Raw genomic sequence first — 72,089 nt, forward strand, 5'->3', positions numbered from 1 at the left:
GATTTAATACACTGGATATCAATGTGAGCTGGTTTTGCCTTTTGAATGACAAATTTAATTTTTCTAAGTCATGTTGTACTATTGTTTCTACTAATTTCATATTCTTCATCAGCTCTTTGGTCCATCATTTCATAACTAATGTTTTACTTCAAGTGAACAAGGATCTTGCAGACATCAAAAGTACCTTGACATCTCTCAACAGACCATGACAGCCTCCTTCATTCTCCATATTTCTTAATGTGGAGACATCCAGTAATGAAGAAACTCAGGACTGTGGTAAACACTGAGGAGAAGTGAGTCATTTTTTTTTCAGTCAGGTTACCAGTGGACTTTTCCCAGATTAAGTGGACTAGGGAATTGAACAATTTACCTAAACACCTAGTGGTGATATGCAAACATTAGAAGGAAGTGTAGCAGTCATCTTCCGTGAGATTTTTGTTTTTCTGGTTTTAAAGTAATTTTGAAACTTGATTTTTTTGTGTATTGTTTCTTTATGAAAATGAAGGATTTTGATGAATAAAACTCTTAAAAATAGATCTAGAGAACTGTCCTAATTAACATCCATGATTTCCTCAGTCTCCTAAAATTTTGCCCTATTTGCTGAAGATTTGTATTCAACTCTGTTAAGAATTTTTTTGAAGTTCTTAAGACTGCTCACTGCAAGCCTTTCTTGGCTGTATTTCTGAATGTAAGCTCTCCTTTACTTTTATTCTTACTACTTCTTGTACACGTGAGAGAATCCAAATGCAAATCTTTTACTGGCAGTCTTAATATGAACAACAAAGGAATTGTAGCTGTAGAGCACCACATCTTAGATAAACTCAGGTAGTGAGTGTACAGCATAGAGGAATGAGCAGGAGTAAAGGGAACTACTTGTTCTCAATTTTAATTTTTTTTGATGTTAGATCTGCATGAAGTTAATCTGATAGAACAGGGGCATAAGCTGCCCTTCTTCATCTGCACTTCTACTTAAGAGTGACATGGAAAGAAAGGAAATGTGGGAGAAGAAAGAGATGGAGCTTAGGAAAAAGCAACTGCAGGACAGCTCCTGGGAGATATCTTGTGCCTGGTTACTTGTTGTGCCAAATGGACCATAGGAAGGTAAAAGCCTGAGGGAGCACAGATCTGGGATCAGTCTCACACCTGGAACAGCATCAAAACGTCCAGCCTTGGCTGTTCTTCACACTAGCAAGGGAGCTAGATCCATGGCATGGATGCTGGGTAGGAATGGCTTTCTAGGCAACCTTAATATTAACCAAAGTACTTGTGGTGCATAGATACAGCGCAAATCCTGACTCGCTGTTTTGTAAATTCCCATATAGCCCTTTTTTTAAATGCTGATTTTTGTCATTAATTTTAATTAGATTAGCTCGAACATTGCAGTTAGAGGCATTCTCTTAATACAGCAAAATAAAATCAGCCAGCTTCCTCTCTAAATACTTTGCCATTTTAAGTAGAGTACCAGGAGAGAAAAAAAAAAACAACATAAAACAAAACAAAAATGAATGTCATGTTACAAATGCAATGAAAAAAACAGCAACATAATCCAGCCAATGAAAAATGTATTTCTGTGGATGCTTGAGGGGATATGAGAAGTGTTAAAATATATGAGTGAGGAAATGCACTCCGTCAGATGTACAAATGACAACGATTTGGGGAAAGATTCAAAACATTGTGAAAGAAATTCCAACAGGCATCAACAAGCAGAACAAATACACTTTCTCAGATTTGATGTCTGGGAGGTTTCGCAGCAGCTCATTTGACCATATGAGGTGACAATATATCAGAAGATAACATTTTTACAATCCCAGCCTCTGCAGAAAAAAAAGGGATATTAAAATTTGCTGTAATGATGCTCATCATTTTAGTTCTGGATAAATCAGTCACATTGCATTTTCTGTGTGTCACTAGCTTAACCATACATTTTCCATTGGTATATTTACCACCTGTTGCCAAGCTTAGTTTCTACTTTGCTTTTTTTTTTTCTTTAAAATGTCATATTCAGCTTCATCATAGTTTTCAAATTCCATTTTGTTTTCTTGTGTGGAAATAACGTTATTTTCTTTTCCTACTAAGATCGACTCTTCTGACGCTTTTTCAGTATCTGCCTCATTTTTTTCTCAGTGGCTGTGCACTTTATGGCACTACTGAGAAACTAAAGGTTTTCTGCTGCTGCATAGTGACAAGTTCACCACAGTTAAGGAAAATGCAGTAGATCTTAGGTGGAGATGTACCTCCCAGTTTGGGTGCTATTTGGCTTTAGAATCTTATTTAAAACCAAGCATGTTAGCAGCAGCAACTTCAACCCATGCATAATTCAGACCCTAATCCACTTCAGGGAAAGAGAACTGAACTGCTGCCTCGGTACTACTGCTGTTATCACAGGGTCTAGTCCTAAAATACTCTGCATAATGGAAGAAGTCCCACAGAAATCAACATCTTGCTCACATGGATACTTGTTTAAAGGTTGCAGAGCTGAAACCTTCTCAGGAGACCTCTGCCACACAGCTCTTCCTATTGGCTCGGCAAAGAATTGACTATAGAGATAGAAGGCAGCTTGGTACATGTGGGACTGGGCTTCAGCTGCTTGTTACTGCTTTCACGTAACAGTCTTGTTCATGACTCAGGGGGGAAAAGGATATTCATTTTTCCTTATGCACTGTCTATTACATTCAGGTCAATCTCTTCAGCTCTTTAACTTGGAAGGACCCTTGACTAGCCATATAGTTGGTGCAGCTACGATTTATGACAGCATGAGGAGTACTCTCTCAAATCTGCAGGCAACGCAGAGCTGGAGGAGGAGCAGCCAGTGCACTGGAGGGCAGGACTGAAGGTCCTGGTCAGACTAGAGTAATGGGCTGGCAGGAACCTCACAAAATTTGAGAATGTAAATGCAAATCTTGCACTTTACCAGAGATTATTCCATGCACCAGTAGAGGCTTGGGAGGGGGAAAGGGGGTGTTGATCAGCTAGGAAGCAGCTCTGCACAAAAAGACCTGGTGGTCGAGGTGAGCAGCAAGCGGTGCAAGAGCCAAGCAAAGGTCGCCAACAGCATCCTGGGCAACAATGTAGCCAGCAGGGCCAGGAGAGCGATCCTCCACCTCCATGCAGCACTTGAAAGACCATTTCTGGAGTGATCTGTCCAGAATTTTGGCTCCCCAGTACAGGAAAGATAGCCACATACTGGAGTGAGTCCTAAACAGGACAGTGATGAAGGTCAGAGCACTCAATATATGAGAAGACATTGAGAGAGATGCGTTTGTTCAGTCCAGAGAAGTAAAGGTGAAAGGAGACGTTATTGCTTCCTGACCAGAGGACACAAAAATGATGATGCCTCTTTGCAGAGGTGTGTGGAGATGGGACACAAAGCAATAGGAAAAAGTCTGAACACAGTAAATTTTTATTAGATATTAGGAAAGGCATTTTTACCAGAAGGGCACTCAAAAATCACGGCACCAGGGCTCGGAAAGGGTGTGCGATCTCCGTCCTCAGAGATGTTCAGGCCTCAAATGAACACAGCACTGAGCAACCTGATCTGCTTAGACTTGGTTTTGAGCAGTGGGTTGGGCTAGATGACACCTTCCAGACTAAATTATTCTTTGAGTCTGTGGCCTTTGGATGAAGTGGTACTATGCGCTAGAGTGCCAAATGAAAAATAGATAAGTCAGAGAGAAAGAAGGGGAAAAAAGTTAAAATAGTCAAAATATTAACTGGATTAAAAACAAAAGAGAAAGGGTAAATACTGATGTTGTCATGATACCCTAAGAAAAAAATACCTCTCTTGAGAAATAGGGTGTTGTTTTAGAAATAAACTACTGCAATATTTACTTCTATAACATTCTTAAGTCTCTTCGAAAAATACAATGGAAATGCTTTAAATCAGAAATATTCTACTTTAAATTATAAGTCTAATAATATATTGTATTTTAAAAGATGTTGTTTTCCAAAGTATAGCACTTAGAAGTCTGGAAATGACAAGATTTAGACTGATTTAATTCAGCTCTTTCTACATATATGCTGAACAATGTCAATGGTAGTATGCTAACTTAATACACGAGCATGAGCTACGTTTCCAGAGGATCCCTGCCTCTCCAAGGAAATGAAGCAGGCAGTCAGCACTTCTTAGAAGCTTTACTATTTACTGCATTTTGCCCCCAATACTAACTTCTTATTGAATATAACAGTATTAATTCTGTTGGGATATTTCTATGGTCTTTGTGACTTTAGTATATAAGTACTCGTAAACAGTAATGAACATCTCTGTCAGAATTGGAGATAGTATATTTTCTTCTGTTTCATAACAGGGTTTTAATGTACAGGCTGACTGAGATTAGTCAAAACTGTCCATTGATGGTAAGAGAAATTTGAGTTCTTTGCACCTAATATTTGAGAATATTTAACAAGCTTGTAATATCTCACATCTTTAAAACATTCTTGTAATTTATCTCTCTTATCCACATGAGCTCCAAACCTGAACCTAGAAAAGCCATTCAAACATTTAAAAAATAAGTGATTTGCATAGTGGAAATGCAGATTGCGTGAAATTACACTGACCTGCAACTTACATCATCAGCAAAGGTGAGGTCTTCACAGTGACACCGAGGAGATCCTTACCACTCAAACTAATAGCTTCAGTAGCTCTTTATTCTGTGGATGGACTTCCTTAAGGAGGCAAAGCAGAGATTTTCCCAGTTGATTTCATATCCATTCACTAAAGGAAAAAAAAGATGGTCACAATACTCCTTAAGTCAATGACAAATTTTTGAGGCATGATGCTTGTTACCCTATTACGAATTCTGCTATTTTTGGTTTTCCTTGCTTTTTTTTTCCCATGTTGCCTCTATCCACTTCATCTTTGCTTGCACATTTATGCTGTTTCTGCCTCTTTCTTTCCATTCCTTCTTGCCCTCTGTGAAGCCCAGGTTGCCTCACTACCCCTTGAATCCTTGATCCCATGTTGCCTTAGGAGCAAGCAGTCGTACCACTTAGGGTATTTCTCCAGTGCTCTTTGAGCAGAACATCTCCGAGGGAGAATGGACACTCCTGTTCCCACAGCAGGCTCTCCAAGGTACTTCAGGCACAGTGGGTGGCCAGAAGGCGGAGGCTGGAGCACGCCCAAGCATCCATTTGCTCATACATGGTTCATTCAGACAGAGAATCTCTAAATGGATGCAGCATCATCACTACAGATTAAATCCTTGGAGAATTTAAGATGCAAACGCATCTCCCAAGCACAGCAAACTGCAGTGCGGTGTGCAGGCTGTGGTTGGGTTTGTGTTTTTCAGAGGATCTATGCCAACCTTCTGCCTCACAGTGAGAAACCTGTTGAGGTTGTGGGTTGTGTTTTGTTTTGGTATTTTTTTTGTTTAGACAGTGAAAATACATATTATTTAGAATACTTATGACTGAACTTCAGCTGGAACTTAAAAAAAAAATAATCAGCTTGAGGCAGATATCTTGCAGAGGCAAGTCCAGACCAAATGACAAAGGTTTAACAAACTAAAACTAAACTGACTCTTATACAGAAAGTGATAGGAACATTAACTATAGGTGCCACAGTTATTTCTGTATATAATATCCCAAGTTTTCATACGCACTGTTAAACAGTTGACATTTTCTCCTCCTTTTTATGAAATACTAGAACAGAACAATGATTCTGCATTTCAAACAGTTTTGAAATAGTATGTTTAGCTTGTCACACCTAAGCTGTATGAGTTTTGAAATCCTTTCTCAATTTTTAAATTATATTTGCTATGTTCTTCCAGTAATTAACATTTTACAATTGGAAGGCAATAGAAACATGACTCAAACAAATTAATTGGCGAACATATTAATGTCTGGTACATACATTACTGAAGTAATATCAGATGTTAAAAAAAATCTCGAACCCCTACAAAACTCCAAACTTAAACACTGGATCCTTCTAAGTTCTAGCAGGTAACAGGTCAAGGAAATACATTTCTTCTTCAGGATTAATAACAGACTGGTGTCAGTTGATTCACAGATACTAATGGCTTAGTACCCTTAGAAATGCACCTAACTTCTGCTAACATCACACGCTCTATATACATGCTCAGGTACAACTACTATGCCATCAGGGTACTGAGCTCTGGTTGTTGTATTTTCAACAGAGGAAGCACCTAAATGTTTAAAAAAAGGAGAAATTGTTGCAATACCAGTAAGTGTTCTCTAATATATGTCACTGGGAAACCAGGACTAGCCTTTATACGCTAATCCTATAAACAGCTGTAAGAACAAAGCCACTTGTGCTCTGAGGAGCTTGCAATCTAAATGACTAGTTTTTCTTTCTGTTTCTGCCTTAAAGGACTAAGAAAACAGTGACATGAAACTTGGAAGAAAGTTGTGGAAACCAATAGAATCTAGACTTGCAACTTTTGAAATTAATGAGAATGTTCTTATAGTTCGAAGACAGAAAGATCATGATCTTTAAGTGATTGATAGGAACGGTTGGACTCGATGATCCAGTGGGTCTTTTCCAATCTGGTGATTCTATGATTCTATGATCTTAGAAAACTGAACATTTTTTTGTGAAAAAAGCTGAATAATATTAATATGGATCTAATAATTAGCAATTATGGGACAGATTTTATGCTTCTTTACTAGATGATGGCTTTCCTGGCTTGATTTTCTTTTTCCCTTCCGATTTTACAGCCCTGCCTCAAACGTAACTAGCAGCATTAGCTTTCAAACCTGTGGGTTGAATCTTTCCCCTTTTCTTTTTTAATAATCTTTAATGGACATTATACTCTATCTTAGGTCTGTGTTTCTGTCTCATGAGGGCGAGCTGCTTTAGACAGTGAATTATACCGGTACCCATGTTTAATAACTAACCAAATCATTTGCCCTTGACATTCTCAGAACCGTGGTGCTAATTAAGCAAAATAAACAGAGATGAAATGAAAAACCGGGCAAAGTACTCATCCCTCCCCAAGATTTAATTTGCGATCAGAAACGGCACCGACGGGGAGAAGGAAGCAGGAATTGCAAGTACATCCACGCAGAAATGATGAAACGCTGACTTTTTTTTTTTCCTTTTTAAACCTTCCACTAATAACTCGCGATTTAAAGGTCACTTCAGAGAAGGAATGAAGGTCAGGCACTGCTAATCCAGCATCCGAGCCGGCCTCCCTCCGAACCGGAGCCCTCTCCCGGTTCCTCGTTTCTCGCCGGCACGGCGGGGCGGGGCGGGGACGCCGGGGATGCCCCGTGGTACCCGCTGTCACCTCGCCCGCTCGGGGCGGGATGCGGGGCGGGATGCGGGGCGAGCGGTTCCCAGGCGCCGCCTACGGCGGGTCGAGGCGGGGGTTGTGCGGGGTTGGATAAACTTCCCCAAAGTTGGCCCCGCGGGGCCGGCGCGGCAGGTCCCGCCCCGGCCGCCGCCTCCCCCCGGCGGGGCGGGCAGGGGGCGGAGCGCCGGCCCGGGGGGAGCCGCCGCCGCCGCACCTGACTCGGCGGGGCGGGAGCGGCGCTGCCCGGCGCCTGCCGACAGCCTCTCCTCGCCGCTCGTCAGCGCCGCTCTCGCCGCTCCGCCCGCCCCTTCTGCGCCGAGCTGGGCTCTCGCTCCCCTCGGGGCCGGCGGCAGCGCGTTCTCCTCCTCCTCCTCCTCCTTCTTTTTCCCCCGCGGTCCCTATGGCTTCGTCCGGCAGCGGCATGGAGGAGGTGCGCGTCTCGGTGCTGACCCCGCTGAAGCTGGTGGGGCTGGTGTGCATCTTCCTGGCGCTGTGCCTGGACCTGGGGGCCGTGCTGAGCCCCGCCTGGGTGACGGCGGAGCACCAGTACTACCTGTCCCTCTGGGAGTCCTGCCGCAAGCCCGGCAACTTGGACAGCTGGCTCTGCGAGTCGACGCTGCACAGCGGTGAGACGCGGCCGCTCGGCGCTGACCCCGATCCGCTCCCCGCGCCCCCCTCCGCCTGCTCCGCGCCTCGTCCCTCCCTCCGTTCTTTCTGCCTCCCCCGGCCCCACCCCGGCGCCCCGGCCGCCCTGCCGGCGCCCCCCCACCCGCCTCCTCTCCTTGGATCTTTCCTCCTCCGGGACGGCGTCCCGGCCGCTTCCCGGAGCCGCCCTCCGCCCCGTAACGGAGTGGTGCTCGGGCTCTGCCGCCTTCCCCCCCGGCTCCCCGCTCCGCCTGCCGCCGGGATGAGTCCCCTGGCACCTTTGTCCTCCCGTTCCCGAGCCGCTTCGTCCATCCCCCTCCCTGCCTCCCCGCGGCTCGCTGGGCTGGAGCGGGGAGCGCCTGCGGGGCTCGCCCCGCTGCCTGCGGGGAGCTCCGGGCGGGGGAGCGGCGGGGCTGGCTCCTCCGAGCGAAGGGGGACACTGGTGCAGCGTCTGCCTTTGTGTTTTCACAAAGGATCCCGAGTTTGGGCTAGTTTTGGTGGGTTTTTTCCGTGTAGCGGTTGTTCTCATTCAAGGAGAAGCTGTTGGTAGTCTTTATCTTACAGTTCCCTCCCACCCCCCTAGTCACCGGTCTTGGAAAGTTGGGCCTTCCTAGCAAAAAACGATTGTTATTTTGTCCCGAGCGAGGACGACTGGACTCTGGTGCTCTCTCAGTCTTCCTCGATGTGCTTGTATCTGTCTTTCTTTAGCAGGTGGTGATCTTCCCATCGCCTTTCATACTCCTCTGCGTTAATGCTGCGTTCCCCTTTTGTGACTTCTTGATGCTCATTCGTTCTTCAGTTTCCTAGGTCTTTGGTCATAGTTATTTATTTATTTATTTATTTATTAACACCATTTCATTGTTGCTCGGAATACTTAAAAAACAGGTTGTGAATGTCATAAGCAGGCTGCCTGTTGAATATTTTTCAGTAAATTCTTTTGCGTTAATGTTATTGTTCCGGTTTTTATGGGCTGTTTTATTTACTTTGTGCCTGCTAGTAACTTCTGGAGCCCCAACAGAAATATTTACAAATGCAAGCAGCCTCTCTTCCCCTTCCCTGCCCCATCCTTCCCCCCTCCCGCCCCGTTTTCATATACACGCTTGCATTGCTAAATCATCCATTTGGGTCGCTGTGCTCTTTGGTTGAGTTAATCACACAGGGATGAGATGTTTGTTTTTGGCAAGAGGCTGACTGTATATTCTAGATGCTTTCCGTTTTCCTCACTTCTCTAATTCTTTCTCGATTCAGGGAAATAACTGATGTCTGCTTGACTAGAAATTGCACAGGTTCTTTTGCTGCTGTGCTTTTTTTTTTTTGTCGTGTGGAATAATATTTGAGGGTATGAATGTTGTGTGGGGCTTTGTTTTAAACCATGTAGTGCCAGTATGACTTGTAAAGAAATGTCGGTTTCAATCAGTTACCAGGGTATCTACACAAACTTTAGAGAGCTTTCTTTTCTTTCACCAGTATAATTGGAAATTTATGTAGGAATGTCAGCTTCTACGGGTCTCCTTAGCAACGTGAATCCTTTGCCCCTTCTCTCTGTCTCCTGAAATAGTATCCCCTTGATTGCAGAAAGACTTTTCAGATGGCTTGAATGAGAACCTGCTTCAAATCTTTACCCCCATCTCCACGCAGGCTTTAGTGGGCTCCCTCCTCAAATCTATCTCCCTTCCACATATGCATGTGAACACACAAAAGTAGGACATGAAGAAAAGCAGGACAGCTTATGGGACAGCATATAAGAATGTTAATCTCTCTCATTGCTTTACTGGTCACCTGTCTGCTTGTGGAAAGGTGGAGATGAATGGGTGAGCATGGATAGGAACACAAATGTAGCTTTGTTGGATACTATGTGCTGAGGATTTTTCCTCTCCTGCTGCTTTCTTCTACCTTGTGCAAAAATTCCTGCCTGTCCAGTTTTATTCAAGTTTCTTCAATGAGCTCTACTCATTTTCATTTGATACTTTCCAGTCTAATGGAGCCAGGTTTCACAAGCTGCTGGGGAAGAAGTGAATGATTGTTTTATTTGAGGTGACTGGAATAAAAGCCTTCATTTTCCTCATGCTTGGCACACACTGCTGCACTCTGAGACCTGAAATAGCAGAAATTGTACTGATCTCCCTTCACCTTCTGCTAGTGTGTTACAATTCCCTTTAAAGTCAATGGGAAGGCTCCTAATAAGTTCACCCGTTGGACTGGGCTCATGTTCGAGACCATTTTGTGTGCTTACCTTAATATTTTAAACACAGCTCCCTCCACCACTGAGAATCTAGCAAGCGGTATGTTTTGGAGACAGTGGAGGGCTCCCAGCCGGGAAAGCTGTTTTGGCTTGATATTAGTTCAGGCAGCTTTGTAGCTAGCTGTGAAAAGCAGTAGTACACAGAGAAAAAAGGCATCTCCACCCAAGGTTTTAAGAGATTTACTTCATCATCTCCTGAAGAGGAGCACCTCAAGTGGCACCATTATGGGCAAGCTCATGTTAGAAGCTGTTAAAGCATATTCGAGGTTTAATTAAAAATCTTTGTTGTAATTAGATGTAGGACCCCTGGCTGCTATCAAAAGGGCAACTTAGTAGTGGAGAGCAGAAGAAGGAAATGTACAGAGCGCGATTACATTGGCTATTACAGCAGGAAATAATCCTCCGTTTTCCTTGTGTTGCTAGTCCTTGGGAGTATGTGTTCTTGCATTTGTTCATTCGCTGTTTTGAGGGCTGCTTTTTTATAGCTTGCAAGCGATCCTTTGCTCTTATACTGCTTTTAAGGTTGTGTAGGTATTCCATGATATTGCTATTTCAAGTATGTAAAATAGTGAGACAAAATAATTTTTAGAAATCTGAAGATTATAAAATATCTTGGGTTTTTTTGAGCCTTGGGGGGGTCTATGTAAACCACCTGTTCAATTTTTTTTCCTGTAATTGCAGAAGCTGGAAAGGTATTTTTGCATATCCCTTGTTTATCTCTTCCCTCAATGATATTCTAAAATTCCCACTGATAGCAAGTTCCGGGTCTGAAAATCTAACAAAGTTGCCAGTACAGAAAGCTTCCTGATGAAATCTTGAGATCCATCAGTGCTGCTTTACTGTTTTACCAGTGATCTGGGCATAAAATTTTTTTCTGTGATCAAAGTTTAACTTGGTTGATGCACGAGTTGTCTTTAAGTCATCTGTATTTTAAACTCCTGCTAAACTTAAAAAAACCACAAATCCCACAACCCTACATTTACAGGGTTCCTTTGGTGTCTTTGGACCTCATTTGAAGGGGTTTATATCTAATTTGTGATGGTTCATTTGCAGATTTATCAGGAGTGGAGTTATATATGAATATTTATTTCTGTTCCAGCATCTGCCTAAAATTATGTACAATGGTTTGGTGTGTCTGTACCTGTACAGGTAATTGTCTTCCTCCTTCAGGATTAATAACAGTAAATTTGAATTTATGCAACAGACTGTAACTATTATAGTTCCTTGAATCAAAGATAGGCAAATATGATGTGGAAGACATAAATGGTTCCATAGAATCTGATCTGCAGGTAGACGTTGTCTGTTTTGGCTTTAATACATGTATATGCTATTTATAGAAAACAATGGCTCCTTCACAGCATTTTAGTTTATTGTGTAAATAGTGTATAAAAATACATTTGAATGGTTTCATATTGGTTAACCATATTCGTTTTGGTTTATGAGGTGCATGTGACTTTGTTACTTCTCAACCTTTATATTATTTTTATGCAACATTCAGTTTTCTGTAGGATCATTATACTCCTTAAGAACCATCTATGAATGTTTGAAAGACAAATCAATCTAAAGGAAATAAGTGCAAGAGTCTCTATATGTTTAAACTCAGTGGTGGGCAAACCATGAAGGTGAGATTAATGTATACAATAGTGCAGTAAAACAACACGAGTCTAGTTTTATGCTTATAATTCTCTTCTAATTGGTTCTTAAAATAAAGCATCAGAGGCTGCTCATTTGGTAGCACTTGAAGGGGTTCAACCTTAATTATACATTAGATACAGATATGTGATTTAACATGGCTCAGTAGTCTTGGATGGTATCTGCTTGTTTTGAATCTAAGGGGTTTGTTCCAAGGGGAAATTGCTAGCTCAAAAGCAGCTTCCTCATTAGAAGATCTGGATCATTGCTCAGAGTTGATGTTGACACATATTTGTAAAATGCTTAGCAAGGCTGAGAGTTTGCTATAAAACGACATGAGAACAACAAATGTAGTTTTACTAGGTCTGAAGAAAGTGTCTTATATGATGTAAGGAGCAATTATTAAAACCTTCCTTCTGGTTTTGAAAACTGTAAAACTGTAGTCTGTAACTTTGCATATTACTCTAATCATTGTCAACATTTTTTGTTGGACTTGAATCTTTGAGGTCTTTTCCGGCCTTAATGAATCTGTTTCTGATTCTATGATCTGAAGGTAGATATGAAATCAAAAGGCATACTACTTCAAACTCACCATTGCCCTGCTTTCCACAGGGAGCTGGACTAAATGACCTCCAGAGGTCCTTCCCAACATAAATTATTCTGCGATTGTATGATGACTGATACTCTGTTTAAGTTTGATGTCCCTTCGGCTCCTTCAGCATCTTCAGAATGCCTTGAATTTGTTAACTGCCCCTCACAGTAGCCCTAGATATAGTATTTTAAGGTACACTCCCTCTTTTACAGTCACTGGTTATTTTAGCCTCAGACTTCCCAAAGCCGTGCTCTGTGGAAGCATCAGATCTAAGACTCCTGTTCAGCAGTCTGGACCTTTCAGTATGATGGAGACTACCATTTCAGCCACCCTTCTCCAACCAGCTTAGAGACATGGTTGCAGCACATTCATGTGTAATATGCATGACATTTGTGTGAGTTTATCTGATAAGATCAAGAGCACCGCACGCCTTGTCTTTGATAATACTCCCTAAACAGAAAAAATAAAAACTTCTAGCCTTAGTAGATTATTGTTACTGCTGTTGTCCATTGTAGTTTTAAAATCAGAAATGTATCCTGTTGCTTTGTCTTGTTTATTTAAAAAGAAGTCTTGCACCAGTAAGTTAAAAGATGTTCCTTGTGTTAGGGATAATATAAGTGGTATAAATATTTGATGAGATTTTATATTTGGAATCACCTAGAGAGTAACCTTGCCTTTGTTACTGATATTTAGCCAAAGATGACCACGTAAGATTCAAAGTAGCAAGCAGGAGGTGAGGTAAAGTTTATCCAGCTGTATTGCTTTGTGTTTTCACTTGCTCCATTTCTGTAATATAAAGGCCATCGTTTTGATGGGAAGTACTCCTTGAACTCTTTTAAATGCTAATTAGTTTTCTCACGGAACAATGGAATGAGTTTTGAAAATTGCAAAAGATTGCCAGTTTGCTTAAAGAACATTGGGAACTGTGGGAAATAATTACATTCCTGTTCCAATGCAAAGCGTACCTCTTCCTTCAGAGTGCTAAAATGTAGTAGTATATATAGAAGAGGGCAGAAAAGGTGAGCTTTTCTTGAAAAGCTTGTATAACACATCTCCCACACTTCTCTTCTAATGACATGAATCTAAGATTTCCAGGGTTCTGTGAGGTTCTTGGAGTTGTGGGTGTTTGTAATTTGTGTTTTTCTTGAATGAATGAGTATCCAATAATTAAAATGTTATAGTAGTGAGCCAATCTCAGAATAATGCCATGTATCCAATGGAAGAATCGAGTGAGTACATGCTGTACTATCCTGTGAATGAATTATAGATTACATGACTTCTTGTAATGCTGTGCTTGTCTTGAAGACTTCCGTTGGCAAAAGGGATGTGCAATGCCTGTTGCCTTTAAATAGTAAAATAAAGTTCTACATAATGGCAGAACTTAAGTCTTTATTTCAAGATGCATTTAATTTAAAGAATTTTACTCTCTGTTTTTAGAAATACAGGTAGGCCATGGCTCAGAGAGCAGCTGTATGCTCCCCCACCCCAAAAGTGTATATAGTCTGTATAAATAAGAAATGTAAGCTGTAGTCTTCAGGAGAGATGTGTGGTGGGCAGATGAGAAAGCACCTACTCTCTTTCAAGTTTTTCATACATCTGTAACCCTCCCTGGCATCAGACCATCTTGTCTTGCAAAATCTGTCTCCTTTGCTTAACAGCAGACTTGCTTACCATGTTTTTATTGGTTTTTTTGGGTTTTTTTTTGTGTGGTTTGGTTTTTTTTTTAATTCTGTTTAATCTCCTGTAGAGACCAGAGATAAAACTTGTAGTGATGTTGAAGCACGCACAGTTTGAGTCCAGCAGCCTTGGGCCCATGCGTAGTCTGATGAATACAGCAGCTGAAGTGGAGACATGGGGCAGATTAATGCAGGTTGTATCTTATGTGGGACTGCCATAAGGGATCATAATGAGAGGCTGAGGCTATTTCTTCTTTGCATGCTGCTCACTTCTCTGGGAGCCAAACTGTCCCCCCATGCTCAGTGACATCTTCGCGTGGAAGGGGGAGGAGCTCTGCTTGCCATTGAAAGGTGAGCAGAATCTGCACCATGGCTGTCTAATGAGTCCCCTGACTTAGCAAGCACATCCTTCCCAGGCTGAGAAGGGTAGGTCATAGAGCACCTACTGTCTGGAGCATCCTGCTAGTGGGCTGTTATCTTGCCTGGAATGAAGCCAGCCTCTTCCACTTTGATCATGATTATCTTGCTGTGGAGATAAGGAAAGCCACAGGAGGAGCCCGAGTGAGAGGAATGTAACTTTGTAGGTGACTACTAAGGACTTTTCCCTCAATGCTGAGACCCTGAGTCTGGGCTCCCTTACAGTAACACTTGGGTATTTATCAGGTAGTCATATGGAAAGGTTTGTAAACAATACTAGAAACTTGGAAAGGACCAGTTAGGTAAGAGGCGCTTCGAAACAAGGCTCAGATTTGGATTCCAATCTACCTATTTGTTCACAGACCCTATTGATTGCGTGTTTATATTCTTCCAGCTTGGAAACATCAGATGGAAGAAGACAGTAGTTTGTCTACCCTAGTCGTTAAGAAATGCTTCTGCGTAATGGAAACAGAAACTCATGTCTGAAGACAGAGCTGGGAAGCAAAGACCTTGCAGTTTCTGAGAAGTCCTCTAGCCCCTGGTATATTGAAGCTAAGGAGGCACCTGCCTTTCCTCCTTCATTAGTCAGCTGCCATCATTAGCCATTAGCATTATGCATCTTGGCAAGAGACAGGTATACCCAGATTTGCCCCAGTTAGCTGTTTTTTGGACATGTCTCTATGCTTGTTCTCTTTTTTTTCACTGGCTCTAAATGACTCTCCACTTAGCCTCAGCAACACTAAATCATTCTACAAGCATCTTGTACAGCAAATGGAAAGTAACTGATGCCTGATGGGGAGCTTCTGAATTATCCTTACAACACACTTACAGGTTTTGGCACCCTGTGTAAAATGCTCAAATTTCTGTTTGGATGTTGTCAAAATCCTGGTGAAATAGAACTGTGAGAAAGCCTCGCCATTAAGCCAGTGTCGTGCAAGACTTTGGCTATCAGTACATGCTGCTGTGTGTAGAGGGTTTGAGTTCTGTCTTAAGGACATTATGCATTCAGCCACAGCTGTCTGGTTCCCATGGCTCTGGTAACACTTTTAAGTTTAAATGACTTGAGGATCCACATATGCAAGTAATTTTCATACTTTAAAAAAATCTTATTTTCAGTCCATAAAATGAAAAGAAAATGTAAAAGCCAGAGTGTCTGAGCAGCAGCTTGCAGTGATAAACGCACTATACAAGCTGACAGCAAGCAGAAAATAATATATTTATTGCAATTTTTGAACAAGGCTCCACGTTGGAAAGCTGTAGCTAAAGCAACTTAATGGTGGTTTGGTATGGATCCTGCCAGAAAGCACTTACCTCTGCAGTATGCAGAAGCGTATGCTACAGAGTCTCAAAAGACAGCAGGTGCGGCACTTGCTGTCTAAAGCGTGGAGGAGTATGGGCCAAAGTTATGGATGCTGGACTTTCCAGCTTTAGCCAATTTGCCCTTCATCCAGAGCAGAATTCATCTGAGCAGCTCCTTAAAAAGAACGTAATTTTGGCTCAGGTGAGGTTCCAAAGGACTGACTTCTCTGTGGAATAATTTTGTGGTAACTTGATGATGACTGTGGTAGTTTATCTCAGTATTTTTACTGAATTCAGTGGAGCTTGGTCTTACACAGAAGTCTGTGCATCTGATCATGCTGAAGAAAGAGGAAATCTTACTGATGGTGCAGCAAAGGCATTTTTTTAGAAGCTTTTTAGATATTACCTTGTGTTTTTGTATAATCACTACACTTTTTTAAACTTTCACTAGCCATTTGATGGCTAAGTTGATGAGTGTTTATAAACTTAGAAACAGTTTTGCCCATGAAGCAATTAGGAATATCTCTGGCTATCTTATTTATCTTGATTGTTATGACATTACTGGGTTATATTTAATTTTCTATGCGTGGATGCCTCAACTTTCTATGTTCTACTTGACACCTTCTTTCAAAGTCATTATTCTTGAATTCGAATGCTGTATTACAATTTCTAAGAGTATTAATTGGCTGAGTGCTGGTACATGATAAGTGGAAGCTTTGCAGTGAATCGGAACAACATACCTAAAAGTGTTGTTCCGTTTTGTTTAGTCCTAGGTCAGTCATTACCTCTGTCACGTAGCAGCTGCATTCATTTTCTTTGTTCTTTATGAGAAGACTTGGTGGAGAACCATTGTGTGAAAGGAATACTTGATTGTTTCTGATAAGGTTAATTCAGTTCACTTGCATTATCTGAAAGAGCCATATACACAAGTGTTTCGTATATTCAACATAATGTTTTTGTCCATGACTTCTTATACTGTAGAATACCATGTAACTAAAGTATTTAATTTTTAGAGAACTTGATGAAAACATGAAGTCTGTGACAATGCCAGCCTTTTGCATTGCTTATTCTTGTGTTAACAAATCACCAATTTATTTTAATAAACATTTTGGAGCTTTGAGATTTCCTTTGTCTTTTATGGCTTTCCCTGATTTTATCCTAATATTGAAGTATTTTTTTGCCCAAGAAAGAGCAGACAGAGTGACTCTTAATTAAAAATGAACATATAGTTTAAAGCCTTAGGTTATTTCATTTGGGGGAGAGAAGGGAGGAGAATCACACATTTCCATGTGCAATTAACACTGTGATTCTATATCATTAAGAAATAGGCAGAATTTCCAAAGAGGAATGAGATGAAGCTGTCTTTACAAAAAGGAACTGATTTATGTATGAGGAATTAACTGAAAAGAAAGGTTATCATCATTATTTGGGCGTTTGTTTATTTTTTTATTGTGATGGTAATTTTTATAAATTTTACACCATATATATGTTTTGAAAATGTATAAAGTACCCAGGTTCATATTTTTATATATATCCAAATATTGAAATCCACATCCCTAAACGCTGTTATAATTAAAATTGCGCAAACATATCATCACCCTCGGAACTACAGTATTTATTTCCCATGGCTATAGGCATTGTGATACTTCTTGTGCAGTACAAAAACATGTTTGGATTTTCAGACCTAAAAATAACATACATGAGGTGAGGGTTTTCTTAGAAAGTCTTGAGTTACTTAACAATTGTCAAAATATATTAATTCTAGTTGTTCAGTTGTGATAGGTGGCATTATCAGTATAATTCTTGACATATTGCTAGTGTCATGAACACCAAAAAAATCAGAAATTATACTTTGTTGACTGTACAGTTATAAACTAACAAAGCAACTTACATAACTGTGAGATGACAGAACCTCTAAAAATCTGTAAGTTTATTGAGATTTGTGGGAGTGCAATTTTACTGGTTCCTAACGTTTTCCTTAATGGCTGTGCAGTGTAAACAAACTGTAGTGATGTGCAGTGAAAAATACAGATGTACATTCCTAAGGCGTAACCAAATTGTGCGTTGAATCCAGGAAACTAATAACAATCATCTATAAGTTCCATTTTGCTCATGTTTATGCATGTTTCTATCTCTGTGAGAACAAGCTGTCTCTCTGAACTCCTGAGGCTCCTGAACTGGGTATAGTAACTTATTTGCAAGATTGGTGCTTGCCTAGAAATGGTGCAAGGCTGTTTTGGATGCTCTGAAGTAGGCTTACCATGTTTATATTCTGTGTACCAGTAACACTATGTAACAGAGCAATCTGCTGTTCCCAATTTTATGCTGTGTGTTATAAGTCACCACTGGTCTGAGGAAAACTACAGATTTTTATTGCAGAAGACTGTTCGCTGTATGAGGGCGTATTGTTGTAGCTATCTAACTTACAGGGTGTTCTTCCTTCAGAGGTAGTGATTCAATTTTCTTTGGGTGTTTCTTTTCTTTTGTATAAAGTCCAGTGGCCTGTTTTTTTTGGTTTTTTTTCTTAAAAGATAACTGCTGTTGCTGAAAGGTCCATGCAGAAGGTTTTACTTCCTTAATCCAATATAAGCTTTTTTTTTTTTTTTTTTTTTTGGTCACCAGATCAAATGGTTTTCAGAATTGAATGTTAAGTTTTTTTTGAAGATGACGAGTACATTTAAAAATATTTCTATGGTAGGCAATATAGGAAAATTTGGTCCAGCATTCTTTGTGTATTAAGGTCTGACCTGCATGATGCTCTTTAGGCAGAATCCCTCTCATCTGCAGCTCAGGGTGAAGGCTGGTGGCATTGTGTTCTCCTGTAAATGGAGGTTGGAGCTGGAATAAAGAGACAGTTCCAGACACTGTGACCCAGAACACTACATTCAATATTTGATCCTCAGCTAGTAGTGAGAAACATTAAACGCCTACTGTCAACATCACTGAGTGGGTTTCCTTACTCAAGAAATGATTATATTTAAACAAGCTTGTTCTTTTCCGTTGGGAGTGTAGGTGTCTTCCAACACTGATTTGCCCTTCCACCTCCCACATAAGTACTACAGAAAGGTAGTTTATTTTTTAAACTTTCCAAAATCCATAGATACATCTGTCCGTAATGCTAAACTATATCCTAACCCTATGCTTGCATCATCATTGCCTTAGATATTTTCACTTGTTTGGTGGTCTTGTGAGTTTGGTTTTGGAAAGAAGTGGGATATTCAACTTTTTTTTTGGTTTATTTGCTACTCCAGTGTTACACACCTTTCGTTTGCATTAGAGTTTGGCATCTGATCAATGCGAAAACATTTACTATTTTATTGTTGGTAGTAGCTTTCAAAACATCTTAGTTTCTGAGTTTTCCTGTCTGGAGCTTTGATATATTTCACCAATTTTATATGGCTTTTAACTTTGGGGCAGTATGAATTTGTGTCTCTAGTCTTTGTGTCTGTGTAATTTTCTAGTGCAAGGATTCCTTTTATGTTGTTCTATTGTAGTGCATTCTTATTGTTTATCTCTGTATGTTATATCTGCAATGCACTCTGATATTGGAAGAATACTTTCTAAATCATCAGTACATTAACCACTTGGTGTTTCTGAAGGATCACGTCAGCATTAAAAAACACTCTTCGTGACATTCCCGTCCATAATTAAAATCATATTTCCCTGCTAATAATAGTGAAGCAGTGGGACGCACAGCAAACTGATGTTCTAGATTGCATGCTGAAGGTAGGAGAATGAGAGATTGTTCCCAGCCTTCATGTTTTGTCCAGTAAGAAAACGAAGGAGTGAAAAAGCTTGGAAAGCTGAATACTTAGTAATTGAAGTACTAATGAATTATGTGCCTGGATTTCTAAAAAGAACAAAAATAAAGATGTGTAGTTGCACACACACTCCCCCTTTTAAATAACTTTCTCTTTTTTAGGAATGCTTTTATAGCCCTTTTATTCACGTTCTTTTAATCTTGATCTTTTTCATATAATATATGAAGGCTTTTTGGTGATAATGGCTGCAAGCCTTCCATTTTCAACCCCCAAAGCTGCACTGTCAATACCATTAGATTCGATCCCTCTTAAAACTGGATGTACTGTTTTCTAAAACACTGAACTTTGCCCTTTTTAAAAAGAGAAAGTCCATTTTTTGTTGTTCTTATTTTAGTAAGATCTCTAAATTTATTTTTGAAGTATTTAATCTTATTTTCTGTATAACATATTCAGCCGTTTTATTCTGAGTGTCTTAGGAGTGCTAGCATTTTCAGAGTAATGAGATCCACTGGATCCATAGGCCCTCTTCATACAAGCTGACTTTAGGTCATCTTTGAACTACTAAATAGCAGTGATAAGCAGTAAATAGTGATCTGAATCTTTTTCTTGAGGCTTGTTATTGCAGAGAGACAAAGCCTTAAATGCCGTCTTGCAAAGAGAGACAAAACAAAGTCTGTGCCTTTCTAAAATCCTATAAACAATTTTAAGATCTTTAAGACTCATGGTGGTCTTCAGCTTGCAAATGGATTTTGGTTAATGTGATTAAAGGTAGCGAGGATGTTGTTTGTAACTGCATCCGTTATGTATGAAAATAACTGAAAAACACAATGGGCCAAACTCGGAGGTTGCTTTTCGATGAAAAAAAGAAAACCTGGCATTTTAAGATAACTTACGTTTTAAAATGGAGTTTGATTTGGCTCGATCCGAATCTGATAATCATTACTACCTTCATAAAAGTTCAACATTTTTTAGTGTTGATTTATTTTTTTATTCCTTTGAGCATCACTTTCCTCTACCTTTGTTTTGCTGTTCATATTATGTGGCCTTGCTACTTCACAGGTGACGTGTGTATATGAGAAGCCTCCATGCGTTTCCCTTCCTATGTCAACTATGCTCAAGCAGAAATTTGGCATTCACTCTCTTCTGTGGGAAAGTTATGGCAGACTAGGGGTCAGCTAACCCGTGCTAGCTAATTCTGACCCAGCCTTAATTTCTCATTCTAAATTATACAAAACCATCGGACCAAATTATGCAGGCTTACTTGAGCCAAAATCCCAAGGAGGCCAACTAAGCCTTGAAAGAGTGTGGGAAGTTGTGGTACTTTGCTCCTGAGTTGCATCAGGGGTTGTGTAGGTGTTGTTTATGTGTGTGTGTATATATATATATATATATATATAAAGGTGTTTCACTAATTAGGGGAAAAGGAATCCAAAGCCCAGTTGTTTATCTACCCAGGTGTTGATGCAGTCTCTGCGTTCCTCTTATTCTGATATTTCTGTTAGGCCTATGAGCTTGTATTAAGGTAATAGCATTATTTTTATTCTGTCTTTTTTTCCCCCCCTATAGACTGGCAGATAGCTACTCTTGCTTTGCTGTTGGGTGGTGCTGCCATCATTCTAATAGCTTTCCTGGTTGGGTTGATCTCTATCTGCGTGGGATCTCGGAGGCGGTTCTACAGACCAGTTGCAGTCATGCTCTTTGCTGCAGGTAAGCAGATTACCAGCACCATTATGAAAATTTCATGAGAGCAGCTTCACTTTTGTGAAGGAAGAGGTGCCTTGTTCTGCATACTAATTCAGAAGTGTTTGGTTTACTTCAGCATTAACTCTGGTGAGGTTTTTCAGGATACTGGATCTGCACGGCATTAATAATTTTTGCAGTTGCACTATACTGGTTCATAAACACTTACTTATTTGCATTATATTTATTGTTTTCTAAAGTACATGCAGCAGGGGCAACTACAGAGGATAAATCTCAAAGTACCATTTTTAGTCTGCGATTTTTGTGCTGCTTGATGTCCCCATTTTTATTCTTGATGCAAAGCCATCTCTGTTATTTATTGTTCTTTATGTTCCAGTTTAAGACAGGGTCATTAATGCTCAAATATGAACTCTTGAAGCCCTACATGTGGAAATAAATAGGAGTATGTTGCAAGGTATTTATATATGCCCCTGTGCCATAAGGAATTAATTTTATTGTGTCAGCTTGCTTGCTTAGTTACTACTTTAACAAGCTGTCACAGTGCAGTCCCTGTTTGCTTCTAAATAAAACAAAAATAGAACAGTTTATATGGGCTATCACAAAATCTTAAGGGAGACCTGTGAATCTGAATTGTCCATAAGACTGGTCTGCTGAGGTATAATTACAGTACCGAATCATCTCCTTTTGTACATTCTGGTGTTTTGGGGCTTAGTCAGCATGGATGTTTGTGCTTCTCCTGGGATTCAGCAAGCATTGTTTGCCTTCATCCTGCCATTCATATCTGCATTAGAGCTAGCAGCTTAAGCCACTTCTGATAACCCATAATGAAGAGGATGATAGCAGCTAGTCTTTGGAATGTATTAAAAAACCCACAAAGATAGGAAAATATGAGTGCAGAATTTGCAGGGTATTCAGGAATGAAACAAAGCTCCAGGGAAGGCTCCTGCTGCCCCCTGCTGTTAATGTTACTTTGACTGAGCTGTAGCGCTTTAAAGATGCACTTTTACTTCCTCAAGAGAGTTATTGGTAGGTTATATCTCATTTGCTTTTAAGAAATGAATGCAAGCTAGGATCAGATTTCCTGAGTGAAAATCATATTTTTTGTTCCATATGTTGCATTGCTTGCTTGGTCAAATAACTAAAGGCACTGCTGCCGTTGTATTAAAATTTAGTATTAATTCTGAGATTATAAAGCATGCTGGGCAGTTAACTTTGCAGGAAAGAGGATTGTTTGATATCTGTTATGGTTTCTTATTTAGCTTTTGACTTACTATCCAATGTTTTGAGAAATTAACTTACCGAGTCTTCAGCCATACACTGTCTGACTTGCCATAATGCTTATTTACTATATAGTTAAGTTTGTCCTAAAAAAGATGAAAGTTTCCCCAAGAAAAAAATCCCCAAATCCTGCTGTTTGTCTTAAAGCTTAATCTATTCTCCTCTGCATAAAATTAATTCTAGCCTTTACTACAAAAGGTTGGGGACAGGGAGGTTTAATGCTGACTTACATCGAAAAGGGACAAATAATGGTGCTTTAGCTTGTAAGTGGCGTTCATCTCTTCCTTTGACACTCTGTGCGTGTTCATGTGTGTGCATGCTTGCATTTTAAATAGCCATGGCTGGAAGCATGTAAGAAGGAGAAAGTTGATGAGGCCAAGACAGCCTGTCTCATTCTTCTTTATTATAAGGCAAATCTGAGGAGAATCCTTTTGGGATTTGATGCTAATATTGTTAGTGTCACTTCCTACAGATTTTATCTTTGATATCAGCTATTTTTAGAGATGACTATGGACTGACATATTTTGAAAGCATTATGGAAAGAATCCCTTAGTGAAGGGGGGGAGATGAAGGTTGCAGCATAGCGGAGTTTGTGCCTTTTGCAACTGTCCATAGATTCACACCTTAATCTGTGGATTTCACAGAAGTTCTTTGAGTCTAAACTCTGCCTCAACCTGTGAATCTGTTGACAAGACCAAATATTCTGTATGACTCTGGTTAGAAGTGTATCAGCTGCCTTTGGAAGAAAGACACAGGTTGAATTGCCCAGAGACATTTAATGGCCTATGTGGGTGTCAGGTAGAAAACGTCGCTGTGTGGGAGAAAGGACAAAATGGAAAAGTGATTTCCAGGCACTTCAGAGCCCAGACAGCTGGCTCCAGACATGTTTTTTTTCCTTCTAGTTTTCATTTTTTTATTTTTTTTTTTCTTCTCAGCTTCAGATTTCATTTAGCAGCTCTGTAGGTGAGGAAGAAGATTGACTGACTAAGACTAGAAGAAATGAGAAAGCAAAGGGAAAACAAAAATAATTGAACCTAGATACTGAGAGTAAGCCAGCAAGTGATCTATAGATGTGTTTAAAGTACATACTGTCAGCTCTGCGTAATGGGGGGAGGAACATCTCAGGTAATGGAAAAATGTGGCTTAAAAAGTTGTCACTTAAGGAATCTTATTATATGGTTGTCACATAACTGAGTGCTAGCTGTGTCTTAATGTAGCAGTAGAAAGAGGAAGTCAAATTACTGAAAACCAGTAAAAGATAACAAAACAATTAATTTAAAAGATGTCTGTCTTCTGGGGCTGTGTTTTAACAATGTTTAGAAGAATAGCCTGTTGAGGTTGGTAAGTTTTTATCACATTTTACAGGATGCTTTTACATGTAAGCTAGAGAAAGAGCGGCTAAATGAAAGTAGTATAGGTGAAGGAGTGAAAAAGAATGACAGCAGATAATATTTGGAAAATATTTGGATGGTGTATCTTTCTGTCCTTACAGTCACAGCACAATCTGACTAGATTGCATCCTGAGTTCTGTCCTATTACCTATTTTCATAATTACGTGGAAGATAAAATTAAAGTCTACTTGTCAAATTTTACGGTGAAGCTAGAAAAAAGTGCAGATACATTGGAGGACACAATTTTATTCAATGGGATGTAGTGCAAGTTCCTACAGAGTGGCAAAAAGAGCTATAGCATCAAAGAAATATTAATAGGAAAGGTACTCTGTAGGTCATGTAGACCAGCTTTCTTCTTGAGGCGGGACAATCGCAAACACTAGGTCAATCAGCTGCAGCTTTGTCTGGACTAGTCTTTAAGAACTCTAAGGATGAGGATCACACAACCTCTTCAAGCAAGTTGTTCCGGTTCCATACTGCTCTCCTTAGGATGATTTTTTTTTTCTCCCCTTATGTTCATCCTGAATCTCTGAAACTGAGATTTGTGTCCACTGCCATTATCTTAGGTTGCCTGGCACTACATAGAAGAAATTTTTTTTTTTTCCCCTCTTGTCATTGCAGCTACGTTTTCAGGCAAATGTAGGCTGGTTTGAAATTGCTTCATGAGTCTAAGTAAACCTAGCTTAAGGATGATTTGCTCCAGAATTCCATTTATCTTGGCAGCCTTCTGGACCCTTGTCCTGAGCTGTGAATCCATGTTAACTACTGATCATTGCTTTGTTCTTGTGGTTGGAGGTGGATTCTAAAAGGATGTACTCCATAATGTTTCTAGGGATTGAGTTGAGATTGACCAGCCTATAATTCTGTGGATTTTTCACTTATAACCTTTTAAAATATGCACACATTAACCCTTTTCCAGTTATCTGAATGTCCTCACTGTGATTTTTCACAGACGATAGAAGGCTCATGATCACATTGGCCAATTCTTTCACCATCTTTGGGTTAATTCCATCTGTACCAATGGGTATGAATGCAACTCTAAATCATCCCTGAATTGTTGCTGCACTGTTGACGCCCTCGTAAACCATGTAATTTAGAGGTTTTGGAGAAACTGTCATAGTGCATTGTCTTTCCTGTCCATCATTGCATAAACATGTTTAACTTTGCAACTAATGCACCTGTGGAAATTTTTCTTTATTACCCTTTTTGCAATTTCGTAGCTTAATGTTGGGCTTCAGCTGGGCTTCAAACTTACTGATTTTTGTATCAGAACTGTGCTTTTATACCACATCAAGTTGTCTGTCACTTTTTTTTCCTGCTCTTGTGTGCCACTTTCTTGCACGCTCATTGAGAAAATCTCTGTTTGGCCAAACTGGGCCTCCTGCTGAAATTCCAGGCCTTCCTGTGTAGCAATATGGACTGTTGCTGAGCTAACTATTTTAAAAAACAGCACAGTCTCCCTTCCTTTACATACTGCTTCCCACATAATTGCACAGATTTTATTAAGTGCAAACAACTTCGTAGATAGCAGTTGCTTGTGTGTAAACAACTGGTGTTGCAGTTTCAAAGAATATCAATTAAGTGCTTTATTCATATGAATGAACAGGAGGAATGATGTAGGGAACAGAAATACAGAACTTGCTAGACAGAACCATCATTTTAATAAATACAGGCCAATTAGAAAGCCGCATTATAAGTTTTTTTGGACAGTAAAGGCGGTAAAAGTGTTTTAATAAAGCATTTGACCAAGGGAAAAGAAAGTTATTGTCCTAGTTTTAGAGCGTTTGTTGTGATTTTTGTGTTTCATAGAATCATTAGGGTTAGAAAAGACTTCTAAGATCAAGTCAAACCATTGGCACAATACTAATATGCTTACTAGACCATGTCCTGAAGCACCACATCTATAAGTTTTTGAATGCCTCCAAGGGTGGTGACTCCACCACTTCCCTGAGCAGCCTTTTCCAATGCTTTACTACTCTTTCAGTAAAGAAATTTTTCCGAATATCCAATCTAAATCTCCCCTGATGCAGTTTGAGGCCATTTCCTCTCATCCTGTCACTTGTTACTTGGTTTAGGAGACAAACACTCCCCTTGCTATAGCCTCATTTTAGGTAGATGTAGAGAGCAGTAGTGTCTCCCCTCAGCCTCCTCTTCTTCAGGCTAAAGAATACCAGTTCCCTCATAAGCCTTGTGCTTCACACCTTAAAAAATTTAATGATTCTTCCTCAAGTTTAGTATGATGAGTAAATATAATCACATATATCTTGTGTAAATGGAACAAAACTAGTGTTCCTGTTCCTGTGGAATTGTCTTACAAGCATATTAGTGCTAGTCATAAAAATCAGTCTAAAGTTGAAGTGAATGTCTGGGTTGACGTGAATAGTCTTTTTTCAGTAGCTTTTTGAAGTGGTTTGGGTTTTTTGTTTTTAAAGATCTGGTTTGCAACTTTTTTTGTTCTGCAGGAAAAGACTAGTGCTTCTGAAGAAACACAGCACATATTTCCCGTAAGCAGGTCGATTTAGCATAGAGTTCCTTTAAATTAATTGGAAGCACATCAGTAGTTGCAAACATTATTTGTAACATCTTTTTGGGTCACACTGGTTGTTTTTCATAACTTCACTAACTATTGTGTCTATCCTAGGCAGGTCCTTTCCCACTTTACAGGGAGAAAAGACACTGGGAGGCAAAAATACTGCAATAACAGTGTTATGCAGTGTGGATGTTTCCACTGGCCAGTTGTTGCCAGCACTTCCTTTGAGTTTTACAGTAGTGTAACTGGACCAGTAGTAGCAAAAGCAGAAATCCTTACTATACTAATGTGTAAAATACCTGTTATGGGTGTTGCTTCCTTCGCCATGTGTTCCCCTTGCAAAATAATCACTTTTTTTTGTTTTGTTTTTACAAGTCCAATCTGTAGAGTAAAATTTGGCATGCTTTGTTTTTTAGATTGAAGGGAAAATTGAGAACTTCCTTGATTGGCATTTGACAGACACACAGGTGCAGAGCAGCTTCTGTATTGACTCATCAGAGATGCGGAGTTAAGGAAGCAGTTGAAAAACGTACTTAATCATAGAATACCAGTCCGGAAGAGATCTCAAGTATCATCTGGTCTAACTTTTTTGGCAAAAGCGTGGTCTAGACAAGGTTACCCAGCACCCTGTCCAGGTGAATCTTAAAAGTGTCCAGTGTTGGGGAATCCATTGCTTCCCTGGGGAGATTATTCCAGTGGCTGATTATTCTTATTGTGAAAAAATTTCCTCTTACATCCAGTCTGAATCTCCCCAAGAGGAACTCGTACCAATTACCTTTTGTGTTTTCCATATGACTTCTTGTAAACAGGGAGTCTCCATCTTCTTAGCCACCCTTTCAATACTGGAACATAGTGATAAGGTCTCCCCTAAGCCTTGTTTTCACAGGGCTGAGCAAACCCAGCTCTCTTAGCCTTTCCTCATATGACAGGCTTCCCAGTCCTTTAGTCATCTTAGTGGTCCTTCTCTGGACCCTCTCCACCCTGTTCACGTCTTTTTTTGTACAGCAGGGACAAAAACTGAGCACAATACTCCAGGTGTGGCCTGAGAAGTGCTGAGTAGAGTGGGATAATGACATCTTGCTCTGCAGAAAAGGACTTGGGGGTGCGGATTGACGAGAAGCTCAACATGAGCTGGTAATGCACACTCACTGAAGACCAGCTGTATCCTGGGCTACATTGAAAGAAGCACAGCCAGCAGATCGAGTGAGGTGATTCTGTCCCTCTACTCCTCTCTTGTGAGACCCCACCTAGAGTATTGTGTCCAGTTCTGGAATCCTCAACATAAGAAGGATATGGAGCTGTTGGAACAGGTCCAGAAGAAGGCTACAAAGATGATCTGAGGACAGGCTGAGAGAGTTGGGCTTGTTCAGCCTGGAGAAGATAGGCTCTGAGGCGACCTTATAGTGACCTTTCAGTACTTGAAAGGGGCTACAAGAAAGCTGGGGAGGGACTTTTTATCAAAGGCGTGTAGTGATAGGACTAGGGAGAATAGCCATAACTTGGAAGGGGGAATATTTAGGCTATACATTAGGAAGAAATCCTTCACGATGAGAGTGGTGAGACACTGAAACAAGTTGCCCAGGGAAACTGTGGCTGCCCCATCCCTGGAGATGTTCAAGGCCAGGCTGGATGAGACCTTGAGCAGCCCATACCAGGGGGCTGGAATTAGACATTTTTTTGGGCCCCTTCCAACCCAAACCATTCTATGATTCTTTATCTCTACTGGTGATGCCTCCATTGATGAAACCCATCATCCTCTCTGTTGACTCTTATTGAGCTTGCTGTCCACCAGGACCCCCAGTTCTCTTCCCATGGAGCTGCTCCACAGCCAGGATTATGTTTTATGTATTAACTGGATTATGTTTACCCAGGTGCAAGACTTCACACATACTCATCCTTGTTGAACTTAATGAGGTTCTTATTAACCCACTCTTCCAGCCTATCTGCATCTTCCTGCAGGGTGGCTCTCCTTTCTGAAGTGTCCACTTCCCTACTCAGTTTGGTATAATCAGTGAACTTAATCTGAGTACACTTGATCCCATCATCCGGATCACTTATGAAGATATTAAATAGCTTTTGGCCCAATATTGATCCCTGGGAGACCCCACTTGTGACAGTTGGCCAGCTTGAAAAGGAGCTATTTACCACCGCTGTCTGGGTGCAGCTGAGCAACAAATTCCCTACCCACTGCACAGACCGCTTTTCTAGACAATAGCACATCAGTTTCTCTAGGAGGAGGCTGTGGGAAACTGTGTTGCAAACCTTGGAGAAATTGAAGTAGATAATGTCCACCACTCGTCCCACATCAGCTGAGCAGGTTACTTTGTCCATTCAACTTAGGATTTTTTTTTTTTTTAATTTTGAGTGGTTTTAAAGGTATGTCTGAAAACTGAGCGTATGTTTCAGGTGGTTATAGATAATTGGAATGCATAATCTTTTCATAAAAGAGGAGGTGCTTTCCCTAGTGTACCCTGTCAAAATTTCTCCAGTGTTTCATAGTGTTCTGTGAACTGGCAGACAAAGAAAGTATTAAAATAGAATAACACAATGTAACACTTCAATAACTTTAGAATTAAAAAAATCCTGTGGATTTTGGTATCCACATCAGAAAATCCATTACCCAAACATTATTCAGATTGTCAATCTCAAGTAAGAGCCCAAAGATTAGGCAGTAGGCTAAGTGGGAGGGGAAGGGAGGGAGAGAAGTAATTTCCAGTAAGTGTTTTGTAAAGCATTATCACTGAGGTGATGAACATGGAGATCATCTCCCCATACCAGTCCCCATCCAGAGGGCAGAAGAGTATTAGTCTCCAGGCCTAATGAAAGGTGCTGGTTTGACAACATTAAAGAATCCCCGTGGAACTGAAAAGGCAAATGACGGATTCTGAGCATTAGAAGCTCCAAGCAGGAGGAGAATATAACCAACATTACTCCATTTTCCTGCAGTTTCCCAGTGTAATTTCAGAAGGGCTTGCGAAGTCCAAAGTAGTCTTCCTTTGTATTACCCATTGGCATTTTATATTGGTGCTGGCTTTATAATAAATCTCCAAGTAGTGTTGTTCAAATAGTGTTTGTAAAAAATGACCCACTAAATGATATAAAAGTAGTTCTTATGGTGTTGCATTGCATACTATTGAACTTCCATCAGTGTATGTCTTAGACTGCAAATACTTAAGCACATGCATAACTATGGATGTTCCCACCTGCCTCTACTCAGGGGGCTGGGGCAGTTTGCAGAGGCTGTCATGTGTTGAAGTCTTGAAAAAATTGCTAGTGTTAGAGGCTGGAAGGAAACGTGATGATAAGGCCATGTAATTTATTTGAGGGGCAAAAAGGATGCTTTGTACATTGCTGTGAAGTTTAGTCTTTTTGGGTGGCAGAGCTAGACAAATAATTACATCATAGAGCTTGTTCTTCCCTTCAGACCAAGTGTAATTTTCAGCTGCTCACCCTGGAAACTGTTGTCCCAGTTTTTTGTTAACAGTGCACCTGAATTTAAAAGAGAATGGATGCCAACAAAACTAAAATATTCTTGAAAAGATTGTGTTTCTTGATCTATGTGTTTCCAGGTTGCCATATATGGGGTTTTTTTGATATAACACAATAATTAACAGGTTTGCTGAACTCCACTGCAGTCATGTGAATCAGGCTGCAGGAGATATGGCTTTCAGAGTGCTGTAGCAAGTAATGATTTTTAAGCTTTTACTGCCTTGGATTTGGTCTGATTTATTAGCTTTTTTTCATTATGAAGCATTTCTGACCCACCCCCTGAGTCTGTAATACAAAACAATGTTTTGCTAGTTGGCAGTTTAGTGACTGATCAAACTTTATAGTTTCCTTGTTATTCTGTGTAACAATATCATTAATTCTGATTACAGTACAGAGTAATACATATGAAATATGTAACTCACTGAGTCTCTACTGAACATAAATATACATCACCTATTACAATGAATTATTTCTAGGCTAAGTAAATGATTTTATTCTGAGCTATATTTTGTAGTAGTCATTCTTGCTTCCTGGGTTTTTTTTATTTATTTATAATAGATATAGAACGAGTGATCTTAGTTTTGCTATTATGGAAGAAATAATAACTGCAAACTAAAATACAAAGGAGAGACAGAAAATAATTTTAAAAGATTGCTTTCACTATTTATTTCTCAGACATCTGAAGGATCATTTTTATACCATAGATTTTATACCATACCAATAACATTTGTCCATCAAAAAGGGCATGTGGAAGAACTGTTCTGTTTGCTGGGGCTAAAATGAAGATGATTTTTATTATTTTTTTTTTCCAAAAAGAGCAGTAGTTGCAAGCTAAAAATGCACCAAGAACACTTTAAATATGAATTTGAGTTATATGATATTTTCCTTGTTTTATGGGAATGAATTAAGGCTTTTTCTGACATTTGTTTCTTTTTCTTTCAGTTGTTCTTCAGGTGTGCAGCTTAGTCCTTTACCCAATCAAGTTCATCGAAACAGTCAGCTTGAAAATATACCATGAGTTCAACTGGGGCTATGGCCTGGCTTGGGGTGCAACTATATTTTCTTTTGGGGGTGCCATTCTTTATTGCCTGAACCCTAAAAACTATGAAGACTATTACTAGAATCATTTAATCAAAAGAAAAATAACAAAAGGATTACTCCATCTTTTCTAACTCACAGTTTTTTTAGAACACTTGTGGAGCACCAAACAGTCTGCTCTGTTGATAAAATAGCCTTTGCCTTTTGGGTGTGAACACTGTAACCAGCTTTTACAACCATTTAAAAGAACTGCAAACACTACAATTGCTGATCTTACATAGGCAGATGCTGCAAGCTGCTGATACATAAGCTTCATTTTTTCCTGACAACAAGCAAAAGGATCTACGTGACAGCAATCATTGTGAGATAACTAGTTGGAATGAGAATGCAATGCCAGCATCTGCTATTGCCTTTGGGGGAGCAGCTGGTATAGGCTCCATTTAGAAGTTTCCCTGTATCATAGAGGATTCGGATGTCTGAGGGGCAGGCAATGGCATCCTGTACAATAGGCTGTGTTGGCCTCTTGTTACTTGCTCAAAAAAGCTCTTAAGGAATTAGTTTCAAGCGACTGTGTGGAGGGCAGTGAATGTAACTGGTTAATGACTTGTATAATATCTGCATTCAGTGGTCTTCTGGGATAAAAATAATAATAATTTAAAAAACAAAGCAAAACAGAAAAACAAGCCACCATACAGGACTCCATGAATTGGTAATCGACATCACTGTGCCAGCTGTAGCAGATTGTTGAAGGAAGTCTAAGCGTGGAGACTTGTGCTTTTTAGTGTGTAGTTGGAAGTTGTCTCAGCTCTTGAGTGTTTTGCTGAGAGGGGGGAGATAAAGGGGAACAGAAGAAGAACTCGTCTGTCCCTGAGGCATCTGAAGTGCATGAATGAATTGCAGTTGTCCTGAGTATCCGTTTAACTTCATGAAAAGAATGCATATGGAACAAGTTCAGTTATATTTTTGAAAGCTATTTGTTAATATAAGTGAATACGTAATACAATTATAAATGCAGAGGGAGAGAGACAATTCCTCTTAAAATTGTAATCTGAGCTGTGATGAAGTGGTTAAAATACTAACTTGGTATGCATTCTTGAGAGTCTTGGATTGGTACCCCCAGTTTTGGCTGCTGTTACAAAATAAACTTAAAACAGTTTCTTTTCTGTATGTGCCCTTTGTACAGACTCTGTGTTATGGGAAATGCTTAAAAGTTCACATCAAGTTAAGGTAGAACTGGATGAAATAACTACTTGCTATTCCATGTGTAATCTTGTACTTACTAAAAATCGTTTTCTACAACTGTTGCGAAGAAAACACTGCCGTTTTTTTAAATCTAGTTAGGCTGTGAGTGTCTCTGATCATAAAGATTACAGACGAGACCCTATCATGTCCATATTGAAACATTAGCTTTACAGGAGGTAATCTCCTGGTTTTAAAAGCTGAATTTTTAGTGGACTGGCTAAAGATGATGTACATATAATTACTCCTTGCTTAGTATGTTTCCCGCTTAAGACATCCAGAGACTGTACACATAAATTGAAACCCAAGATCAAAATGACTTTTACATAAATTTAATCCACTTCACTTTTATTTTTGTTCAAGATTTGATTATTTGGATATTTTAAATTAATTATGAACATATTTTTATACAATTCTAATCTTTTTTAAAAAAAGTTATTTTTTTTAATGGAGAAATTTAAACTATATTCTGTGTAGGCCTCTGCAAAAGCAGATATACTGGGGTTGCACATACAAATGGTTTTGCTGGTTCCATGAAAAAGACTGCTGAATTACTCAATGTTAAAACTACATCTACAGTGTTAATGTTTGTGCTATCATTGGCAGCGCACAGAGGTTCTGCAATGACCATGGGACCACAGGGCTTCCTCTAGGAGACTGTTGTGAAAGTATTGCTGACTTACAAAGGTGGTTTATGAAACTCTGGGGCTCTCTGGAGTTAAATCTACCATGGGAGAATATTCCTTATCAGCAGTCTTTCCAGGACTAGTTGTGATTAATTAGATTAGACAGAGCAAAATGATAGCTTGACTTGGAAGGGATTATATGGCAATGCCTGGAGAACAAGAAGGATGTGGGGAAAAACTACATCTGCTTGTTTCACAGGCACCAGAGAGCATTTGTAACTCTGTATTTTTTCCTGAAGCTGACTTAAGGTGGATATTCAGTACATAGCTAACTCTGTATCTTTCTGAACAGCTGTGTAGTTCTGCTTTTATTTAGCAGCATGGGGAACATTGTAGTATGGCATGGGATTTAGGTTAACATAAGAGAAGCCCACTGTGAGATTTCTGTACTTTTCTTGGAGAACAGTGGTTTGGTGCTGACATTGTGTAGCACTTCACTTGTGCTGACAAGAAGGTACAGTGCTGAACCCACATCATATCCACTGATTTATCAAGTAATTTTTCATGTACAGTTTGAGTGAAAACAACTGTTAAGGCATATAAAAATTAATGGGATGAGCTTTGGAAGTCACCTAGCTCTTAATATGAAAGATGTTCAGGCAAGAAATCTATAAATGTGAATGCCTGAAGACAAGATTCTTCATTCATATTTGAGTTAGAGATCTGATTTTTAGTCCCAACACCTGCTTTTCCTCTTGATAATGCAATCTATTAGGACACACCTTGAACTCCTCAGGTCCTTTTGTGTTTGGTCACCTAGTGTATGAGTTTAGGTACCTACCTTTAGCTTAAGTTGCTACTGCCATTTTTTCCCCCCCCTTACCACTGCCAATTTTGGCAAGCATTCTGTTTCTCAGCACTGAACTAAAAGTAAATACAACATTATACTGGTGGATTATTTTTTTTTTTACTAGCCACGAAAAGGATACATGTCTGTGTCTTGAGTGTACATATGACAGATTAATAATTTTGTATTGCTGTGCTTGTGTCATGCCACTATTATTTCAGTTGTTTGGTTTTATTTCACTGGCAGGATGATTCACACAACAAATCCATTGTTTTTCTTCCAAATATATATGAATAAAAATATATATATATATCTCAAACTTGCAAGCAGGGCTAGTTATTTGTATTTTTTAAGCTTAAAGTATACTGTCTGGTGCTGACAAGTACCTAGCACCTCTTCTGGATTTCTTGCACAACTTCGTTTAGCTTTTGTAAATTTTAAAAAAACAAATATAGAGAGACCTATGTGTTTGAAATATAAATGATATATATGGATTAGCATGTAACTGTATATTATTAAACATGCAATGAACTGATTGGTAAGTGAAGTCTAATCTTATGGCTAGCAATGTAATTTATTCAGACTGTATTTTTGTACAGAGCAGTGCACACTAACCTATTGCCTCTGTGTCCTCTATAATGCCTAAAACTGTGCCTAGAAATTTCATTTCTGTCTTTAAAGGAAAAAAATGAGAGACAACTAAGTGCTTCATGTTTATTGTTTTCCTGATGTTGTTCTTTATTTATTTTTGAGAAGTCTATGACGTGTTTATTAAATGAATCCATCGAAATGTGGCTCATTTTAAATGGTCATTATTAGCAGGGAAAGACACATTTTTTTTTAATCAAGTCTCTTAAGTTTGCAGTTGTAATACCATTTCTGTATTTCACAATTTTTGTAGCCTACATAAAGTTATATGTGAAAAAGTAACTGAAATAAAAAAAAATTATTACACTAATCAAATTTGTCTCTTTTCCTCTGAGTGGAATATACATGTATGCAGCTGAAGCTGGCCTGGTTTTCTGCTGGGCAGGCTGCTTAGACTAATGAATATGCCTCACAATACTAAAGGAGTCTTATTAAAATATGCAGGGGGAGGAGGAGAGAGAGATGCAGAATCTTGCTGATGTAACACCTGCATCTCACCTTGCTGTAGAATAAATAGCACAGGTTAGGAATCTGTTTATCAAGCATCCTATAATGCCTTTATAAAAAGGCAGTTATTGTAACATCAGAAAACCAAATAACTTTTGATGTAGTAAGCAACAAGGCCATGTGCTAAAACAGGAATCTATACCGAGCACCTTTTTCCAGTGAGGAAATTTACTCATTATATACCCGTTCCTTTTTCACAATCCCAATAATTAATACTTTTTTTCCGTTTTAAGTCTGAAAGCCAGATTACTTTTCATTCTGGAAAAAAACGTATTATAGTTTTGAACCTGAAACACGATGTTGCAAAAACAGAAAAGCATTCTTAGAACACTGAAGATGTGATATTGTGTTGTTTCTGCTATTTGGTAGCAGACTCGGGCAGGCAACATGGGGCAGCCAGCAGAAAGTAATATGATAACTGAGGGCAGGCACCTTTGCTGCAGCAGAATATTGCAATGAGCTAGTGTAGGCATGAGGGTGGGGTGCACAGAGTGGAAATCAAGTAATAAAAAAGGAATTCAGAGCAAGGAGTGAGTATGATGGGTAGCAGGGAGAGGGGAGCAAATGGAGAGTGTCTGGAAGTTTGTTTTCTTTTGAACTGCAAGTACAATGAGGGAGGAAGTTCATAGGGAACTATGAACCCACAGCCCCTGGAATGAGAGCAAGTCAGAGGTGAAAGAAGGCATATTTCTTGAAATCTGCATTAAAATTCTGGTTACCTGGGCTTAATGCCCAAATTTTAGGTCATCCGTGTGTCCATGTATTGGCACAAGGTCAGAGGGGCCCAGTGGCTTACCAGGGGAAGAAATGAAGCATAGGATGAGGCTACCGTACTAAAACCTGTTCTATCCAAGGTTGTTGAATGGTAGGAGCACTGGTCTGGTATGAGCTGGCATGCCTTCGGTATATCAAAGGCGTCCAAACAACCTTGATAATTTTGAGCAGCATCTCACGATATGTTTTGGTATCCACCGTAAAAGTAAGCCTGTACTCTGCTGCTGAAGCATGGATGGATGTACAGCATGTTGTATACAAAAGAATATATGCAGAAGGTGGTGTACAAACCCAAGTTTGTTCCTACTAAAATTCAGTTTGAACATGAGCCAGTCACAAAGCAGTTGGTGGAAACAAATGGTTTGAGGTCTGCAGCTGGTGCTAAAATCTCCAGCATGCAAACTTGGGCAAACATAACCAAAGCAAAACTCTTTGAGACTTTACAAAATCTTCTTTTAATTTGATATTTTGGTGCTTTGCCTGTGAACAGGGAGTTATAATACTCGTTTATTTCTGTATCCCAAGTCAATGGGGTTTTTTTGTATAAGTGTGGTGGAATTTTGGGGATAGAGAATATTGTGTTGACTTATTGGCACGTTTTTGATGGGAGGCGGTACTCTTGGGATTTTCCAACTGACAATAGCTTCAAATAGGACTTTATATCTTCTAGGTATCAAAAAAAGTCAAGTCTCTATCTGGAATTTGATGTGTCGAGCATTGCAAACTACAGGAAAATTGATTTTTTTTTTGTGATTTTTGTTTTGTTTAATACTTACACAAAGTTCTTTGATTGTGAGGAGAAACGCTGGATGAGACAAACAGGTTGAAAGCAGTGGTTGTGTCTCATAAAGAGCATGGTTTGTATGTAGTTCCATAGTTCCCCGCAATAAACCAAGCGTGTCTGCAATCCAGTAGTCCATTGCCTGCTCTTAGAGTGACTGGTTTGATTGGTGTATAGAAACTTTACATTTCTGTGAGGAATGTCTGAATTGTTAGTGGTGAATATGGAACTAGCTGTAACTGAGATAAATTGTACAGGTACGGTGAAGTAAAAAAAAAAAAAAATTCTGCACTAGCAGACAAGCCTTGGTATATTAAAATGATGAATGGGTTCATAAATGCCTTCCTAAATAAGACAAATATTTTCTGAGTGACTCAGAGCTGCTGTGGGCCTAAGTACTTTCCCTTGCCTCTAGGCTGCTGTTCTAAGAGCTGTCTCAGGCAGCATGGAGCCATTATCTTAAGTTCTTTTCATTGAGAACAAGTCATATTTCTTCTCAGATAATTTTATAATATTAGAATTACTTGAACTACTTAAATTTATTCAGGTTGTGAAACTTCAAACCCTTTAAAAATAATTTCTTAGCTGCTCTGTCTGGTTTAGGTTTTGGTTTCTTTTTTTCCCTTTCAACTTATCTATTTTCTCATCAATAGGAAAAAGAAGGCTAAAACCTTTGACCCACTTGGATGTTAAGAGAATAAGAAAGCAATGCTGAATATTATATTTCTTTTATAATAACTAGTCTGGTGGCGGGCTAATTTCAGCTCTATCAGCTGAAATTTCAGTAATGAATGTATCAGAAAAAGTGAAATAAATAACAACTGAGAAATATGGCTCCTCTTTCCTACACACAAAAATGTTGTTTCTGTCTGTTCCTATTTCTTCCCTTGATACTACAAGAAAAGAAACATTTGTTTCAGGATTTGTCCTGCTTATCATCTTTGAAGTAAGTATTCCTTCTGTAAAGCTGTATAACAAAGTACTTGTTAAACTCACTTCAAGAATTTCTAATGGAAATGTTTAGAATACCTTATCTCCGAGGCCTAATTGGAAGCAACTTAAATTATTACATCAATAAAAATTGCTTGAGGGGAAGCCAAAAGGCATTCATGTAATGAAATAAGAAGCCCTAGCTGGAGAAAATTATTTTCACTGCAGAACATTTGAAAAGCTTTGCAGCTGTTGGATTAAAAGAAAAACTACTGAATTATTCTAAATTATTCTAACTTGAAAAAGAACAGGCAAAGAGAAGCTGAGAAACGTAGTGTGAACAGATTGCACTCCATTTGTTTGAAAACAGCCCTTACCTGACTGAAGTGCACTGCCATTATACTCCCTACCAAACATCTTGTAATTCTAACACACTTATTTTTATGGCTGTTTTTAAAGCTGTAGGACTGTGTTACATGGTGGTTTAAGCCTCAGGTTTTAAAATACCGGTTCTCTTGGGAGCCGAAGGTGCAAATCCAGACTACACTCAATTCATGCCCTTAGTCTGGCAAAGTGCACTTGATGCTGTTTGTGGCTTAAGATTCTTGAGTATCTTGGACAAAAGCTAAACTCCCAAGTTTTTGGCTGTTCTGTATCTATAGAGAAGACATCTTTGCAGCAGACATGGGAAGGGGGAGCTAGGAGGGAGTTGTTTCAATTTTCTGATAAATTCTCCCTCTCTCCTTGCGCTTATACTCAGATCTGTATGTGTCTGTGTGCACCGGCTCTCAGAATTAAGGAGTGAGCAGTCCAACACTGCCAGCTGCTCTCACTCTGTCAAAGCAATTGTGAACTATAGTGTCTGATTTTTTCCCCTACCTGAGCCTGTCAGTGCATAAAATGTGATGAAGCATTTTGCACAGGCAAAAATCTTCTTAGGAAATAAAATATATTATAATGTTGGCATAGAAGGATATGTAATTCCCATATCCTAGACCTATTCTATATACAGAGACATGGAATACCATCAAACACATATACATGCTTTCAATATATGAACTTCAAAAATCAGAATATATATACCAATGTAGAGTATAAGGACACTATTCTAGGAGACTTTTTACATTTACTTTTTAGCAGAGCTTCACAGAAGACAAAAGAGGTGGCCATCTTAGTAAGGGAATTATGAGGGGAAAGAAAAATGAGAATCTCACAAAAAAATATCAAGTGGAAAGTTTAATTATTTGTGGGCTACACATCTCCACAGAAACTGGCAGTTGAGGAAGAATATTTTCTCAAACGTATATTTCAGTGAGGAAGTTTTCTTACTCTTTAGGTAATCACAAAAGCTAATGCTGTTTTGCAGTCCTTATTTTCTACGGGATCTGAATAGATACAGGTTAATTATTTACAGTAAAGCTCTTCACACCCCTGATTCAATTTTGCAAGTCTCCAGCAGCTGAAGCTCCTGAGAATAGTTACACTTGTTCTTTTAAAGATCCCATTTGTAGTATTTCAGCAAAGGTTTACAAAAAAAAGTGGTATCAGCAGCCTCTGCCTCCCAATACAGTCACATATCTGTGGAATTCAAAGCACTGTTCTCTAGAAGTTGCTAATTGCCTGTCAATCATCTGACTCACTAGCAGTTCACACATTTTTTGCTATCGACCTAGCAGATTAATAGTATAACCCAAACAAAGGAACAAAGGCTAAACTGTTCAATTGGGAAGGGTAATATGTGGTCTTTTCAGGCCAAGATTAACAGAGAAACAGAAAAATGGTGTTCTTTGTAAAACTAAAGCTGCAGTGACCTTGACTCTGGCAAACAGACTGAGTGAGTTCAGCGCTATTTGCCAGTAAAACCTGAAACAGCAGTGCTTTAAAAAAAAAAAAAAAGAAAAGAGGAAAAACACCAAACCTTATAGTGAAAAATGATTCCAAACAAAATGAAGTAAAATTAAAATGAATTTGGCTTCAGTTTTCAGAGTTAGCAACATAGCTAAAATGATTCATAAAGCACTGCTAGAAACTGTTGACCCTTATGCTACAGCCTTCTGCTGAATGTAATTTTTAGTGTCTGCATGAGTCTATTTTCAGGACAATACAACAGTGTTTAAAAGTAGTGTTTAAATTTTCCTCTGGTATGTTTCTTGGTATGTTCTGGTATATTCTTGGATTGTGGTCAATCAAAATAAGAGTACTATTATTACTGAAATTAATATTTTTCATAGTTACTTGTGTACTCATCATAGCTACGAATTCCAGCTGGGACTAGGGTCTAGCGTGCTAGCACTGAGCCAACATGAAAGGCAAGGCCCAGTAAATTCCGAGTCCCTCTAAACTGTGGTGTTTTCTGTCAAAGCTTCGTAATTAATATTGCAGTGAGATTCACCCTCCAAGTAGAGCAATGTTGGATGAAGAGGAAAAGGTGTTGTGTATGGATTGACTGCTCCAAAAAACATTTTAGCTACCTTTATTTACATTTACTTGTTATTAATTTGTTACCATATGCAGAGAAAAAATCCTTTTAGGTTAAAAAAAAAATATGTAAAGTAGCCTTCTGCTTTTCTTTGATTTCTGTAAGCAGATCTTATTTCCACGGGTGTAATGACACATATTTCTCCTTTTACCTTTGACCTCTTGTTCCTACTCAACATACCTGTGCTCACTACCTCAGTTGTTCTAATACAATATTTTTCCAGGACTGCATGATAAATTTGCATCACTGAAGTGACCTCTTACACAATGAAGTGCTTGGGAAGAATTCTTATCCTAGAACGTTTCAACAACAACCAGCATGATTGAGCACCAGCAAGTGGGTAGAGTTGAACTGGCACCAGCTGCGTTGCTGCAGCCAGTGCATCATATTATCACACCCTCAGGCTCTGTATTGTGACCCCTTAACAAAGACAGCAGAGATTCTTTGCATGGCAGCTGTCGCCAGTCCCGAATAATACCTACTTTCCAGATCAGAAGAATCAGAAGCCCTGGAAAATGTTATAAAGCAAGTATAAAAGAATCCAAAGCAAGATTCAGCTATTCTGATACAGTCTGTCCTCCTAACAGGTCCAGAAGGCTCCCCCACTAGTTTCTGCAGCAATTGCTTGAACTCCCTTTGAGCAGTACCTCCAGCCTCTGCACTGCTCACGGTAGCTTTGGCTTAACCTTGCAACATTTGTCTTGTAGTCTCATGGTCAGCTTAAAGCTTCGTTTGCTGCCAAAGGGTCAGTTCCCATACAGCAGTGGCTGCCTGTTCAGTCACCTTCTTGCATGCCCACATTTTTGCATCTGTGCTGCTGTGCACTTAGGTCATGTCAGCACCTAATCTCAGAGAAAATGAAACACAGTCATTAGATTTTACCAATGTTCCTGTTTAGGATGAATCAAGGCCTGAAGTCAATGTGAAAACACATCCCTAGCGTCTTAAAGATTTGATCTTTGTCAAAGCCAAATGAAAGGAGGACCAGGAGTGGCAGTGTAAACTTGAGTGAGGAGCTTGGTGTTTTACAGGTAGATTCCCCAGGCAAACCTGAACTCCAGGAGGGCAACTGGAAGAAACACAACTCTCAGCAAGCAGTAGCTTGGGAATTTGTAAGATACTCACAGGTATTCCAAGTTGTTGCAGGAGTGGCTGTGAGCTGCACATTTGAAGACCTGTGGTGCCTCTCTTAACTGTCTGTAGGCTACCACACACCCTCACAAAACCTTCACATTCTTTGTATGGAGACCTGTCTTTTTCTTTACTGATACTCTATTGCTTTAGTTATCTTCACAAACTATACGGTAGATGAAAATATAGAAACTAATCTAACTTTCAAAATAATTGATTAATAATTCTTGTGATTAAATGTTGGTCTGAAGAGCACAATTCTGATAGCCATCCTGACTGTTTGTGTTTGAAATTTCAAGATAATTTAAATTATCTTGAACAACTCATGGTGTTGCCATTTGCATCCCCTGATTGAATGCACATAATTCCTAGAAAGGGATTTCTAAAATGCAGCCCTAAGGTTGGATTCAAGTTTTGTTTTCTGTGAATATTATTTAATATTAATTTGATTTTTTTCATTTACTAGAGATAGTCAGTTTAGTAAACTCATTCATTGGCCTATAATTCTTGATAGAGTTACAAGGTATCCATTTTTTTTAGTGAAGGATGCAATTGGCACTATTTCATCTTATAGTCAGAAGAAGACAGGGAACTTTCAGTTTGGAATCAGAGTCTGGAGAATTTAAATTCCAGTCAAAGAAACTAAAGTAAAGGCATATATTAAATGCAGGTAGGAGAATATTTCAGACCTTAGAAAAATCAATTGAGAAGTAATGAACATTGATGAACATATAAAACTTGCAGAAAGTCTCATTTATTCATTGTGAGCCTCAATAAAGAGCATCTCGTCTGTCTGTTACAGAACTGGAGCAGGATGGATTACACTACATAGTGAATGTTTTGTTTTGCATTTTATTGATCTGAGGGAGAAATACAGATTGTACTGTAGAGTATGAACTGGATTCAAAGCCATTAAAGTCAATAGAAAATTTCTTTTGACTTCAGGAGTTTTAGAGAAGCTTACATCTGTGAAGTATAAGTTTCACAGTAAATGTAAATTGGTTACAAAGTCCAGGACAAAAATGAAGCCTGTTTCCTGTCTGGCCAAAACGAACCTTAGCTACTTAGTATTTTCTTCTGTGGGCCTAATCACATAGAAAAAAACTATGATCTTTAATTTAACAAATTATATCAGACAGGAGAGGTTATATCTAGTCTGTGTGTGCCCATAGAGGCAAGTAGATGTGTGTATCCTCCCACCTTGACTTTCAGGGCTCCCTATAGAATCTGGGCTTAAAAAACTAACTTTTGAACCGAAAGAGTTAGATGCTAGATGGGAATTTTGTTCACCATTATAGAACAAAATGCCACATATGGATGTAACCCTAAAATTGCTGTAATCTTAAATGGTAATATGAATTGTACCCAATGGGTGGTACCTTGGAGTGGTAGCATATGAGAGCATAGTTGAAGAGAAAAACATCCTTTTTGGGAGACCAAGCACTGGATGCTAGGAAAGAGATGAGAAACATCAGAAAGGGTATCCTTTGTCCCTTTAACTGAGTCTGAAACATCTCCAACAGGAAGAAATTTCTTCTTCTCAGCCTCCTTAATCAGTTTTTCTTTCTGAAACTGAAGGAAAACAGATACCTCTCATTTCAAAGTATAGGTAATGGGGAATGGACACTGACTCTGTGGAGACACTGGTTTTAAATGCATTTATTCTATACCTCTATTCCACTGATATTTTAAGGTAGATTTTTTTTTTTTGAAGAGCAAATGCGGAGTAGATAATCTTTGAAAAGCTACTGAGCTTCAAGTTGCATTTGATTCTGACAGGCAGTAACTTGAATGAAAATTGCAGATTCTTCTTTGCAATGCATGCACAAAGACCATGAGATAGCTTTTTTCCTCTTTCCTCTTTTTTTTCACTTTATTTCAAGGTACTGGAAAATTCTCTGTATCCCAGAGCAGCATGACAGATTTCTCCTGATACTTGAAGCGTCAAAAAGAGTCACAGCAGAGCTCAGATCCTATATGGTACCATTTGGCCTGAAATATCAGAAAGATAAGATAGATATAATATGCTGTGTGCTAGCTGCAAACTTATTGCTAAACATTGATACATCACAAAGATGTTCTTTTCAGATTTTGACAACTGCAGTTTGCCTTTAGTTACTCATAACGAAATATGCTAGTTAAAAGTGTCCGTATCTGTATTTTAAGAAAACATTTAAGCCGCTATTAGAAATCACTTCCTATGCTATTTAGTCTTTGCTGAGAACTGATGAGTCCTGCTGAGCTGTGCTTCAATTCTGGTATAAGTCAGAAGTGATGTGTAATTTGTTTTAGAAACTGATGAGGTTTCAGATACGTACTGTTTTTAGAGAAAGTGTAAATTAAGATCCTTGATGAACATGTAGCTACTTGTACTTCTGCCGTATAGCTCAGTAGCAGAAATGCACTTCTGGGAGCAATAGGAAGGGCTGAATGGGCTTGTAATGTTCACTTAATGACAAGGAGAGAGAGGAGGAATGTTTGGGCTACTGTGAAGAAAGGTGCTTACGGCAAGACAAGCGATTGTTTCAGAGCTGGTGTTCAGCAGGACTGTGAGAGGCACTGGCAAGGCTTCTCATAGGAAGACTGGGCAATATCCTCTAGTCAGATTCTGATGTTGCTTCCTTTCCAGGGCTGCTAAGATATTAGAAATATGGTCAGATTTATACTACCAGTCAGAGGGCAGCTTTTTATCACTTTCATTTCTCCACACAGAAGCCCTCTGCTGCCTTGTACCTTTCTTCCAGTGCACTGCCACCACTCATGCAGGGAGAAAGCTGAGCTCAGCTGAACAGCCTCATCAGACAATCAGGGAGTCAATGAAAGGTCCTTGCCTCAAGACTTAGTTTGGGGCTCAAACATAAGCACCTGCAAATGACATAAAAATGATCACCGTAATTCCCAGTGCAGGCTAAAGTCTGGTTCTAAATTTTCTGTCTCTTTAGCATCTCTTCAACAATGACAAAAAAACAGATCAAGCCTTTAATCCTCTTTTATGCCATGTATCAGAAAAGTCAGCCTTACATAGTTCTTGAGTATTTCATAGCATCATAGACTGCATCTTTGGATTTACACCTACTTTTAAAATTTCCTGCTGCTGTAGCACACAATGAATTTCTTGCACTTCAAATCTTGAAACAAGCCAAATCCTACTTCTGCTTGAGGTGTTCTATACCGTAAATGCCAAAGGAGAAAAACAGCTACTATGGATTAGCCACTTTTTAGTTATAGATCCAATAGTTATAGTGAAGACAATGGGAAAGATTAAATTTGACTCCAGATATTGTGAATACCTATAGTAAGCTCAAATACCAAGATTTCATCGGTTGCTCAGAATATTTGTTCCTTGTGCAGTCTATACATTCATTTTCTGGGAATTGGAAAGGAAATTGTCTTTTCCATAGGTTTTTATGGTGCTATAGAGGATTATCCATTTTTGGAACATGTCCAAAGATGAGCAGAGGGCTGGAGCACCTCCCATATGAGGACAGGCTGAGAGAGTTGGGGTTGTTCAGCCTGGAGAAATCTGAGGCGTACCGGAAAGGGGCCTGCAAGAAAGCTGTGGAGGGACTTTTTACAAAGGCTTGTAGTAATAGGACAAGGGGGAATGGGTATAGACTGAAAAGGGGCAGATTTAGACTATACATAAGGAAGAATTTCTTCACTATGAGAGTGGTGAGTCCCTGGCACAGGTTGCCCAGGGAAGCTGTGGCTGCCCCATCACTGGAGATGTTCAAGGCCAGTTTGGATGGGGCCTTGGGCAGCCTGGTCTAGTGGGACGTGTCCCCGCCCATGGCAGGGGGGTTGGAAATAGATGATCTTTAAAGTCCCTTCCAACCCAAACAATTCTATGATTTTATGATTTTTCTTATAAAAGACTAGAAGACTGTGTGATTTTGAACTGTCCTCAAAAGAGTTCTGGTGAATAAAGTGTACAATAGAACAGTAAAAAGAAGGATAGCAGGGGAAGCAAAGGAAGTTGTTATTATTGTTTTTAGAATGGGGATGATGATGACTGCCAGAACCAGTTACTGATCTTTACTACAGAACCTCTCCACAACCTTCCCACAATTTTTGTACACTAAAAAAGGAAAATTATTATGTCTGCATTTTTTCTTAACACATAGCAATACTGTCCTTTAGACAATAGGGATATAACAGGCATACTTGATTCCAACCCATACAGTAACCCCTTAGAAATGAGATTAAATAGACTAGGTACAACATTAATTTCCATGAGTTTGCTACTTAATTACGATCTGAAACTGCTGGAAGATCATCAAGCTTGACGAAGAATAACAAGAAAAAGTTTGTCTTCCACATTTTACATTCAGCAGCAGCCACACTGGCTTTATCTACAGTAAAAATGCTTATGCGTCAAGGCTTCAATGCATACTAATTATTTTCTCATGTATATTAACTAGGATTTTATAGGTTTTGCTGCTTTGTGCACTGTTTCAAATCTTTATCCCATAGCTTTTCTTCTGTCTTGCTTGCTTAGAGCTGAAAGTATTTGTTCACAAAAACCTGATGCAAAGTCCTTTTTGTACATGGACACACTCTTGTAAGTTTAATAATACTGTGGGACGAAGACCATGCTCTATAGAGAAGCCTTACATTTCCTGGGTAAAGTGAAACACTGAAGTATACAAAGGTGAATTGCCTTGTTTTATAATGTTTCATTTGCCTCCAATGTGGGGGGGGGGGTGGGTGGTTGGGTTGGTTGGGGGGGGGGTTGGTGGCATTACAAACCCTCACACTGATGACTGGCCTTAACATCACATGTACTGGTGCATATGGTTTACAGATGCTACAGGTGTTTAAAGGTGGTATTTATAGCCCTAATTTTTGTCCTCATTGTCCTGGTTCCAATTCCTACCGTTCTTTGTCTCAGTCTCATTTTACCTGAATTTCTTGTAAAACATAATTTTATTTTAAATAATTCACCAGTCTTTGACATATTACCCTGATATTTATTGAGGTCATGGTCTGCCCTTTTTGTATCGATACATTTAAGTGAGAAATTTGTATTTTTTCCTGTTGTTTATAGGAAAAGAAACCTTACTTCATTGTAACAAGTAATGATTAAAGTCAGCAATTTTGCTCTCTCTCCTTATTTAGCCAGCTCTGGAAATATCACTTTCTATATTACTGCTTGGCCTAAATAATATTGTAATTCACAATTGTTATTAATACTGTGTCAGCCATTACACCTTGCTCTGCTTCAGTAGCTCTCTTCATGGTCCATGGGTTGCCTTTATTAGCAGGTCAGCCTGAGAAGTGAGCTTGTTGGAGAAGAACTGCAAATAGGATTCCAAATCCCCTCCTAACTGTTCTGACACATTATCTAATCTTTGCAAGCCCATAAAACTTTAAGATGAGAATTACCTACACATTTGACTTTACAATACAGTTACACTTAGATGAATACTATTTTTCCCCACACACATGCGATTTAGGTAGATCCAAGTTTTAATTTATTGTGGGAATTGGAGGGTGGGAATAATATATTCCAGGTAATGCACTCAAAACATTTATCATTGCTAGCTAACAGCTAGAAGCTTATTGTATTATATATTAAAGATTTTTTCACATTATCTCGTGTAGCGAAAAGGATGTGGCCTTCTGCATGGTGTGATGGTTGGCTAGGCCAACTCAGCCCACTGAAAGGCACAATCAAAAACGATGGCTCCTGTTTTAAAATACTTGGACTTAGTCCATGGCACCCTTGAGTGGTTGGCTGGTTCAACATATAATGCTTAAAATGAGTCAAGACTCTGGAAATTGATTCTATAAAGGCATAATATGGGGGCTTCCTACATTTGCATTGTCACATGCCATTTCTTTCACTTTGCTTATGCATTTTTTTATTACTACCTTCCATTTTCTATGTGCACCCTGTCTATGGCTGTCACATGCTGTCACCTGCAATAATCTGCCACTGAATTACCTACTGGGTAATTTCAGAGAGCTGTGGGGTTTTCAGAAGTTTCTTTACCTTTATAAAATTATGTCTGCTTTCTTCAGTACAAAGAAGAAAGAGCACCTGAAGTTTAAGGCTACCCTAAGACACAGGAAGCCTATGCTGTTTTGTGGTGAAAGGAGTCATATAACCACAAATGTAGCTGGGGACTTTGGCAACAACTCCAGTATGAATAAGTTTAGGCTTCTTATAGACACACAGTTACTGCTGCCCTACTGATTGATCCAAACAGATTACGTTAGCTAAGATCTGATAACTTGATTTCAAAGCTTATTATATCTGTACAGCTATTGAACTTTCTGAAGTGCAGAGATTGCAAATATTTTCATTTAAAATTACAATCCATTCTTAATCTTAACTGCTTTCTCAGGCTGTTATATTTAAATTCATATTTAAGAACTTCATGTTCCTTATATGAACATTCCTTTTAATTTAACAGGATAGGTGTTTGCCTCTGTGAGTCAAATCCTGATCCAAATAAAAATTGGATAGTGTTATCTCTGGGTGCATGTCTTTTGAGATAATTTCTGTTTGTGCTGCCTCATTAAAGTTGTCTACTGCGTATTTAGCTCTATTTTTTTTTAAGAAAAAAGACTTTATAAGTATTCAGTTTAAACACATTTGCTTGGTAGGGTTTGCCCACCTTGTTTAGAATTATCCCTACGCTTTAAATATCAGTGTTATAAGGTTAATAAGTCCCACTTTCTGCAGCAAGTATATTTGAAGGAGACCGAGTGAAAGGCAAAGCCCTTCCCTTTCCCTTTAAGTGGCTAAGGTGGTACAGGCTTCTGTCAGCAGCACCTTATCAAGTACTAAGAATACCTTATTAATTCCTTCAGGTTTTGCACTCCAGTTTTATTCCTGCATGACTTATGCTTTGGATTGTAGTCATATTTAATCTATTTTTTAAGGCTAATTCACAAGAACAGAGTGGAATTTATTTCTGCTTATACAATTGTTGCCTAGGAAATAGCAATGAACAGTCTCACTGCTCTTTCATAAGAAAGGCATTTGTACTTAGGGAGCAATTATTTCCTTTCATTATTGGAAAATTATTTTTGTTTTAATTGTTGTTTTCTTTTTCCTAATGTATTTTTTTAGAATTTCTCTTAAGTAAAAATAACACTGCTACTATCTCTCTAAGCATCTCCAGGTAGAAAATCTTTAATCTTCTGTGACACCTTTGTTACCATAAATAAATGTCACTGTGAATGCAAATGCTTGCAGTAAGGAATTACCACTTACCAAAAAGAAATGCAGGCGTGAGGCATTTGTGTATTCCAAAAGTTTGCTAATGTGAAGCAAAGCCATTCAGTTCTAGGTCACCTCTTCATACCACACCCAAGTCAGAGGTGATAATAAGTCTTGACATTCAGCTGGCTGTGTAGTGGCCCCAGCAAACAAATGCATCTACTATCCAGTTTCCAGTGAAGAGGTGTTAAATTATTAAGTTGTTGCCACAATTGCAAATCCTATGTCCTTGTTTTCCCCTTCCCTCCTTTAGCCGCAACCAGAAGCATTTGAACAGAGAGCAATTCAAGAGTGTGAATCATACCCCCTCATCTCAGAGGGGCAGCTCATGTTTCTTGGTCACTGTTAAGTTACATTGGCTTCTGTGGTGGTCTACTCCTGTAGGAGAGTAAACTTTCTTTGTGTCTTGGGCATTAAAACCAGAATTCCTAAATGTGCTCATCTAGGTCTGTTAATATGGGTAGATCTTTTCTATAGGTATCTATTCTTGAAAACTTGGGTTGGTAATTTTTTGCAAGTGATTCCATGTACAAAAGCTTAGAAGCCCGACTGAAGAGATCTGAAGAAAATTCATTCTTTAAAAAGCGTTAGATGTTTTTCTCTGAAAGTGTCTAACTGGACTCAAGCAGGGTATCTGTAAAGACCTACTTCTTTATTTCTGTTGTGTCTTAAACATTGTCTGAGTGCAGGGCTGTGTGCAGCTGAAGATCTTTTCTGTGGCTCCTGGTTAACAATGAGAGGGGAGGTGTATGAGTAGGCACCATTCTTCCTCCCCCACACCTGTGGATGGACTCACTGTCCTGGACTGGCTGCTGCAGAATGGGGAACAGAGGTGCAGCAGCAGGTGCTGCCCCCCCTACACACCACCACCTGACTGCACAGGTGTACCCAAAGGGTTCAGGCAGAGGTTATTCTGGCAATGTCTGTTGAACTGCCAGTGACCCTAGAGCCCCCACCCTCAATTTGAGAACCCTTCTGAGGGAGCTTCTGCACATGCCCCACTTCAAGAACTTTCACAGCAAGACCAGCCCTCGCATGCTAATAGGGCATGGACTTGCCCTATAAATAGTGCCTGCCAAGAAGGCAAAGTGCGTGTGCCCATGGCCCCATGGAATTGGCCTGGAGAAGTGCTGCTGAAGAACTACCGGACCGTGTGTTCCTGAAGAATTGCTGCCAGAGGAGTTGCTGTCGGATGGACCACATTTTCCAGAGGAACTGCCATGCCCCACAGGAGTGGTAACTATTTTTCTTTTTCTCCTGCTACTTTTTCCCCCCTCTCTTTTTTGCTTATCTTACTGCACCTTCTTTTTTCTCAGAACTATGTTGTAGTGGATCAAATCTGAGTTGTGTTGTAGTTTGTTTAGTGACCTTGGCTGTGTTTCAGTGTATCAGACTGTGATCTGACCAGTTTGGGATCTGTTTTTGCAACTTTGGGAAGTTGCAACTTGGAGTGCACAAGAGTATCTGGTTTGTTATTTTTGGTAGAGTCCAAAGTAACTACTGCATTTGATTTTACCCTGGGAGATTCGTCAGTCTCTGATTTGCCACACAGACATCAAAAGACGTCCCCTCTTCAACCATTCAGGTCGGGGTAGGGGGTGTTGGGAGCAGGCCCTAAAAGTATCAAAAATACCATAGGCGTATCAGGACTAGTCACTGTGAAAACTCTTTTGTTATGATGTAAAATATGTTATAGAAGCAGTGATCTACAGAAGGGCTACTGTAGGCATAATATCCAAGAATAACACTCTGGCTTGACAAACCATTAGCAAAGCTCTAGTGCGGAAAGAGAAAGCTCCCCCTATGAGCTGAAAATGAAAACACTTAGTCATTATTCATTAAGGGCTTCTCTATGCATCAGGTAAAGCTTTACACAATTGCCTCAATACTACAAGGTTTTATTCATGTATTTATGACTGCTTGTAAAGGTCTTCTGGTCATTCTGCAGTGTTTTAACACCATGAATTCTGGAACCTTTTTGAAAGATCAGAAAGTAATGCATACTTGTAATGTATGGCTAGAAGGATGCGAGTTGTCTGGACAGTCACATTAAAACCACAAACAAAGCTGTGTAGATGCTTGTAAGACAACTGGATGAAGTATTCTATGTAAATTTAATTAAATGTGTAGCCTCTAGCACTTGTTTTGGTTTAGTAGCATAGGTGTAGAGAGACCTTTGCTATCTAGTGTAAATTTCCATTGTGAATATCTTCACATGCCCCTTTTACTTATACTCTTCTCCATCACATCCTCCCTGTGCCTTTCTCCACTGTAGTACTTACTATCCCTCCAGCATCTTCTATGTTATCCCAGTCATAAGAAATGTGTTGACTGTGGTCTTCCACTGTGTTCTCAGAGCAGTATGGAGTCCTGCTTTCATGCCACAGGGCAGACTTACTTCTGTTTTCCTGGAAGAGTGATGAAGCTTCTATTGCCTCAAACAGGATCCCCAGGCAGAGCTTTTTTATTAAAGGCATGTTTTCCTTTTGCCATCTTTTTTGCCTTTGCTATGATGTTGCAGGGATAAAACATCATTCTATGTCAAAAGACATTTATTTGGATCTATAGTAGCAGATCCTATCTGATGCAGTCTGTCTAAATGCTGAACAAATATCACCAGATAGAAAGAAATGTGCAAGCTTTTTCCTCCTTTCAATCTCAAAACAGAGGAGATAATGTTGAAAGACTAAAGCCCATCTGTATGGGACATAACAAAGTAAACTCAGCTTTGTCTAGCTCCCTTTCTGTCTAACTCTTACTTTAAAAGAGAAGCTCTCTTCTGTATCTCTCTTTTATAAATTAATTATTTTCTTGCATACCCTTGAATATTTTGATCTTCCAGTCTTACTGTAAATTCTATTGCCTTAATGGAATATAGGAGAGAATGTGGAAATGTATTCCAGAATTACCACATAGGGCTTTTTTGTGGCTTATCAGATGAAATTATTTTTTTTTCATTCCTAATGAATGTTTGATCCTTAGTGAGGCTAGAATTATGATTTGTTGTGAGTTCTTAGAATCATAGAATCATAGAATCACCAGGTTGGAAAAGACCCACCGGATCATCGAGTCCAACCATTCCTATCAATCACTAAACCATGCCACTCAGCACCTCATCTGCCCATCCTTTAAATACCTCCAGGGAAGGTGACCCAGCCACCTCCTTGGGCAGCCTATTCCAGTGCACAGTGACCCTTTCTGTGAAAAATTTTTTCCTAATGTCCAGCCTGAACCTCCCTTGGTGGAGCTTGAGGCCATTCCCTCTTGTCCTGTCCCCTGTCACTTGGGAAAAGAGGCCAGCACCCTCCTTTCTACAACCTACTTTCAGGTAGTTGTAGAGAGCAGTGAGGTCTCCCCTCAGCCTCCTTTTCTCAAGGCTAAACAACCCCAGCTCTCTCAGCCGCTCCTCATAAGGCCTGTTCTCCAGCCCCTTCACCAGCTTTGTTGCTCTTCTCCGGACTCGCTCCAGAGCCTCAACATCCTTCTTGTGGTGAGGGGCCCAGAACTGAACACAGGATTCAAGGAGCGGTCTCACCAGTGCCGACTACAGAGGGAAAATAACCTCCCGGGACCTGATGGTCACGCCATTTCTGATACAAGCCAAGATGCCATTGGCCTTCTTGGCCACCTGGGCACACTGCTGGCTCATGTTCAGTTAGCTGTCAACCAGCATCCCCAGCTTTTGTCTCATAGTGAATGATCTTGAAAAGACCATTGTTACTACTCAGGTCTTCTGGCTTATGGGTGATTTGTGATGACTTCTCGGAAGTTTTCTATGCAATTTCACAGAATCACAGAATCACAGAATCACAGAATAACCAGGTTGGAAGAGACCCACCGGATCATCGAGTCCAACCATTCCTATCAAACACTAAACCATGCCCCTTAGCACCTCGTCCACCAGCGCCTTAAACACCTCCAGGGAAGGTGACTCAACCACCGCCTGTTCCAGTGCCCAATGACCCTTTCTGTCAAAAATTTTTTCCTAATGTCCAGCCTAAACCTCCCCTGGTGGAGCTTGAGGCCATTCCCTCTTGTCCTGTCCCCTGTCCCCATTTGATACAGTGCAGCCTGGTGCCTTTAGCAGCTAAGTGGCACATCAGTATGTAAGAATCAATTGAAATCTAATACTAGCATTGCCTACAATTTGGAGTATTCTACAGGTACAAAATGGTATTATAAAATGCAATTCTGTTAATTGCAAAATTCACTGTGTTAGATTATCAGTCTTGTATTTCTGCTAACAAGTTGTAATGGGCTCTTAATTAGAGAACTGGCTTGATTATGGATACTTGCCTCACCAGCTCTGCTCCCAAGTATTACTTAAAAGTCAATGTCATGATTTCTTTAGGCTGCGCAAAGTAACCCACAAAGTTATTGATTCATTGTTTTAATCCTTGCATTTACTGTAGCATGTCATAGTTTCTTTCTGAGTGGTTCAACTCTTCTGTTACCATTAGTTTATCATTGTTACACACAACAGTTTTGGGGTTTGGTACTGTTGTATTTTAACCAAATTCCACAAAATCCCACTAGTATCCCCTGTGTACTTATTTTGCTTACTAAGTTCCTAACTTGTTTGTTGCTTTTTTTTTCAACACTCAAGGAATCTGATAGCTAATTTAGAGCTTCTTGAAGGTCTCTGATTTCCACAGTACTTTGCTGAACACATTTTGCAGTCAAACTTCTCTCGTTACCTCTCTGAAACAATGATGACAGTACAAGGAGATATAACTAAACTAACTTTAAACTAGTTTCCCTGCTGCTGCTAACTCTCTGCTAATAAATGAAGGAGTACATTCTGCTGTAAAACCCAGCTGAGAAACCAGGTAAAGGCCAAGGAGATTAGCTCCTGCTGAGCTCTGTACTGCAATGGTTATGATGCCAACAAGTGTCCAGATTGTCTAGTTTAAAGTGTGCCTACATAATTTCCATCACTACAGTAGCTGTGAGACTCCATGCACTACATCAGGGAAAGAAAGCCTGAGCTGAAAACAGAGTAATCACTGGCTGTACTAACATGTTTGTTTCTCACATGAGAGCCTGCCTCTGTTTTCTCTTATGTCCACAGTTGACCTCGTCTATTTTGGGTAGTTTTAGGCATTTATTTCTGTACAATTCAGATATTAACACTCACAAGCAACCACCGCCTGTACATTCAGAGTCTCTCAAACAGTTAGTTTTGTTTGAAAAAAATGTCTAAGTCCTGGTATAACTTCATCCCTGGCAGTATCTGTCCAGGGTCTTAAAAGACAGTTGATTAATGTAGGAAGTTAGGGAAATGATATTAAATTGTATGCCATGTTCAGAATGTTTGATCCTTGCTGGCATGACCAAATATTGCTGACGCCGGGGACCTGTTGTTGCTGAATCCTAGGATGTCCCTCTCTAATTTGCTGTGCTTCTTGCCTGCTTGAGGTGATCTGCCGGAAAAAAGGTCTAACTTGTTGCCCTTTATTTCCCTCTGTTCTGGCATATCACTTGTTTCCCACAGGAGTGTGTCTATTTTGGGTGACTTAATCTAAATAGAGAAAACCAGACCTGTTTGGCTGCTGCAGCAGACTGCTCCTTCTTACCCTAAAATGTGCAATGCCAATGCCACAAAGTGCTGCCAATTCTTACCATCATTTTGCCCCCTTTGCTTTTTCTGTCATCTGCATGTTGTCCTTGTATGTCTGTAAGATTAATGGGCTGAGGACAGTTTCCAGAGAGCAAATGTTCTTGTGTTCAGTTGTGCAGTTGAACAAAATATCAGCTAGTGACAACACAGATGTCTTTGTTTCTGCAGTTTAAATGCACTACATCAGGCACAGAGCCTACCTTAGTGCTCACACTTTGGTGTTTTCTTTTAGGAGACTACTGAAAAGGTGGTTCCCATATGTGTATTGTTAGGAAACACAAGAGGGAAACAGACTGCACATTGATTTTTCCCCTCTCTTTATCTGTCACTCAGTTGTTTGTTTGGCTACTAATGGTTGATTTAGACAGCATGTGTAATTCATATGATAGTTGCTCTTTAGTCTGCCAGCTGTTCACAGTGGCTTCCCTGATGACATGCTTTGTGTGTTGTTCTTTCTTCGAGAAGCTCAGAAAATGATGTTCATGCGGAAAAGGAGGAGGAGGAAGAGGGGTGTGAATGCTCTCTCTCCTCTGCTTTCTTTCCATGGTCTTTGTTTGAATGTGAAAATTTCTTCACGTTTGCTATAGCTCCAGTTCTAACAAAATATTTTGGGGAATCAGCATGGTCCAGTCTTTTCCAGTAGGAAATCATCAGATCTTAGACATTGAAGGAAGTTTTATCATCAAAAGACACTAGTTTTCAAAACTTTCAGGCTTTGGTACAAATCAGCTGCCTTTTTGTAACTAGAAGTATATGTGGAGTTCATTTTTGGGAAAGAAAATTAGCTTTGATAATTACTGATTAATTAATTTTCTGCAGAATCGTGTTCACCTCATAATACTTAGTATAATGTTTTTCCATGTTTATTGAAAATATCCCTTCATTAGGAAACTAAAATGCAATCTCCTATTTTATTGACAAAGGCGTGAGGGCTTAATCGCTAGCTAGTTCATTCCAGTACAAGTAGTTGTGCTTTTGAAACAAAAGTCATATTTTATTAAATTAATTAGCTTTCAATAAACAAAATTTCTCCCCTGTTTCATTCAAATGTAGAGTAAACACTTCCCAAGCAATCTATTCTCAGGCAATACCTACTAAAGTTAAATTTGACATGCCATATGAAGATTTTTAAGTCCAGAATATTTTCATAAAGAAATCTCACGAAACAAAAAATGCTTTATGGGAATATTTGCTCCAGTTAGCTACCTAAAATCCATTGTCTTTGCTGTAGGGTGCCTATTTTTCCATAATACAAACAAGATCTTGTTCTCTCAAGGGAGAAAAACTTGACCTATAATTTGGCATAGGCAGAAACATTTAATGGGTCCATCAATTTTACTGTTTGCCTTAAGTGTTCCCTGCATTTGTCTTAGGTTCTGTAATTTTTTAACTTCTCATTCTTTTAATGATTTAGGAATTTCTGTCCTGATGACTTTAAGTAAAACCTGTTTCAAAACAATGCAGCAAGAAAATACGTATTTTGGCTCTATGTAACTAGTCTAACTTGGTGCATCTGCATAAGGTTACATAGCTCTGAAATCAGAAGTTGTTTAAAGTGGTGGGAGCAGGAAATATGTTAACCAATGCTAGTTAAATGAAGACCCAAGTGTATGCTCTGTGCTATCAAATTCCCACAACTATTTCTCACCAAATAAGAACTTCATTAATTACTGTGCACTGTGTGGAAAACAAAGATTTAGGAACATTTTTACTTGCCTTCAGAGGAAATGGCTACCTTAAAGCATCTATGCTAAATTTAACAGAAGACTGACTAAGAAAAGAGCTTGTTAAAAACATTTAACTGAAGATCTACTCCATTACTGATAACAGGAACAACATAGTGAAGACAAAGGAAAAAGTCTGTCAGTTTTGTCCACTGGAAGAAAGAAAACCCATTTAAGCATTTTAAAAATACAAACTTCATATTTCCATATAGTGTTGGTTGTGTTTTTTTAAATATTGGGTTCACCTGAGAAATCAGCTTCTAAGCACTAGGGAAGCCTCTGAGTCAGAATGTGTTCTATTTTATTGATATTCAAGCTAATAAAAGAGCAGCTCCACAAAAAAAAAAAAAAAAAATCCATTGTGTGAGCTAGAGCATGCTCTTGGGTCTGCTTTTAACCAGTATTGCCGAATAGATCTAATTTCAGAGCTAGCAAAAACCCTCATGTAGACTGGTGGACAAGCACTTGACCATTGACTCCCTGGCCACAGATTATAAAGAAATTCCTGCAAATACATGAGTGAATTTTTCTTTCTCTTTTGTTGAAATACAGTCATTTAGGAGAAGTGAATCCTGGGCAGAAATCTAATCCTAGCAATATTCCTCCTTTTTATGTACCTTATCCTGTTATGAACTTGCTCCTGCTCTTAGCGCAGGTACCTGATGTTCTGCTTGAGATGTTATGGGATAAGTTTGTTTCTTCCTTGTAGAAGATTGATGTGAGATTTACGCATTCCCCATGGGTAAGAGATTGCATCGTAAAAAAGATTTGATTACATAATATAAAATTAACCTAGAAATGAAGTCCAGGCCTGCTGAGAAATATAGTCCAAGCCTCTTGTTGAGGGCAAAATCCAGGAGGAGTGAATTATGGTAAATCCAGCCCTTTTACAAATGGAAATTTCATCAAGAGACTGCTGTAGTGACCTAATGGTGTGGATTAACTTGAGAAGAAATCTCTTCATTGTGGTATTTCTGGGTTAGAGTCGGACACTTGCCCCCTCCTGACGAGAAAGACAACCTCAACACGTTTTCTGCATTTGTATACCCATAGTTTCTCAAATGCTTTTGTACTTCAAGTTAACCCTATACCACTCTATTAAGGAACACCTAGAATCCCCATCCCTCTAATTCACACCTGCCATGATACCAGAGGTGTTTGAAATCACATTCCTTCTGCAGTATTGTTGAAGACAGGTACTGAAGCTGTGAAATAAATAACTGTAGTAATTCATAAGTGTCTGTGAAATGAAGAATCACAGAGCAGAGAGAGAATATGTCAAGTACCCTGCAATTCCTGTAGAGGTTTTTATTATCCTCAAAGGCAGGCGGATCATTTCAATGCTGTAAAGACCAACTTCTTTATTTGTGTGGTGTCATAAGTATTGTCTGAGTGCAGGACTGTGTGCACCTGAGGGACATTTCTGTGGGTCCTGGTTCAATGAGAGTGGGACATGTAGGAGCAGGCATTGCTCCCCCACTTCCTCACCTTACCTGCAATCAGCTGCAGCTGACACAGAGGGAGAGAAGGAGATGCAGCAGCTCCTGTCCCAGCCCTGGAGCCTGCAGCTTCCATTTCAGAACCTTTCTGAGGGAGATTCTGTGCATGCACAACAAGACCACCCCTCACATGCTAATGGGGCACAGACTTGACCTATAAATGGAACCTGCCTAGAAGGCACAGTACAAGCACCCACGACCCCGATAGAACTGGCCTGGAGAAGTGCTGCTGAAGAACTACCAGAACATGTGTTCCTGAAGAATTGCTGTCAGATGGACCATGTTTTCCAGAGGAAGTGCCATGCCCCATTGGAGTGGTGACTGCTTTTTCCTTTCCCTCTGCTACCTTTTTTCTCTCTCTCTCTTTCTTACTTATCTTACGGTGCCTTCTTTTTCTTTTTTTTTTTTTTTTTTAAGCATTGTGATGTGTCAAATTGAATCCGAGTTGTGTTGGAGTTTGTTTGATTGTGTTCAGGGTATCACATTGTGATCTGACCAGATTGAGAGCTGGTTTTTGTAACTTTGGGAAGTTGCAACTTGGAGTGCACACGAGTATCTGGTTTGTTATTTTGGCAGTGTCCAAAATAAATACTGCATTTGATTTTACCCTGGGAGTTTTGTTGGTTTGTGATTTGCCACACAGACATCAAAGGACCCTCCTTCTTTGACTGTGTAGGTGGGAGGTGTGGGGTGGGTAAACATCACTGGTGTTGGGAGCAGGCCCTGACAAGCGTTATCATAATTTTCACACACAAAACATAAATAAAAATTGATTTCTTGTTTAGTGTTTTACTAAAAGCAGCTACTTCTTCCCCTCAGGTAATTGTATTGAAATTTAATATTTGACTCTGGCAGTAACTATGATTTAAAATGGCTTCAAGACCATGTTTATGAAATTCTTAGTTGCCTGAGAGATTTTGAAATAGCCACTGAATCTACTGACCCGTAAGCTATATTCGTAGTTTGTGGGTTTTGAAACACTTGGGCTAATTACTTCTGGTAGAGAGCAAGGCTAATGAAGATGCTCTGTCTCCAGTAATCAAATAAAGGCAGAAGCAGCTGTCCACAGGCAGGTAGGCATCACACTCAGGTCTTTCGTAAGTATAAAGACAAGCGTGAGATGATGAAAGATGGGAACTTCCAAAAATAAAGGTATCCTAAGTGCTATCAGAAAGGATTAATCTTACGTATTTCAGAGGCTTATAAAGTTGTTTCCCTTTCTTTCAAAGGAAGGAAGTGACACTTCTGCGGGGCAATTGCTCTCACTTACTTTAGACATATACTTGAGGATTCCTGTTCTCAAAGCTCAGCTGTAAAGCTCTGCAATTAATCTGACACATCCCACCTGTGACATCTAAGTGCTGAATGAGTCACCCATCACTATGTAACTTCTAAGGCAGCTTGTTAATACCAAGAAGAGGGGTAGCTCTGAACATGTTGCTGCTCCAAGCCCAGTAAACAGATCTGAGAATGTAGACAAATCTAATGTACACTCAATCTCTTGAAAACCCATAAAGAAAGTTTTATCTTGGGAAATACTGCTTAATGGTGCTTTCTCTTACCTGTTTGTGAATGTGCAGGCAGTCACTCTAAACTCTTAGCATGTAAACTGTCAACGGGCAGAATCTTTTGGGAAGATGACAGCACAGAAAAGGCTTCCTGTGTGCAACTACATTGAAACAAATTATCCCCTCTCTAGACAACAGGAAGAAAACATTTGCCTGTAACTGGGCTAAACGATATTGTAAGGTGTTCCACGAGATGTAAAGATTTGCTACGTGACTCACTGGTGCCTCCACACATGTGAATGCATAAATTGAGCAGGGGAGGTGAGCTTTTCTCTGTAGAATCTGAGATAACTTATCTTTAAATTATATAAAAGAGTGAACATTTACTTAACTCTCCAGAGCTGTCTGAGTCAGGAGTCTGCAATACAGATTACTCTTTCTGTTTCTTGAGTGCCTACTCATGTTCGCAAGAAGCCATTCAGAGTTGTTACTTTTGAAAAAGCAGCTGTATTTAACTTGCATGCCTGCTCTTTCTGTTTAAGGCAGTCATAAAAACCACACAAGAAGCATTACAGAACATCTTTACCATTGAGTCCTTTCAGCTGGCTAAGCAAGGTAGTAAGCAGGTTCATACTACTGTAGTCTGTACATGAAATGGTACAAAACTATGATACTCTTCACATCCAGATCATCTTGAATTAGGTACTTGGCAGTTTTTCTTAAAGGGAAAAGCATAATTGCCCTATCTTAATTATTGTTTAAGGAGAGTTGTAAAAGGCAATTATTTACTATCCCCTCAAATAAAAAGCACTGTTTAAAAAGTTCATATAATTATACTTGTATTACATTTACACATCCTTGGTGGGATATATATGAGTAAATATAGAGCTCACCTTTGAGGACATGAGCAAAAATTATAATAATTGCCAGCAATTGCAATAGTAAGTGTAGGTGAAAATTGTGTGTGGTTAGAAAGCTCTAGTCTTGCATTCTAGCTTGTTTATCCTTTATGTGTACAGAAACTTCCTCACTGACTTTTTATAAGAAAAAAAGCTTACTGACTGAGTTCAGTGGTCTTGAAGCTGGGGCTTTCTTTATTGGCACTGATTTATTTACCCTTCTCTAACAGTATACTTTATATTCTTTTAATTCACAAAAATTAGCTTACCTCTGCCATGAACAAGAAATGCAGGGAGCCCCAATGATAGCAAAGAACCGTATTTTGCCTTTATTTTCCTACTTCGCCGTTGTAAAGTCATTAGTCAAATTACGATATCCTTAATGAGAAAAATGGCTTTGGAACAATATTGGTTGCTTAAAAATTGAACTGATGCATCACACGTGCTGAAGATTTTTGTTCCTTTTTTTTTAATTTTGTTTTCATTGATGTGAAAGCATGTGTCAGGCTGGATCCAATGAACAGAGTTAAAACCTTCAGGGTTTGCTGCTTCTAGAAACTATTTTTATATGTGAGCTTTCTTGGGAAGCTTCTTCTATTATCTGTAGAGTTTTCTTCCCTTGACATTTCTTCTATCATCTGATGAAAGTATTTTATAAGGAAGAAGGAAACTGTTTTTTCTTTCACAATACAATCAGATATCTGAATTAATAGACTGTGGTGATAATATTGCCAATCAACAGGTCAACATGGGATGCAGCAGTGTTTTTAAGTTGCAAGCACTCAGCAGTGAACAGTAAAGTTTATTTTTTTCCGTTTTCAAGGTGTTTTTAATTGAAGCTGAAATAAAATGTGGTAATACCCTGATTGCAGTTATTCTTTCAAGGCCATGCTGTAATCCTTTTAACTTCTTTTTATTTCGGGTCTTACGCAGTTGCTCTCCCTTGGAAAATACGGAGTCATTCACTTGCTGAGGGAAATAGGGAGGATGTTGTTTAATATTGTGCTTTGTTTATACAATGCTATTTGAAACATTTCAGGGCTCCAATTAAACTAGAGGAAATAACTTTCTAACTGGAGTTTCTAAAGGCAATATATTCTGGGGCATGTACTGCAGACTTTCTCTACTTCCAACAATTCCAGAAATAACTTTAATATGCCTGTGAATGCCATAGGCATGTATCAGCAATGTCTGGAGCATTGTTCATGGGGAGGAAACGGAAGAGTGAGAACATTGTGAACATGCTTCTGACAAAAAATGCAAATATATCCTTTGAATGGATAGCTTCTGTTTCCTCAAGGTAAATAAAAAATAAAACAGAAACCTACTATTGTGAAATCAGATATTGTAAAATTCCTTATTCAGTAGAAAACTGTGTTGTGCACAAGTTTTGGATCACTCACTTAATCTTGTTTAAATGAAAACTGTATCTGAAGTTCCTGAATTCATTTCTCTCACACTGAAGTGTTAGCACAGCATAGATTAAGACATATTAAAAATCTCCCACTTCATTACGGAGTTATTAATAGATTTGCTGTAACCAGTCATCTTGAAGAAACACAATATAATATTTTTATCAGCAGAATTTTAAAAAACAACATTCAATATGAAATAAAAGGCACTTGGAATGAGTAAGATTAATAATATAATAAAAAGATTGGCAAATTAATTAGGCTGGGTGGAATTATTTTTCTTAATGTTCCTCTCATTGACAAAGAATTAATGACATTAACATTACTCAGGGGGACATGGTAAGGAATGTGATTACCACTCCCTCTTCCCAAGTCATAACAACACAAGGACTATCAGCAGAAGTACTTGCACAGAGGTCTTGAGAGGTTGTATACGGAGCTGCCTTGGCTCTTGGGATCATGGAGGCCCTGCCTCTTTGCTGTTAGATAGGTGACAAATCCTTGCATCAGCTTGTGGGGCCTGTGAATGCTCCTAGTAACTGCAGGAAACTGTGGCAAAATTTGCCATGATGATTGGGGCTTACTGGCTGGAACTAGCCTTGCCTTCCCAGCAGACAGAGAACTGGGTATTTGGCAGATTTCTGCAGGAGAGGAAAGAAAGAAGAAGGGAAGAGAAGGAACCAGAAGCAGCTAAATGTACACTGGATGGGTTATAACCAAATCCTACTGGCATGCCAAGGACTGCCTGTGCCAGCCTTTACTTGGCATGTCTGGAGGAGTTGCTGCAGTTTTCATCATCAAGTTTTCCCTAGTTTTAAATGCCACTAAACTCTTCTAAATGTTTAATTTCCCAGTTAGCCACCCTAGATGAACTGCTTGACTTAACAGCTGGAAACCAAATGAAGTTGTTTGTGTTTAATTGATTTGGGAAGGAAAGGAATACTATTAATGGTATGAGTGCCAACAGTATGAAGAGATGTTTTAAGCAGCAAAAGCACTGAAATGAGATGCGGAAATAATCAGCAAGGTTTGAAATGCAAGAACTAGTTACCTGTCTGATTTTCTCAGAGGCCTCTGAAAGAACCAGGACATTACAGTCAGAAAAAAAAATTGTTCAGAACTCTTTGATTGTGTTTTTCAGAGTTTTTTGAGCTTTCTGCTTGAACTGAGATCTATAAAACAAACTAAGCTTAAAATATTGGACTCTACATGAAAATTCATATCAAAATACATATAAGTGAGGTTGGTATGCACAAGCCAGGAGTATATTGTGTTGTACTCAAAACAGAGCACAGAATTCAGGAATGTCTGGGTGGATGCTATGTAACTACCAAAATTAAATCAGTCTTCTAGGCATATTCCAAATATTTGGCCTGATGAAATGGTTACTGGCTACAACCAGAAAATGAAAAGGGAAGCTATAAAGAAGCTAGTATTTCAGTTTGAAAGTGTATCTGTTGCCACAGCAACCTCTGTAATGAACACATTTAATCCTGAAATTCAGCTCTGCATCGTAACTGACTTGAACAGCAGACAAGATGTCAGTGCTTGCAAACCATTTGACTAACTGAAGAGTTTAGCCTTCTCAGCTGAGATGAAAGGGGCACGTGTATAGAAACTGGTGATGAAAGATATTGATTACTTTGATGCCCTGTACATTTTCTTTTTAAACTCTTTATTTGGTCTAAAGAAGCCTAACAAAGATAAGCATAGTATAAATGATAATCTGAGGAAGATATCACCCTCACCAGAGCTGCATACAGGAGGACAATCATTTCACTTGTCCTGCTGGCCACAACATTCCTGATACAAGCCAGGATGCTGTTGATCTTCTTGGCCACCTGGGTACACTGCTGGCCCATATTCAACTGACAGCTGACCAACACTCTCAAGTCCTTTTCCACTGGGCATCTTTCCAGACACTCTTCCCCAAGCCTGTAGCATTGCATGGGGTTGTTGTGACCCAAGCACAGGATTTCAACAGGTACTTAGCCCTGTTAATGCTCACACAATTGGCCTCTGCCCGTTGATCCAGATCCCTCTGTAGAGTCTCTCTGACCTCAAGCACATCAACATTCCCACTCAAACTGGTGTCAGGTGCCAACACACTGAGGATAAGTCCTCTCTGGAAAAAAAATGAAGATGAGATTCCAACCAAAAATAAATGCATTGGAGTTTTCCCTTTGGTTATACAACAGTCAATATCCCGGTATTAAACCTCTTCTCCATTTTCCCGCATGGGACTTCCTCTTGGTATTCTTACATATCTCTCCCTTGTAGTATCCCTTCCTTTGTGGATAGCTTTTCAGAGGAAAATGGTTTAGTTTAAAAGTTAGAATAAGTATTTTTTATTTACTCTAAACATTTAGGTTATAGTTCTATCTTTTCCTTTCCAAGTCTTTTTGTAAGCACTCTTGAACACAAGCATGAATTTCTCTTGTTTTTTGGTAAAATTTCTTATAGGCCCTTTTTGGGTTGAATTGTATCTTTTGTGTGCTGGAAGCGATACCATTGCTTAAGCTGCTTCAAAACAGATATTTAATAATTTTAGGACAGGCTAGATAAATTCAAGTTCAAGCTGTTGCATCAATGTTCTTGAAAAGAAGCTGTGGAGGGTGGGGCTTGATTACCACAACCTTGAAAGAAGCAGCAGTAATTAAAAATGATTGCCAGGTTAGAGAATGTTCATATTATGTGCTTTGGAAGGTTATCTTTCAAGTGCATCTCAGTTATTGCAAACTAGCTGAACAATTAGTTGCATGAGTAAATAAAATAATAAAAGGAAAGAGTCAACTATGGAATTTGGTAATTATAACCAGGATAGCTGATCCAGGGACATTTTTTAAAAATTAATAGAAAAGTGGGACATAAAACATGAGTATATATAAAAAGATAACCATAAAAATGTTTTCACTCTTAATAGTCTGAACATATTCCCATAAAGGCATGCCATTATACCCAATCTTGTTCTGTTTCCTTTTTTAAACAAAAATAACAACAAAATTAAGTTTCTAGTAGTAACAGCTTCTATGATGGCTATATATTGAACTTAAAACAGACAATATTTTATTCAAGTAGTGCTACTTTTTATCCAAACAACATCTTAGAGTGAAGCCTGGGAATTGTTGGCACCATATTTTATTATTCATGTCATTGTTGAACATTTTTTGTCAAGTGAATTTACTGTATGCCCACTATCCTTGGTGCACACTGAAGTCCCCAAATAACATGAAATTATTTTTGCATTACTTACTTTGTATTCATCAAGCAGTTTAAAAATAACCAAGAGACTACTTTTAAACTCGAAAGCTATTTAAATAGTAAATATGTCAGGCAATATCCCTTCAACTGAATGGGTTCCATTACTTTGTTTAGGCAGCATAAAACAGTCAGCTTCTGGCAGCATCTGTCCAGCTGGGAATATCCTTGATGGAAGTGAAATTTCAGCTGGCATGTAGCTTGTTTACCCATTGTCTTTACCAATCAGTCACACCAAAGCAGACGAATGAAGTATGGAGGTAGAACAGAGTGCAGCTGCACAGTGCTCATTCACACTAGTGTAGGGTAGCTCTATCAACTAGTGGAAGGAGCTCTATCAACAGAAGCAGGAAAATTTGATGACCATCAGCCCCTCAAAATACTGCCACAAAAAATGGGTTTTTTTTTTTGTTTGAAAGGGTGCCCTCTGAGGGTACAGTCCTTTCTGGGCTGGTCCACCATTCTCTGACTCCAGCCAAACTCCTGACTAGAAAGTGCATGGGGTTTGGATACTGTGTGGGGAGAGAGCAGAGGGGGTTGCCTCAGGCACAAGCCCACACCACAGACCTCACACATGATCACATACCAGCATGGACCACTAAGCTATGGTCCTAGTTTGCTTTCCAGGATTCACTGAGGAGTCAGAGGCAGGGTTGGTAGGTGCTTGCATAATGCCTACCAGAAAAAATAAAAGAAAAATATAAAAAGGGCTTTTGAGGAAGAAACACCTTACAGCCTTTTCCGGCTTTGTAGGATGCTCCAGTGAGGATGACAACCTGCAGCTTCACTACTGGTGCTGCTCCCTCTCATTCACAGCTGCCAGCGTACCAAGCTGTTACCCCTACCTTCTACATTATCAATGTGCCGTGTAGCACAGGGCACCATCTGGTACCACATATGATCCATCAAATTCACAGCCATCTATTTAAATTAGCAGGTGGTGTTATCATTTGGAAGTCATAAAGTTGTGACCACCTTGTATGGAGTAGTTTGCTTCTCAATTTTTCCAGTGCCATAAGCTTCCAGCAGGAGCATTTGTGACACACAGTTACATTGTAAAGTATAATTATACTTTATCTATTTTTGTCCCAGAAACTGAAGTCTAAAGTCTTAATCTGAGAAATATCCAAGGCTCTTTTCTGTATCCACAGGAGACAAGAGTAACAGCAGCAACAAGAAGAAAACTTTCCTGTTCTGTTGAACTCTTCAGGTTTTTGAAATGTTTCTCCTTTTACAGCACATAACAGAAAAGGAAGAGTTGCCACTGTCCTCTCTGTGTCCCACATCATAGCACTGGAATATGCACTTGGCAGGACCCATTTCTGAGAATACCTGAACTCAAAGTTCCCCTGTATCAGCTAAGCATTACACAGCCATGATTCTATGTCTTCTTCCAGATGTCAAGCCATAGTAGGAGGGAAAGTCTATGTGAGGTTGGTAGAATTATGTGAGAATCCAAAAACCATTGCCATCCTTCTAGCATGCCTGGAGGTAAACATCTGAAGAGTTAAATTAAGAATCACTCAACATCTTTTGAATGCTTTTTTATTTTAAAATCCTATTTTGGTTTCTCCCAAGAGACTTGGGAGTCAGTTGCCTGACTTGCAGTTCTTTCAGCAGTTATGGCTGGATGGATTTGTCCTTAAACAGTAATTCATTGTTTGCTTCCTCTGATATTTCACTTTGTAGGAACAGTGAAGGTAAATTGTTCATATGACCACATGGATGCTGTATGTTTCTTGCACTAAGTTAACTGGTTAGCAGAGGTTGGCAAAAGTTACGCCCATTTACAAGAAGGGTCAGAGGGAAGATCCAGAGAACTACAGGCCTGTCAGTCTAACCTCAGTGGCGGGGAAGGTCATGGAACAGGTCATCTTGAGTGCTATCACACAGCACACAGAAGAAAAGTAGGTGATCAGGGCCAGTCAACATGGGTTCATGAAAGGCAGGTCCTGCCAAACTAACCTGATCTCCTTTTATGACAATGTTACCTTCTTAATGGATAAGGGAAAGGCTGTGGATATAATGTACCTGGACTTTAGTAAAGCTTTTGACACCATTTCTCACAGCATTCTCCTTGAGAAACTGGCTGCCACTGGCCTGGACAAGTGTACCCTCTGCTTGGTAAAGAAATGGCTGTTGGCTGGGCCCAAAGTGTGGTGGTAAGTGGAGTTAAATCCAGCTGGAGGCTGGTCACAAGTGGTGTTGCCCAGGTCTCAGTGCAGTTCCTTTCAATATTTTCATTGATCATCTGGATGAGGAGATTGAGTGTACTTTTATAAATTTGTGGATTACTCTGAGCTGGGAGGAATTGTCAGTCTGCTTGAGAGTAGGGAGGCTCTACAAAGGAACCTGAACAAGCTGGATTGATGGGGTGAGCCATAGAATGATAGAATAGTTAGGGTTGGAAGGCACCTTAAAGATCATCTAGCTCCAACTCCCTTGTTCAACCTCGTAAGATTCACACAGCCCCACTTCTCCAGCCTGTCCAGGTCTCTGTGAGTGACATCCCATCCTTCCAGTGTGGCAACTACACCACTCAACTTGGTATCATCTGCAGACTTGCTGAGGATGCACTTGATGTCACTGTCAATATCATTGATGAAGATATTAAACAGCACTGGTCCCAGTACAGATCCCTGAGGGGCACCACTTGTCATGGATCTCCATCTGGACTTTGAGCCATTGACCACTACTCTTTGAACATGGCCATCCAACCAGTTACTTACCCACTGTACCACCCACCCACCAAATCCATATCTCTCCAATTTAGAGAGAAGGATGTAGAAGAGAATGAATGGTATTCATGGCTTTCTCCCATTGTTTTCTTATCAAATTTGTTAGTAAAATTTTTGTTTTATCATTTTGTTCGAGTAACTTCTGTCTGATGTATGCACTTCCATCTGTGAAATGTCATTGATGTTGTCTGAGGAAAATAGGAGCTGGTGGAAAACATTTTAGCTCTATACTCATTGAGCACAAGATTAAAAGAAAGGCCATGGTGCATTTTTAGTAAAATAAGTGATTACACACAGAACATTCTCTTTCTGTCTGGGAAGCCTTGTAATTTACAAACTAATTTGGACTTCCTTGGTAGCTGGTTTAAAAAATAAATTTTGAATTCTGTTGCCACATCTAGGCAATTCAGAGAGTCCCTGATAATCAAAATCAACCCTCTGTTCCATTGCGTATAGAATACCTGGCTCAAAGCCTGGAGTCACCAGCAGATTTTTGGGTTTTTTGATCATGTGTTGGTTTACACAGCACTAGACCTGCTGGCGACATACAGGGTACACCTAAGCAGGAAAAGGATCTTTGTGTAGGAATTAGCAAGGCTCATTGAAAGATCTTTAAGCAAGATTTGAAAGGGGAAAGGGATAAAACCAGGCTTGCTAGAAATAATTCTCGGGGTGATACATTAATGTTTGAAGGACAGTGTGCTAGTGAGATCCTTTGGTCTGCCTTCTCAGCAGAGGTAGAGGGTGGATCCACAAGGCAGAAAAAGACACAAGCATTATTCATGTGTTAGATACCACAGACACACCTGAGAATGGTCATATAGGAATTAAGGCTTCTCCTTCAAAACCATGGCAGGATCAATAGCCCAGCTGAAATGCACCAATGCACACAGCACAAACAAACAGAAAGAACTGGAAGTCATTTTGCAGCAGGAGAGCTGTGACATAGTCATCATCAGGGAAAAAATACGGGGTGATTCACAAAACTGGAGAGCTTCAATAGGTGGCTCTAAAATCTTCAGAAGGGGTAGGCAAAAAAGGAGAGGTGGTGGGGTAGCCCTGCATGTTACAGAATGTTTTGTCTAGATCTTAATTATGGTGATTATAGCATTGAGTGTTTGTGGGTAGGAGTTGGAGGGAAGGCTAACAAGATACGAGTCTGTTACAGATCACACAACAAGGGTGAAGGGGAAGATAAAATATTCTACAAGCAGCTAGAAGTCTCACAATTGATAGTCCTTGTTCTCATGGAGGACTTAAACTTTACAGAGGTTTGCTGGAAACACAGCAGACAGGAAAGAGTGTAGGAGGTTTCTGGAGTGTGTACAAGGTAACTTCCTGACGCAGCTGGTGCATGAGTCAGCTAAAGAAGGTATCTCACTGGGCCTGTTGTTTGCAGAGAAAGACATGTGGGTGATGTGGTGGTTAGGGGTGTCTTGGGCATAGTTATCACAAAATGATCAAGTTTTTGATTCTTGGAGAAGTGAGGAGGGAGGTCAGCAGAACAGTCACCTTGGAATTCTGAAGGGCAGACATCAGGTTATTTAGGAGAATAATTGCCAGAGTCTCTTGGGAGGCAGTGCTGGAAGGCAGAGTAGTCCAGGAAGGCTGGACATTCTTCAAGAAGGAAATCTTAAAGGCATAGGGGCAGGCTTTCCCCACATGCTGAAAGATAAGCCATGAGGGAAGAAAATCAGCCCAACTGAATAGAGAGTTTTGACTGGAACTCAGGAAAAAAAGGAGAATTTATGACCTTTGGAAGAAGCCTACAAGGATGTTGCGAGATTATGCAAGGAGAAAATCAGAAGCATCAAAGGCCAACCAGAACTTAATTAGGCTACTACCATAAATTTTTCTGAAGTTAGCAACAAAAGGAGGACTAAGGATAATTTCCATTCTTTAGCAGATGCAGGGGGAAACATAGGGACAAAAGATGAGGAAAAGGCTGAGGTACTTTGCCTCAGTATTTTGTATTAAGGCTAGTTGTCCTTTAGGTACCCAGGCTCCTGAGATGGAAGACAAGGATGGGGAACAGAATGAAGCCCTAATATTACAAAGGGGAAATGGTTAGTGACCAGCTACACCACTTAGACACACACAAGTTTATGGGATTGGATGGGATCTATCCAAGGGTACAATTTCCTATAGGATTCTCCTATAGAAACTGGCTGCTCATGGCTTGGATGAGAGTACTCTTTGCTTGGTAAAAATTGGCTGGATGGCCAAGCGCAAGGAGTTGTGGTGAATGGTGTTAAATCCAGTTCTCGGTTAGTCAGAAGTGGTGCTTTCCAGTTCTCAGTATTGGTGCCAGTTCTGTTTAATATCCTTATTAATGGTCAGATGAGGAGATCTAATGGATGAGGGCATCGAGTGCACCTTAAGTAAGTTTGGAGCTGACAAAGTTGTGCAGGACTGTTGATATAAATGAGGGTAGGAAGGCCCTACAAGAAGGGTCAGGACAGGATGGATTGATGGGATGAAACCAGTTGTGTGAGGATTAACAAGGCTAAGTACCAAGTCAAACACTTGCATCACAACAACCCTGTGCAATGCTACAGGCTTAGGCAAGAATGGCTGGAAAGCTGCCTGGTGGAAAGGAACCGAGAGATACTGGTTGACAGCCAGTTGAATATGAGCCAGCAGGGTGCCCAGTGGGCCAAGAAGGCCAACAGCATCGTGGCTTGTGTCAGAAACAGTGGGACCAGCAGGACTAGGGAAGCAATTGTCCCCCACTACATGGCACTGGTGAAGCCACACCTTGAATACTGTGCTCAGTTTTGGCCCCTCACTACAAGAAAGTCATTGAGGTGTTTGTGTGCTTCCAAAGAAGGGCAATGAAGCTGGTCAAGGGAACAAGAGAGAGCAAGGCCTGTGAGGAGTGGCTGAGGGAATGGGCATAGTTTAGTCTGGAGAAAAGGAGGCTGTGGAGAGACCTTGTCACTCTCTATAACTCCCTTAAAGGAGATTGTTGCAAGGTGGGTATCCATCTCTTCTCCCAAGTGATAGGTGATAGAAATGGCCTCAAGTTGAGCCAGAGGAGTTTTAGGCAGGATATCTGGAAACAGTTCTTCCCTGACAGGGCTATCAAGCACGGTAACAGACTTCCCAGGGAAGTGGCTGAGTCACCATATCTGGAGGATATGGTGTGCTAATAGGCTAATAGGCTAATCTAAACTTCAGTGCTGTTATATGGTAGTTTAAGATCACCCAAGATTGTTCTGCTTCTGAAAAAGGCAACTTACCCTCCCACTGTTCTTACCTGTTTACCCCCATCACTGCCTTCCTACTGCCTTTACATGGTCCAGGTGTAAGCTGACCCTGTGTACAAAGAAAAATTGAGTACTTGCAAGCCAGAGCTACGAAATGAATCAGCTCACTCAAGGTCTGGGATGACTTGGTGCAGCATGAAGGAGGTGACTGGAATATGTACACAGAGCATATGGGGAAAGGTGAGATTGCAATTCATTAGATAGGCAGAGTCTAAATCTGCACCACCTGAAAGTGAAACCACACGTTCACATTGCTTAGGATTTGCATATTTTTTCAGCTATTGTTTTTCTGTTAGCACAGTGGCACCAAGACAATTAAATTCACCTGCTCTGTATTATTTAGTCCGGGGAGCTTTAATGTCCCATGTCAGTAAAGACTGCATTTGCAAAAGGGATGGTTGCAGATTATGCTTTACCAGCAACCTCCTTCTTGGCTGCAGTGTCCTTTATTGGGCTCTTATGAGCTGTGCTGACAGTTACAAAAATATAGTGCTCTGTGCCCCAGTTCTCCTCCGATGAAACAGAAATAACCCCTCCTTATCTCCTGGGAGCACTGAGAAAATTAACACATGCAGCAACTGAAGGTTAGAGTGGTAATAACAACTATATAGCATTTCAGTTTCACTTTGCACTTGAACCAGTTTATTAACAGCAGGTTGATGGGGATAGTAGTGATCTTTCCTGTCAGCCTTCTTCCCATGTGTTCATTCCACACTATTTTTGCACCACTGTGGGCTTCACATCAGTGTAGGGTAGCCCTGCCTGCCCCATCAATAACAGGTACATCATAGCCCTTTCTGAAGCAGCTTCTGATGCTTCAATCTCTACGGTTCCCTCAGGGCTTTTGCAGGTGTATGTCTGACCTGCTTGTAATTATTCCTCCTTTTTATTCAAGTGCCTCCCTCTAGATCTTATCAATGTTAGTATGTCTCTCTAACTGATTATGTGGAAAATTTGTTATTCTTGGATTGTGGAAAAGCTTGTCCAAATGTTTACAATGGCTTTAAAATGGGTTGACTTAAGTGCATTATCTTCTTTGTCTGGCCTAAAAAGGGCCAAATAATTAATGATGTCTGTAGAAAGCTATTCATAATGAATTTTCCAAACTCAAGTACTCTGTCTTCTATGAAAGAACTTTCCAAATGTCACTTACAGTATCTTGATTTATTTTAACTGATGCAATGGCTTTTAGGTAGATATTTTTACAAATACCTACCTGTAGTATAACAGCATGGTTCATACATGCTTAGTTTCATAGTTGTATGAAATTTAAGAAATTAACACATGCTGAAACTGAAAATCCCCACTAATTTTAGTATCATTAACGTATATAGTATTTCAACATATTGTTTGAGCAGTTCAATTTCAAACTCAGGGTCTTCAGCAGCTTTAATAGTTTTTCTGTTGGAAAACCCAGGAGAGTCAGGGGATAAGCAGGCTTCTCTCTGCAACCTGGACTCAGAGGTAAGGGAAATTATACTTCTTATATCTGTGTTTCAGTTCTGTTATTGAAAGTAGAGGCATACTGCCCTATCTGGAGCCTACTTGCTTATCTAGTTTTCTAAAAACTGTCTTCCCATAGAATCATAGAGTAGTTTTGATTGGAAGAGACTTTAAAGATCATCCAGTTCCATGTCCCTTGCCATGGGCAGGGACTCCTCCCACTAGATCAAGCTGCTCAAGACCCCATCCAACCTGGCGTTGAACAGCTCCAGGGATGGGGCATCCACAACTTCCCTGGGCAACCTGTTCCAGAATCTTATCACATTGCCAGCTCGTATCAAACTTCTCATCAATCAGCACCCCCAAGTCCTTCTCTGCAGGGCTGCTCTCAATCACATCATTCCCCACCATGTACTGAAAATGGGGATTGCCCCTACCAGGTGTAGGACCTACCACTTGGCCTTGTTGAACCTCTTGAGATTCACATAGGCCAGCTTCTCTAACCTGTTCAGGTCCCTCTGGATGACATCTCATCCTTCCGATGTGGCAACTACACCACTCAGCTTGGTGTCATCTGCAGGCTTG

At 39.7% G+C, this 72,089-nt stretch overlaps 1 protein-coding gene across 1 annotated transcript; it reads left to right on the plus strand.

The window, feature by feature from the left end:
* Nucleotides 1-7,460: 7,460 nt before the first annotated feature.
* TMEM47 (transmembrane protein 47) lies at nucleotides 7,461-34,616 on the plus strand. The gene is made up of 3 exons (XM_069873417.1): nucleotides 7,461-7,876; nucleotides 21,081-21,221; nucleotides 30,846-34,616. Exons 1-3 carry the CDS (start codon nucleotides 7,651-7,653, stop codon nucleotides 31,022-31,024), a joined length of 546 nt encoding a protein of 181 aa, XP_069729518.1. The 5' UTR covers nucleotides 7,461-7,650; the 3' UTR covers nucleotides 31,025-34,616.
* Nucleotides 34,617-72,089: the final 37,473 nt, after the last annotated feature.

This window comes from Phaenicophaeus curvirostris, chromosome 1, assembly GCF_032191515.1.
Source record: "Phaenicophaeus curvirostris isolate KB17595 chromosome 1, BPBGC_Pcur_1.0, whole genome shotgun sequence".
Lineage (NCBI taxonomy): Eukaryota > Metazoa > Chordata > Aves > Cuculiformes > Cuculidae > Phaenicophaeus > Phaenicophaeus curvirostris.

Excerpts from the sequence above, each read along its gene's own strand:
- TMEM47 (XM_069873417.1), top strand. The coding sequence starts at position 7,651 with ATGGCTTCGTCCGGCAGCGGCATGGAGGAGGTGCGCGTCTCGGTGCTG. Across the intron at positions 7,877-21,080 it reads CGAGTCGACGCTGCACAGCG|ACTGGCAGATAGCTACTCTT; the intron begins GTGAGACGCGGC and ends CCCCCCCTATAG. Across the intron at positions 21,222-30,845 it reads AGTCATGCTCTTTGCTGCAG|TTGTTCTTCAGGTGTGCAGC; the intron begins GTAAGCAGATTA and ends TTTTTCTTTCAG.